This window comes from Aphelocoma coerulescens, chromosome 3 (assembly GCF_041296385.1).
Source record: "Aphelocoma coerulescens isolate FSJ_1873_10779 chromosome 3, UR_Acoe_1.0, whole genome shotgun sequence".
NCBI lineage: Eukaryota > Metazoa > Chordata > Aves > Passeriformes > Corvidae > Aphelocoma > Aphelocoma coerulescens.
The window spans coordinates 19,366,869-19,438,365 of NC_091016.1; the positions used below are offsets into that span (position 1 = coordinate 19,366,869).

At 44.7% G+C, this 71,497-nt stretch overlaps 2 protein-coding genes and 1 long non-coding RNA gene across 8 annotated transcripts; 2 read left to right on the top strand and 1 right to left on the bottom strand.

Annotated features, from left to right (window-relative positions):
* Positions 1-5,080: 5,080 nt before the first annotated feature.
* YPEL5 (yippee like 5) lies at positions 5,081-17,361 on the bottom strand. Of its 6 annotated transcripts, XM_069009325.1 has the most exons (7): positions 17,271-17,361; positions 13,979-14,113; positions 13,816-13,880; positions 13,486-13,642; positions 10,507-10,735; positions 8,804-8,976; positions 5,081-7,237 (listed from the first exon to the last, which is right to left on the bottom strand). In XM_069009325.1, exons 6-7 carry the CDS (start codon positions 8,942-8,944, stop codon positions 7,013-7,015), a joined length of 366 nt encoding a protein of 121 aa, XP_068865426.1. In that variant the 5' UTR covers positions 8,945-8,976; positions 10,507-10,735; positions 13,486-13,642; positions 13,816-13,880; positions 13,979-14,113; positions 17,271-17,361; the 3' UTR covers positions 5,081-7,012. The 6 variants fall into 6 exon arrangements, with proteins under 6 accessions (XP_068865426.1, XP_068865425.1, XP_068865428.1 ...); XM_069009324.1 differs by lacking the exon at positions 10,507-10,735; XM_069009327.1 differs by lacking the exons at positions 10,507-10,735; positions 17,271-17,361 and adding an exon at positions 17,080-17,166.
* A 4,518-nt stretch (positions 17,362-21,879) lies between these two features.
* On the top strand, positions 21,880-38,518 carry LOC138107157 (uncharacterized). Its single transcript, XR_011149263.1, has 2 exons — positions 21,880-23,787; positions 36,990-38,518. It is a non-coding gene; the product is annotated as an uncharacterized lncRNA (long non-coding RNA).
* Positions 38,519-51,926: 13,408 nt separating this feature from the next.
* On the top strand, positions 51,927-52,817 carry LOC138107158 (ankyrin repeat domain-containing protein 9-like). The gene has a single exon (XM_069008465.1). It carries the CDS (start codon positions 51,927-51,929, stop codon positions 52,815-52,817), a length of 891 nt encoding a protein of 296 aa, XP_068864566.1.
* The last annotated feature ends 18,680 nt before the right edge of the window (positions 52,818-71,497 follow it).

The window sequence follows — 71,497 nt, forward strand, 5'->3', positions numbered from 1 at the left end:
ATTCACCAACTCCACACATCAGAAGGGGAAAAATAAAAACCCCAACCAAAACAAAAAAACCACAAACCCATCAGCCAAACCAGAGCTAGCACACAAACTGAAAATAAAATACCCTGTCCCATACTGAAACTTTACATCAAATGAACCCCTCTAAAGCCTTTGTCTGTCATCTGCTCAGCTTTCTTCACCAAAAAGCTTCCCCCACCTGCTGGTTAAGCAGCAGTCAGCCCTGGAGCTTAGGTTACTGCACCAAATGGGGTTCCCAGTTCAAATCCCAGTCATGAAGAAACCAGCAATTATGAATACTTAATCTCAGTTTCCTTTACTTTTGCCACTTAAATGCACATCAGAAAGTTCATTTTCAAATTGCTTTTAGAATCAAAATTAATAAGAAGTCCAGCAGTCTGGAGTTAGCAATGGTGGGATGGAGGCTGTAGCTACAAGTTCAATGCATACCTTATAAAAGGGTGATGATGGTGCCATGCTGGCTCTTGTGATCACACCACCCTTTTATCCCCAAGTATGTATGCAGGGTCAGGATAACCATGTGCTACCCAATCCATTGGAAATCTGGCATTTTTCAAGTGTTCTGCTTCTGTGACCTAAAACATATCTCTCCAATGTTCTTTCAGCTACAATAAGAAATCCCGCTGAGGAACTTCATCCCGAGAATGAACTCTCATTGACTACATCACTAAGCTAATCCCTCCTCTGCAGGGAGACATGGAACAGGCAATCCATGGATCCCTCTGAGCTGCGACAACTAATCCATTGTACTGGTATAGTAGAGGATGGTAGAAGTGACCGTCTAATATTGCCAAAAGCAGGCACTTCCCTAAGTCCTTAAGCTGCACTGATTCTGTAGGGAAGGTGCAACAATCACTACAGACTATTAATTTTCTCTGTTTCTGAATTCTCGAGTTCTTTTACTCCGAGTTTGGATTACAACGCAGGAGATGCCAGAATTCTTGTTCGGACTTAGTTGTTTATTATATCTTATCAGTAACACAGCTGCACAGTGTGCCTCCAAGGTTGGCAGGGTGGAAAATGGCTGTGAGTTTTCACTTCCAAGCTTTTTTAAAGTCTAAATTAACCAATTATGACATGCTAAGTTTTTACTTACAATCCAATTACTAACTTTTCATGTTCCCACAGCGGAACTTTTGACCCAATAGCATAAATCCTAGATTTGTGAAGAAGGAGAAAGAAGAAGACATAAATCCACACCCCAAATCCTCCATATTGTTACACTTATATATAATTATATCCCAAAAACCTAAATTCTCTAAACCCAGGGTTCCAGCATCAGACCAGACTAAAGACAATGAAAATGGGTAGGATGGGGAAAAAGATCTGCTGGCCAAATACCGAGAGCAGCATAACCACAGGGGCTCTCTCTGCATTCTGTCCATGGGATGCACCTGAGTTCTCACCACCAAATTCAGAGAATCCCACCTTTTTGACTGTGTACATGTGCCAAGATCTACCCCTGAAAAATAACAAATGTCCTCTTCCTTTTATACTCGCCATATAGCTGTGCCTGGAATACTAGTTTTCAAACTCTTCCAAAGGCAGAGGATTGTTGTCTCTAAAGACAGCTGAAAGCCACCACGCTGTTCTTTGGCGAAGCAGCCTGGTATGAGGCATTCTGCTTTGTGTTCCCCTCACAGAAAAGGGATCTGCCTACTCCTCTAACTATATCTATTGCAAGATCTGCCATTAGTGTGCAAACAGCTATGGCACGCAGTCTGTTGTAATCCAGTAAACTTACTGTTTGAACACCTGTAAACGTTTACAACAGTCAAATCAAATGCTTACAAAAAGACAAAGCAAAATCCCATACCTAAACACGCCCAAGTCCCAGAAACATCACTAGATCTTGATGTCAGGCAAACACACATCTCTCTCCCGGGCAGAGTCAAAATACAAGATCTGAACACCTTTCTCTCTCCCATCTAACCCTCATGCTTAGGAAATGCAAATTATTACCACAGCCTTTTGTTCTTTCTCCTACTTTTACTTCTATAACAAATGAGTTCCTGATAGTATTAAATGCTTCAGATAATGAGAACAAAACCAGAACCTACTTTGGAGGACAAATACCTTCCAGCTGCCTTCATCCAAACAGAACACAGAGCCTGTACCAAAGTTAGCCCTGGTTCTGCACTTCCCACTCCTCTGTTTATCAGGGGACCTTAGATGCTCTACAATGCTCAAGTGATTTCCACTTTCCCTGAACCCACACAAGGCAAAAAGGAAAACCGCAAGCTTACCTCTAGAATTTCTCCCACCTCTGCTGCTTCAGAGTGACCAGTTAAGACTTGAATTACACACACACGGACACACTTTCACCCAGGTTTCTCCTCTATATCGTAACTCCCATTGAAGGGAGATTTTTGGCCATATCTTAGACAAGCACTGGGGTTTATTTTTGCAGGAACAAGTCAAACAGGAACACACCTGCCCCTTCCAAGTGAGCAGCACACAGAGCACTCTGTGCTAAACTGTAGGTATTTCAGGTCCTTCAGAGAGAAATGCCATGTTTAAGAGGCACAGACTGCTGTCTCTTACTCACCTCCTTTTTAAAAGGAGGACCTGACATGCAAACTTAAGGAAATCACACTTAAAATAGCATCAGAAGGAAAGAGATGCATCATAGCAATGGGAAGTGTTCTGTGAATGGTGTGAATGAGGTCTTCCTTCGCATCACCTCTACCCAGAGCAGGACGTTCTGTCAAGCCTCATTCCCAAACAACCTCTGCCTAGACTTGAGGATCAGAGATGATAAAGTCACTAATATTCTGCCAGAAGAACCTTTAAGTAAAAAGGTAGCAGCAGCCTGGCAGCAGTTTTACTGTCATCACAGAAATCCATTCAAGAGCAACACTCAGTAAACAAAAGGCTGGAAGGCAAATGTGAGATTTCTCCCCTTACACTTTCCTACATATACCAGAAATTCTTACACAAGAGAGAGGTAGGGAAGGAAGTCACTATGAGGCCAGGAAGAGTTCCACACTTGCAGAAACCAGTCTTGTCAGCAGCTGTTGAATGTCTTTGCCACGTAACACGTAATGAGACAGACAGGAGCTCATTTTCTTTGGCCACATTTCAGATTTCCTGCAAGAAGAAAAAAGCTTGCACAGGAACATTATCAACCAGGTCATACTACTCCTCACTGCTCAAAGCAGTCTTTTCAAGTTTTGGGGCAATTTTAACTCCAGGTTATGAAGAGAGGGGCCTCAAAATTGCTTAGTTCTTTTAAGTCCTGCAAAACCAGGATTGGAGAGTGCCTTATCAGTGCCCCAAGCAAAATAAAAAGATAGAAGCATTTCATCCTTGTCAGGAATCGGGGAGTCTGCAAAGCCCTCAAGATCCACAGGAAAGAAAGCTTCACTGGATTTTTATAATTTATTATTGTTCTAAGTGAAGGCAGGCCCAAGAAGGAAACACAACACACTATTTCTGGCTTTTGCAGAATGGTCCTGCAGTATCACAGCTTGTGTTTCTTGTCTGAAGTAGGGTTAATCAACCAGCTAGCCTCTTCCCAGAACTATGTCAGAGCCTTCCCAGCCACCTCATCCTTACACCTGGCAATTGTGTCCTGAACTGCAGCTTCACCTGTTCATCCACTGATGATCTGCTGACTTTTTTCCTACAGCTCTGGCAGAAATCTGTAGAGACAAGCTTGCCCTGTAAAAATAAGGCTGTGGCAGTGACCACAGCCAACCCCACAGCCCCACGTAAGGCCACTTTTTCTAACAGAGCCACGAGACATGCATGTCATTACAAAAGTTCTTCTAACATCCCTGGAGAGCATAAGTAAAATGCTTTTACACTCCACAAACACACCATCCATTCTTTTCCTCTTCCCAAAGCTGTGTTTTGCTGAAATGGTAGCAAGGAAGTATTTCAGTATTTTTGAGTACACCCACAGGATGAGATCACAGCATGGGTGACATGAACTCTAATCCAGCTCATGTCATGCAAACATCACAGCACCACTGCTGGCCCAAGCTACAGCCTACGAGCAGAGATTCTGAGTCTCCAGGAACACACAGTGCAGTCTGTTGTGCACTGCAATCTCCTTGCTACCTTCTTTACCTCAGGCACCACCCCATGCCAGGCAAAAGATCACTGTAGTGACACATTTTCCTGTGCCAGCCCTTGTTTGAGCATCCCAGGCTACTGCACTACTACAAAATTGCAGCTGGTGCCAAATAGCAATGTCTCCCCTGTCTCTAGCTGTGCTGTAACCAATGGCCTTGTTCCCTACAGATAAGTTATCTGTGTTCACACACCAAGTGTCTCAAGGAGGAGCAGCCAAAATATAGGAGGCTAAACTCTCCCAGAGCCATCCAAAGTGATACAGGAGGGAACAGCATGAAAGCTAAAACAGCAAGCCAAAGTCTACTGTTTTAAAGCTGCAGAGGACTTGCTTAACCTTCATGGGATTTTTAAGAATTCACCTCACGTGTTTTTCAAATCAAAGGCTTTGTGAGAAGCAATTTCTAGCATTCACACCAACATTCTACCAAAATGGTCTTAATATAAGTTAGAAGAGCCCCAGTCTCCATCACCCCAACAGAATGATCCTCTCATCTCAGTTCTTCAGCTACAGCTTTAGAAGTTGACCAGCTTCTAGCAGGTTTCTGCCTGATATTTGAACACCAAGGAGAACATCACAGAAGTCCAGATACACAATACCCAATTCATTAATTCCCAAGCCATTTCAGAAGCCAAAACCTCAAGTTTCTAGCAGAAGGTGGATTTTTGCTTAGCTTGCTGTCTTTTCAAAGTCATGGAAAGACATTTGGCACCCAGAATTCCATTAAATGAGACATTTCCTGTCTTCTCTTTAATAGGAGTAAATTTAAGGCTTTCAAGTGTCCAAGTGGTATGCGTGACACTCTACTTGGCACCTTCCAAAATCAACAGAACTCTTTTGCCACCTCTACAAAGAGAGATGCTCATCAACAGCTGGTCACTGTGCTGCAGAAACTTAACACAAGGAATGAAAGATGGGTTATGTGACTTGGCTGACAGACTATGAAAATAACTCCAAAAGGACAGCAAAGACCAGTTCAGGACAAAACATACTTTATTGTAATGTCAGAAGTACAAGAAAAGTACTGCAGAGAACCATGCTAATGGCGCTTCCAGGTCTGTGAAGGACAGAAGTACAAGATAATGGGGTACTACTGTACTCAGTGCAAAAACTGATTCATTTGAGGCACAAGTACACTATTGTTTAAGCAGCTTGATTCAAGCACAGCTCTGGTATGTGATCTACTCTGTTTTCTTTCTATGTGACATTTCTAGAACAAAGCTACCTTTACATGAAAGAGGCAGTCGATTCAAGTCAGGGGTGTCCAATTTGCCACTTGGTAACCAAAAAGAATTGAGAAAAATACTCTGCATAGTCACCCTCCACATCTTAGTTTCAGATATGGAGCTGTGGCCAGAGAAGAGAAGTTATTCTGAAAGGTCAGAACCCAGATCTGTTTGGTTGGGTGGGGTTCCCCCCCTTTCCTACGTCTGTGGGTAACATTTCACGTTGACCACAATTTACCCAATAAGAAAAAAAACCACAACCAACTCATATCCTGGATAAGAAATCATACATATCTAACATTCAAATAAATTTCAGCCCTTGAGATCTTAACTTATGGCTTAAGACACAATGAAAGTATTTGGGCACCCTTGAGTGAAGTTAATGAAGAGCATTTTTGCTAAAAAAGGCAAGCAAGCAAGATCACTGTTTTAAACAGAGCTGACCTCTACAAGAACAAAGCAGGAATCCAAGTCACTAGTTACTACTAGGCTGACATGTACTGCTGCCCAGAAAGATAAAAATGTAACATCACAATGAAAAGGTTCAACAAAGTTGAAAGTTAAAGGTTTCAACACCAGAAGCAGCATTTGAAAACAAGCTGTTCAAGTTAATCTTTTCAAGAGATGCAGATTGCATAACTAGGCATGAACAAACATGCTGGCAATCTTCTCCTTTTACACAGCAGCTGTGTTTAACATAGGAAGTTCTGGGTTTAAAGAAAGCTACTTGAAGAAGAATTAAGATTTGCAATTCCCTGTCTAACTTAATGAGATTAGTAGAGAAACGAAAAAAAATGACTACTGAAACAGTAGTTTCTCAGTGGACCCCTATCATTACAAACACAGCTGGATTTGTAAGCAATGCAAGACTAAACAGACAGCTATTACTTTATATTATTACTATGCTCATAAGTTACATCTGTTAAAGTTAAAAAAAGCCAAGCAGTTCTGCCCTATTTCAAGAATAGTTTCCAATCAACACCAGTTTACATGGTGAATGGGACTTCACGAATAAACAAGGAACGGTGACATCTTTGGGTCAAGAATGACAAGAAATAATGGGCTCTGTGCTACCAATCAACCTCAACAAGAATATGGCACATGGGCCAGCCCAAGCCGTACCAACACTGAACCTTTAGCACTCAGCACAAATTCGGATCTCTTTACTTAGCTAGCAAACCAGGTGAAAAGGCTGGGTAAAAAAAACCAAATCAAAAACCCAAAAATCTAACTAAAAACTTAAGCCAAAAGTTGGAATATACTTTTAAAAAAACATCTGTAGTTTTAAAATAACTTGATGCTGACATCAGTTTGTGCAAACTAAAAAAAAAACCTCACTGAATTTCTCTCCAATGAAAGACAAATCCTGCAAATATTTTCCTTTTAGCCCACCGAATCTGAAGACACAATCTCAAATCTAACAGATGTAAATGAAAGAGAGAAAAAGTTACAGCATCTGCACAACATTCTTTCTACAAACAGTTGCTGGAGGGAAAGTAAAATATAAAAGGAATAAAGAAAGGAAGGTTCCATCTGAAATATTCTCACAATCTTTCCCACTCTGTAGTCCATGAATCCGACTCTGATGCTAAGGTGACAGTGTATGTAAGCAGATTTTTTTGTTGATTTTATTATATTTGAGTTTCAATTGCAGAGAACCTGAGAAGAGACGGGAGCCTCTTCAGGAATTGTCGGATGGAACATGCTCCTCGAAGCCTTCGCTCTCCCGCACCAAGGCTCTTTCCAGGATAACGCGGCCTTCCTTGTAGCGCTGGCTGTCTTCAGTGGCAAACTCATAGATCCAGCCCAGTTTGCTGTTGCAGTTCTTGCAGCTCACGTCCCGAACCATGTGGCGGCCAGTGAGCATGACCCGGTCCTGAACTTCGCTGTACTGCAGATTCACCACCTGGGACAAACACACAGCGCACAGGGAACACAAAGGGTTAGTCTGCCTACAGGAACTCTGGTAAATAAATGACTATCAGCATGCTAGAAGGAAAGAGCCTGTGGCACTGCACACGAACTGAAAACTGCACTGTAAAAAATCCCCTTCTTGAGAAGGTAGCACCTTAAAGATGCGTTTCACAATGATGTAAAACCCTCGCGTTTTAACTGAGAGACATGAATTGCTATCACATAATGTGCAAAAGTGCTGTGTTCAGCTCTGGGTGAGAAACTCCCAGCGAACTGCTTGTACATTTATATTAATCCAGTTGTAATGTATGTAACCCATTTCTAGCAGCCGATGTGATCACCAAGTCCCAGAACTCAGAACCAAAATATTAAAAGAGGTAGTTCTTTAAAAATCTTGTGGTGCTTTCAAAATAATTATCTAAGAAAAAGCCAGGGTCAGTGGCTCAGAATGCAGACATGAAACATGCACCTTTTGGTGTGCTGTATCAGCAGTTTAAAATATACTTTTAACTTCTTTTGCAGCACCACCAGAAAATCAAGATGTATAATTCGTTGAAAAGTTGATTTCATAACTACATCCAAACTGCTGATATGCAGATTCTAAAAGATGGGACTGCACTGCTTTCGCGGCTTTGCACCTGACTGCTTCAGAGGTACAGCTTCAGACTGCAGAAATGCAAAAACAAACTGCTGTGATTCAACCCCACTACTTAACATGAAAAAAATCTTAACCCCAGGATCCAGTGCTTATTGGATGAGAAAGAAATCTCTCACTACAGCAAGATTCAGGATAGCAGAAGTCCCAGAGCAAAACACAGTTAAGACATTACTGACGCCCCTATCAAGTCTGCCCATGGCCAAATGGCTTCCAAGAAAAAAACAAAACTGAAATACACCAAGCATTACATGACCAGGAACTTTGTGAGAAAGCAAAGGACAATCACAATTTTTTCAATTAATCTAATAGACAGGTCTTCATGGCAGGTTCATAAATAATCCTACAATTCACTCCAAAGTTATGACTTCTGTATTTCAATCTATTGAATCTGCTCAATTAAAAACTATTAAACTAAACCAGAGTATTACTGCCTGTAAAAGAGATTGTGGTTGACTGTGGCAACTTAAATTGCCAGACTACTGTTAGCTTAAATGCATTTCAGAAATTAAACCGAGTATTATCTAGACTTTTTTTTTTAACTGCATAAAAGTGAAAACACCTTTGGAACCCTCTGACAGACACCGGGCACTCTCAGAGTGAATTTGAGGTTCATATTACAGAAGTCTCCAAAGTTAAAACTCCATCGATCTTGGCTTGATGCTTCTATATACATAATCTTCTTTATTTTGTCTTTCAGTATTGCAGAAAAAACTAATTTAGATAAGTTTCCCATCAACAGTAAATGTCAAATTTGACTTCAAAGACAATTGAACAAAATAAAAATAAAATAGTAATTATACAACACTTTAGCCAAGAAGTTTTTTCGATCTCGTGACAGATTCATATCCCACAAACTCATTTTTCAGAAGTGAAGAGCAGTTTTTCCAGCTTCTTACCAACCTTGTTAAAAAGAAAGGCCCTTCCCGTGGCCCCTGTAAAGCGAGTGGAGATGAGCTCGGAGCGGTTGGTCAGAATCGTGTCGCAGTTTGCGCAGGAGAACAGGCGAGTGCCACCAATATGATCCAAAAAAATTCTTCCCATTTTTAGAGCTTATGTAAGTTTATACTCAAGACCTGAAAGCAAAAAGAAACATCATACACATGTCAAAAAAGCATTACAGCAAAAAAATTCAAACCCCATCCCATATATACAGCAGAATATTCTTCAAACCAATTCAGCTAATGATTGCTCAAAGTCATTCCCTCATTGGTGAATTACTGAACTTACAGTCTGCCTTCACCCTCTCATCAAGACAAGTTCTTTCCCAAAGTGACCATTTTACCAGTAAGATGACTTAAATACAAACTAATTACATTAAATGTGAAATACACGAACTGAAACCTTTAAAATACAGTTCAGACCTCTGCAGACCCCCTACTGGCCACTACAGTTCTTAAACTCAGAAGCTTCCACTTCCTTTAATACAATACTGAAATTCCATTTCAGTACATTCCCAACAACTCACTCATCTTAGTCAGCACTAAGAAATGAAGCACTGAGAATTAGACTGAGTCACCAAGACAATTATAGCTTAATTTTCCCAAGTCACCCCCACTTTTTATAATACATATTTATTATGTCACTTCCCCATAGCTTTACACAATTTATGACACATGATCACACAACACCACCACCCAGAATGTTGGTATAGCACCCTGGCTGCTGTATTTGACTTGACGCTTCTTGGTTCCATCTACACACCAACATAGGAAAGGCTTGGATGCTATTTCACATAATAAACAACCCACCCAGTTTTTACACCAGACAGTTTTATATGCAAGTGTTTAAAGCTGTCTAATCCAAATACAAAATACTGTGTCATTTATCCAAGCTTCACTGCTAATATACCTGAGCAACTCCAATGAGCAAAAAAACAGAGCTTAAAAACTTTATAGATGACCTGCAGCGCCTGATAAATCTTCATTGCTTAAGAAAATTGAAGTGTCTTACAACTTCACACCAACTAATATAAATTACTCTAAGTTAACTAGTGAGTAGGCACAGAACATATAGCCAAAAACCTAAATCACGAAGGATGATATAACATGACAAAGGAATTGAATTATGATGTTATTTCCCTTTCAACTGCAGAAGTTCTATGACTAAACATCTAAAGTTAAACTAGTTAAATGTACCTCCATTTTTGCTTCAGATCTGGAATCAGAAAAATGTATTGTCTCTGCTTTTGTCATGCAGAGCAACGCAAAGAAAATCTGACACACTGCAATATTAGAATTGTGTGGGTTTTACTTTTCAGAGCAGGAGACTGTTCCGTTCATAGACAAATCAATCAAATTTTGTGCTCATCTAATTGAATATTCTAAGTCAAACACCACTAAGAAGCACAAATACATAATTTAAACTCATTTCAAGTTTTAGGGGATCAGTTTCTTAAAGCCAACACTTGACATGCACAAAGCAAATGGACTAAAACTTGCACCTGCACACACAGAGTTTAACACATCATTTTTACATGTAAAAATCAGAAGCCACTGACATAATGATTTTTTCAATTGCTTTATTTCACACTTTGTTTTCTTACAGTATGTGGTAACAAAAAGGTTTCCTAATATTGAACAGTGATTCTAGATCAGGTTCCTTACCTTCAGATTTTTCAAATCACTATTAATCTTCTGTATCCCATCTGAAGGATACATAAAAATTAAAAGCAATGTATCTTCCTTTTAAAGGTGATGTAATAGCCATTTCTCTTTTTCAAAGGACAAATAAAACAGGTCTGAGTGTTAGAGGTGGGATTCCACTCAAAATACAGAAAGCATTTTCATTAGACTTCTCTAAGCTTTATACATTTCCAATATGCCTTTATCTTTCCTAGCAAGCAAAGGCAAAAAAAAAAAAAAATAAAATGGGAATAGTGGCAGAATGAAGGAAAATCAACAGACAATAAGTGTGAATAAACAAGTATCAGTCATAGTCTCCAGCCAGAAACCACAAATACAAGCAATTAAGGCAATTGTAACAGATATGCCCATAAGGCACTTGGCCTAGCTCCATGTGCCATCCTTACTAATTTTGGATAATGTTATATTTGTGCTGATTATATTGTGGATTCAAAACAATCAACTGATCGTAAGTTACAGTAAATGTGGAATCAGCATCCAAAGGGGTACTTCTTTCAGAGTAAACACAATGCTCATCCTGTCACTACTTTTAGAAGCTAAAATAAAATAAATCCAAACCCATCCCTATCTCACAGAGAGCAACACAAACACGGAGCTTGGTGGCCAGAACAAGTCCTAGACACAGACTGACCCTGCACAGCATGACATTTTGAAAAATGCACCTAAACACTTCAAATGCAAGTGCACCACCTGCCTAAAATCATAATTCATGTCAGTGCCCTCAGGAAAGCAGTAACCCAGAGATACTTAAAATAAAAATTAAATACTTCAGAAGGGAGGCAGCATGAGTGCAATTCTTGCAAGCAAGTTAAAAGTCACAGCAAAATACAAATTTATTACTTCTGGATATGGCATTATGGCATGGACTGAAGTCTTGAGTCCCAAACATTAAAATAAATGCACAAATATTCAAAGATGTAAAGCTGAAAAATCTGCCTAGTAATACAAGGCCTAAAATCCTGAATTATTTATTCTACCTTAAAGAGCTAAAAGTAACCTAAAGTTGCAGCAGAATCTAACAAACCAACTGATACTGGAACACATTTTTTTCAGAATACAGTGCATAAGGAAATGTATATTCTTGAAATGATACACATTTAAAAATTAAAGAAATTAAATTCTACAGTCAGCACTGTAACAGCCAAAACAATGTAGATTTTGCATGTGTTTTCTTAAGAAACCACTAAAATACTGTAACCTTACTAGAGTGTCTAACTTTGAAAAAGCAACCTCTACACTTAACTACCAGTGAAAATACGTAGCAGGCTGCAGCTACCTCCATCCTCAGTTCTGATTGTTGAATTCAATGAATTTGTAAGGGTCCAGCTGAAGCATTATGAAACCAGTCACCTTACATCACTCTTTATGTTACTGCTCACAGCAGTAAAAAGTAGGAAAAAATTACAAAATGACTTCTAGTAATGCAGACTTAAAATACCACTTTATCATGGATTTTCTAAAAACCTAAATGGAAATTTTGCTTTTTCCTCTCCTGTAAAATAGAGAAGCTAATTTCAACTTGGAATCATTTCACACTCTCCCCTCCCTTTTTCTTCCCCCAAGCTAAAAACATAGCATTCACTTATAAGACCAAATCAGAAGGTACTTGCTGTGGATAAAGATTCCTCTCTCCTTATGTAAGGATCCTGAATCCTGTAGGGTATACTTACTCCACACAGGAAAAAAACAAAGCACAACAGAACAAGGGAAAGCAATTTTCCATTGTCCTCAGGCTCCTGCCCTGACAAAGTCACCCAAGTTAACCATGTAGATTTTTCTCCTATAGTTTCACTACCAATCGAAAAGGAGCAGGCGTCTATTTATGTTCACACATGCATAAATGATCTGAAAAAGCCATTTACAGGCAGCTTTGATAGGCAGTGGGAGGGCTCTCTTAAATGAGGAGAAGCCAAAGAATTGTGAAACATGAAAGCATTTCTAAAGCTTAAGATTCTCCAAACAGGGGGTGGAAAATGCAGTAAGTGCACTTGGCCATTCGTCCACCATTTACATTTAAAACCACAGAAAATAACTTCCACTGGTCCAGAGAACCAGTCAGGTTTCCTAGTGCTACTTACAGTCCCTGAAAGTGACACTACTGTATCACACCAATTCCATCATGTTACCAGCAGAATTTTCAGAGGTAGTGGACAGGGATCTTGGTTATTCACAAAACCAAATGCTGAGGAAAACGGATTTTTTTTTGGCTCGTGATTTCACTTTTAAAATCAGCTGAGCATTCTTCACTGGGTACGTATCAGTGATGAAGTTCTAGTGCTCTTGCCTTGATGCAAATTACCAAACACGAGTCATAATATTAAATGAATGGCTGCACTGTAAGAAAGGCAGATTTATTTACTTTCACTAATGGATATGAAGTATTTACTGCTTGTCAAATCTTCCCAGTTCCAAGAGAGGGGTACTTTCATGAACTGAGAGCTAATGACACTGCCATTATTCAGCACCCAGATCACCTTCCTGAGAGGACCTTTAGGAGAAGAATCAATGATAGCTCATATCACCTAGCAAGTCAGGCCTGCTACCAGTGCATGGTTTTCAGAGTACATTATTCTGACAGCACAAACCTTGATACTACTTTTCAATCATACTGTGAAACACTTCCTCCCTGCATGCTTCTCCCAGGGAGTGCATGGACAGACAGGAGACACAGACACTGTAGCTGAGTGCTATAATGTGTATTCCCAGAGCAGTAGCTCCCAAACTTCCCAAACACCTTTAGCGTTGATTTCAGCAACACTGAGCAACAACCATATCAAAGGGCTAATTAATATTCAATAGCTTAAATTTGACCACTGTCTGTACACACACCTGAAGCACCACTTGGTTGGTATTTGTACTACCTCATCTGCCTACCTTCACAAGCAAGAAAGAATGAAAAAGTAACACAAAGAATTATTTATTAACATTTTTAAAACTAACAGTCAGTGTCTTCTTGTCCTGGAATGCATCTCTTGAAGGACACAGGACCATCGACACTTGGGAGGGCCAGCAAGCACTTTCTCTATACACACTGGACTGTGGATATTTCACAGGAGGAGCCTCAGTGTTGCTTCAGCACCATCTACTGCGTTCACATCTACAACAGAGAACAGCTGCTAGTTAAAAGGACAAAAAACTGTGACAGCCTCTCTTTCACCATTTTACCAACTAAAAACATTTTCCTTTGTGAGCAAGTAAGCACTCTCTATCCTTTGAAAAAGGGTCATGCATTCCCCTCAGCACACTAAAACTTTCTCAAGATGTACTTACCCTCGTATCAGGCTGAAACTTCATCATTGCATCTCAGGAACTGGCTTTCAGCTTCCTCTTCTCATCTCAGAGGTGGACAAAAGAGGAAAAAGAATTCTTAGCACAGCTGCACAAGACCACGGGTTAAAGAATCATTAAGCAAAAAATAAAACTTGCTCCTTACCTTCCCAGGGTTCTGCTGTTCATTAGCAGGGGTGCATCCAAAAATACACACGTGGTCAGTCTCTTATGAGGTCTGAGATTCAATGTCTGCCACCAGCTTCTGCGAGTGTCCAAGTAAACAGGGCCTGGCTTCTGCCTACATGCAGAATTGAAACCACCACATGTAGCCAAAAGTGGAAAGAAACTGAAATGGAACAGCATACTGTGCTCTTTAGAACCATCCAGCTACTGTACCAAATAGTAAAAGGAACTTAATACAGTCCAATGACAGAAGAGGCTTTGGCAAAGCAACGAAAGCTGTGCCCAGATGCAGGGCACAGCACCTGACTACAAGAGGCTGCTTTGCAGGATGCAAACATCCTTGTGCAAATTGCAGTAGTATAATTCTGTATTGCAGGTTGCAGTAGTATCATTTCCTATTGCAAACTGGCTCTTTTCCTAGGTAAGGCGTGCACTGGGATAGTGGCATTTAAATTTGTTACCATCATACTGGTGCCCTCAAACACTAATCCAGGGTACTTTGTTTCACGTTTACAAAGAGCAGAGCCACACAGATGGGTGCTTGTTTCTCATACAGCACCCCTATCTCAGCATCTCCCACAGAGTAACTTAAACCCTCACAATACTCTTGCCAGATAACATATAAAAGTATTCGTTTACAAATGGTATCAGACTCAGATTAATTTTCTTTCCCACCACTACACAGAGTCCAAAACCAGCAACTATACCTGTCTCCCTGCTTCTTTTTCCCCTTCCTTTTCCTCCTATCCCCTTCCTAATTCCTCTGCTGTTTTCAAGAAAGCTGTAGTTTCTTGTTTTGTAATAAATTTATTCTTATAGTACTTAAGTAGTTGAGATGACTTTTGTCTATGAATCCATTCTGCAAGTTTCTGAAAGCTAAACTACACATTTTTTGTTTTCATTAATTTTAGTGCAGAAATGATGCAAAACTTCATCCAAAAACATCACTGATTTCATTAGTCATTAAAAATAAAATCCAGTAAACAACCTATTAAGAAATGGCGTAAAGACAACTATCATCCAAACCTCCAAACCAGCTACATCCAACTGGCAGTGGGAGGGCAGAAGGGATGCTAATACACTAAGGGCACATCATCAAGAATTTTTTATATTAACTAGAAAGGTCTTAAATGTAGGTAAAGGCTCCAAAATTAGAGATCACCTTGCTGACAAACATCCACCGTGTACAGGCATTTCATCTGCACATTTAACGAGTACTTTTTAAGTTAAATCTTGCTTAAGGGAATTACGTATTTCAGTGAGAGCTGAGCAAGTCAAGATTTCAACATAGGTCAAATGTTAGTAAACAAACGTGAACCAATGACCTGACCTGGACAACATCCCTTCAAGCTTGTGATGATTACCATGTTAAATACAGATATATAAATACCAGCTCTCAGTCTGTGACAAGTAACAAATCCAGCCAGTTTTTGTCATCTTCTCTGCTGGGCTTTGAGATGCAATTTCATTTGTCCTCACACACTTGGCAACCACACCTGAAACTCACTTGTCATTGTTAAAATCTATATACAAACAATAAGCTCTGCATCTCTAAATATTTCTGTAACTACGGAAGTGAAAGTAGCAGATGACAGAAGCCTCCAAATAGTATTTCTAAAGACTACTTTAGAAAAAGAGAGCAGCACTTAAAACTGACAGTTTTTGTTTGTCGCACAACACGACTTGAATTCAGCCATCCAGAATGAGGCTCTATATAAAAATATACATATAGGGTTATATATAGCAGTCACATATAGTCACGTGAGGGAATGTTTACAACTAGGGAGCAAGTTCCCTCCCTTTCAGCCATCAGTCATAAACATTAGTCAAGCTAATGGTTAATCTAGAGCCATTAGTTGCTGACATCAAGAGTTGTTCTGTGATACCACTTTGGAAAGAGCCCTGCCCTGTTTCTCTCTCATAAGACCGTGTGTACTTGCTTTGTTATTCCCTCTGTCTAACCCTAAACCTGTGTTTATTGTTTAGAGAAACCAAAGACAAATAATTTATTAAATTCTACGGCGTTATCAGTCCAAAACACGGCCTTCATTCTTAAATAAACACGCTGGATTAATCTAATCTAGATCTGCTTGCCCAGTACAACTGAAGGCTGTGCACATAGTAACAAATGAAGCAAACAGACAACAGTCTTCGCATTCCCTTTTGCTTTGACTCAGAACCTTTCCCAGAGTGGAAAAGAGCCGGCAGAATTATTTCAGCTCCCTGGGAATCCATACTTCCAGGGGGAAAACCCCAACCGAAGCACGAGCAGGCGAATGTGTCTCGCTGCTGAGCGAGCCGCGAGCACCTCCACAAAGCAAACAACCACTGCGGCTGGATCTGTGACAGCTCCCCGCGGGAGGCACCTGTCTGGCGGGGACACGGGGCTGCTCCGCCGGCCAGCGCTCAGCAAGCAGCACCCTCGCACGGGGAGAGGGGCGATGCGTCAGGCGGCGCCGCCACCCCCCGTGCGACCGGGCAGGGCGGTTCAACCCCCGCGGCCGAGCCCGGGGGCGGCGCTGGGGGGGGCGCCGGTGCCTGTGCCAGTGCCTTTCCCGGTGCCGCGCACACACAAAGCCGCTCGCGCGCGGGGGCGGTCCCCAGCCCGGCCCGGCCCGCGCGCCGTCACGGGGGCGCGCGCAGCCAACCGGGGCCGGCCCGGCCCGGCCCGTCTCCCCCCCCCCCCCGCCACTGCCGCCGGGCGCTGCCGGGAGCGCAGGAGCCCTGACAACAAACAGCAGGAAACAGCTGACGGGGAGGCACCGCCGCCGCCTCCGCCGCACCGAAGGGCCGTGCCCGGGGCCCACCGCCGCCCCCTATCCCCGAGCCGCCCCGCCGCCCCCGCTCCTGCACCGGGCCTGGGCACGGCCCCGCGCCCACCCGCCCGGGGCTCCGCACGAGAACCGGCCCGAAAAGTTGCCCAGTGCCGGGCCGGGGGAGGAAGTTGTGTTGGCGGCGACGGGGAGGGGGTGCTCGGTGCCGGCCCCCGCCGGGAAGGCTGGGCGGCGCTGGGAGACGCTGACGAACAAGGGGACGCGGTGGGGGAAGGCCGGTGCTTTGTGGCGGCGCCGGGTAACGCACCGGATCAGGCAGGGCCGGCCGCTGTCCCTCTCCGCGCCCGCCGCCGGACCGGACCGGAGCGGCTCGCCCGGGGCTCCGCCGCGGCCCGACAGACATAGCGCCGCGGCGCGGAGCGGCGGTCGCCACCTCCCTCCCCAGCCGCCCCGGCCTCCCCGGGTAGCGCGGGGCGGGTGCGGCCCCCGCCCGGTTACCTGGCGCCGGGGAGCTGCGGCGGCGGCTCCGTGCCCGGTGTCTCCCCCGCCCTCCACGGCCCCGGCGCTCCGGATCGGCCGCGCGGCTCCGCCCCACCGTGGCCCCGCCCCCGCGTGTCAATCAGCGCCGCGAGGCCCCGCCTCCCCGCGGCCCCGCCCCCTCAGGGCTGCGGAGGCTCCGCCCCTCCCCGGGTCGCCTCACGGCCGCGCCCGGCAGGGCACGCCGGGTCACAGAGTCACAGAATCGCAGAATTAGAGTTATAGCATCGCAGAGTCACAGAATCATCGAATCATCAAGGCTTGAAGAGGCCTTTAAGATCATCCAGTCCAATCGTCCACTCACTACTACCACGGTAACCCCTAAATCACTAAACCACACCTCCCAGCGCCAGGTCCAGAAGCCCCTTGAACATCTTAAGGGGTAGTGACCTCCCAGGACAACCTATTCCAATGCCTCAGCAGCCTAACAATGAAAATTTTTTTTGTCTAATCTGAATCTCCCCTGTCTCAGTTTGAGGCCATTTCCTCTGGTCCTGTCACTGCAGACACGTCAGAAGAGACCGGCCCTCGCCTCCCTACAGCCTTCCTCTCAGGTAATCGTGGAGAGCAATGGGCTCTCCTCCAGGCTGAGCAACCCCAGCTCCTTCAGCTCCTTCCCCACAAGGTGTGTTTTCTAGACCCTTCACGAGCCTTCTTGCCCTTTGTTGGACACACTGCAGCGCCTCAATGACCTTTCTAAAATGAGAGGCTCAGAACTGAGCACAGTACTCCCAGCAGTGCTGGGGATGGGGGTCAGGGCAGTGCTCAGTGCTGCAGCCCAGGTGTTGGGGAGCCGGGGTCGGGGCCAGAGTTGGAGATGGAGCCAGGCCTGGAGCCAGTGTCAGAGCCAAAGCTGGAGCCTTATGGCAGCACTCAGCCCTTCCCCATCTGCCAAGTCCCATTTTGGAGGCACTTGTCAGCCACTGCCCTGAGCCTGCTGCCCTCCTCTCCCCCATCTGCCTCTACCAGCCTCCCAGACCCCCTTGCCCCCCTCACAGCCCTGGCAGAGATGCCCACTATTGGGGGAGTCAAATGCCAGAGCCACATAACACCTCCCTGCACTCCTAGAGCACATTGCCATAGACCTGGCTGGGAGGAAGGGGAACCCTGCCTCCAGGCACCTGCATTCCCAGGGATTTGGCCTACCCTGGCTGTGAGCTACACCATACTATGGGACTCTGTGAGGCTTGGAGGCGTAGAAAGGCACAGAGATGATTGTCAACCACATACCCACCTCAGTGAAACTGCGAGTCATGCTGCTTGCAGACTTTCAGGCCATTCCTATTGATATCTTTGTGTGATATCTTAAGCACTGCCCACTGTGGACATGAAAGATCAGAGGAGAATGAGGCAAAGTGTGGCCCCTCTTGGCTATTGTTTGCAAGAGCTATCAGTTCCCTACCAGTTTTAAGTGCTCACAGATTGCCTCCTTGGCAAGTAGTGCTCTTGGACAAAATACAATGAAAAAAAATCCTTTTGAGTTGTTGGTTATGAAAAAGAGATGCAAAAAGGTGTTTATTCCTTCTATAGGGCATGCAATTTTAAGGATTTCTGTTCTAGAGAAAGAATTTTCATTCCTGGGTCTATCCCTGTGGTATCGCCGGACGAGCTGCGGTAATGGCAGGAAGGAATGAGTCAGCAGGACTCTTCTGTCATTTCACACAGAGGCAAAGGGGCACGTCTGTGAATGTACAGCATGCAGGACATGCTTACACACCCAGCTGTTCTTCAGCCTGTGTCTTGTGCATGGATTTTTTTATGAAAAGTATTGATGAGGTAGAAGGATACACAACAGCCTGTGTGAGGATAGACAGTTGGTGACAAGTCAACATCAATGTGCTAAGAACTGCTGTTTGCTTTGGACAGACCTCCAGAAAATCAGATCTGTTCAATATGGTCAGCTCTGGCCTGATCCTGAGTAGAGCTGAGCATTGACATTTCTCACTGGCCTCTCATCAGCCTCTCTTTAGATCATGCAAGGGGAGTGAAAGGTGTTAGAGCAGTCCATCAGCCAGCAATCACCACTTAGTTAATGGCACAGGGACAGCAGAAGTACTGAGAATATTAGAAGGAAGCCATAACACTGTGCCTAGGGTCCCATTTACCACCAGCAAATGGAGGAAATAGCTGGTCTAACATGCCCTGTTTGTTAACAGGCTGACCTGATCTGCTGCTGATCCTCACTGGGTAACCATGAGCTGTGTCCCTGGTGGATCTGCTCCGTCTCGTCACACGAGCTATACAAAGGTCCAGGTCTTACTCATCTCTGCACAGCTCCCATGGAGATCACCATAAACAAAGGCAAAACAGAGCAGAAAGAGAGTCAAAGCAGTGGTGCTTTAGTCAGCACTGGTGACTGGGTCTTATCTGGGTCCCTGTGAGCTCACTGCTCTGCTCTGCTGCTGAGGCATCTGCATATCACTGGGCAAGCTAGTTCTTCCTGCCTCATTCTCCCTCTGTAAAAGGGGGAGAGCGATGCTCCCTGCCTTACTGGGAGGTTGCTTAAGTGCTCTTCTCCAGTCCAGGAATATGGAGGGGTTGTATGTCTGAATATTGCAAACATCACAATAATACTACCATGAAAACAAAGCAAAGCCCAAACCGATGAATAGAATTAAATTCTCAGCAATAAGAAGGGTAGCTGTACCAATCAGAGAGAAACCAAATTGACCATGAGACAAGCAGAGAATGGATTAGCCTGTGCTTGACAGATGGTGCCAGGGACTGATGTTTTTATTTCCCTCGCAGAGGAGCTTAGAGGAAGGGGGGTAGGGGAGGGTGAGGTAGGGCACGTTTAATAGAACAAAGCAGCAGGCTGTAGCAGCTCTGCTGAAAAACACTAAAAATACCAAAAGCAATTTCCAATTAGCTTGTAAGGGACATGCTACGTATCAGCTACAGGGTGAAAAACAGGATCAGCAGTATTGTACCACATGGCACTTTTAATTTTCGAAGCAGCCTGAAAACACTAATTAATTCTCCTCTGACACAGGGAAATGCAGTGCAGTCAGCAGTTTGTTCCTTTACTTCTTATGCCAGGTTTTGGGAAGACCCTGGGCCTTTTCCACAGCTGATTCATATCACAATAGCTCATATTACTCTGGAGGAGCTAGTCCTCTCTGCAGCACTACTGAGCAAAAAAGTGTGTTAGATCTGGAACTGAATGAACCAGAGAAAGGGGAGATGCCCACATCCAACACCCTTAGTAAGACTCACCTTTAATATTTGCCCCATCTAAAGCCATTTTTCAGTGCTGTGAGCGACTGTATAGGAAGCATTTCAGAGAAAATTGGGTAACTGAGGAATTAATCACTATCTCAGACAGAACTGTGTAGTGAAACTCAAACACCAACATATTGATCTAATTAAAACCTGTGACACAACTTCAGTGGAATTCAGCAGGACCTGGGTACACCCCACTGAATGAGTGTCAGGGCTTGGGGGCTGCTTGTGCACGTCTTCTCTCTTTAAAAAGAAAATGTTACAGCTTGGTGGTTTTTGCTCCTGCTCCATCCCCAGAACCACTAATACTTTTTTGGTACACTTGTGGATTCCTGTGTGGCAAAGTTAAGCCTACCAAACCAGGCATGCCTGAGGTGGGACAATGATGCAGTGGGATTTTCCATTGCTGTTTCTTCCATGCCCAGGATTTCTGGCAGCAGAGAGGAGGCAGCTGAAATACAGAGCCAGGCTTGCAGGCTGTGATCTCTCTGGGAGACAGCGTGACTCCTTGCTGCCCCCTCTATGCCTTCTCAGCTTTGCCTCGCATCAAAGGCTGGGTTCATCCCACGAGCTGCTCTTGTTATTTGGCAGTGGCTACTGATAGCCTGTGTTTTTCAGAGGAGATGGTACAGCCTGCGGCTTCATTCTCATAAGGTAAGCCTACTGACACACACAGAAATGTAATTGTCTTTCATTTGATATCACAAACAGACACTTACTGCTTTTGGCTCACCTGAAAGCTGACATAGGCACAAGTGCTACTTACAGATACTTTTTCAGATGGCTGTATTTTTGCCAGGGGAAATTATTTGTACAGTTAATCTCAACATCAAAAGATGAAGGTCAGTGGAGAAGCAGTCCCTCCATACCCTCTCCATAATGACAGAGCTGGTCTCGTTACTCTGTCACCATACCTAGTAGCTGTTGGCCAGATTTTAAAAGGTGCTTAAGTGTAACACCCCAAAAGACCCAGGAGCCATATCAGAGAAAGTACTTAATGTCCAAAGAGGGACTTTGAATTTCCGTGCCATTATTAAGACATCAGGAATGGAGCCAATAAGCAGGCCTGGTGCCAGGGAGTGCAGAGCGCTCTCCTGCAGACACGAGGAGTCATCGCTGTGCACACGGCAGCTCAGGGAGGTCGGCAGACGGACACAGAGTCCCCTGGAGCCAGGCACTGTTGCAGCGAGCCTCACTGCCATGCCCTAGCAGAGAAAGCACGTTGCTAAGTAGGATGGGTGGTGATATAAACATATCAAAGTGGAGCAGGGATCTTGCAGGGTTTTTTCATTGCTAAGCCTTATCTTTTTGGTCCTCCATGGTGGAGGACAGTTACTGAAATAAGGAGGACTTTCAGGTTTTAGTCTACAAATTCTGTCCAATGGCATGCTCTGCAAGATCACATATGTTATCACTTTCCTTTGGGGGAGATTTTGTCAGGTGTCCAACTCATGGATGACAGCCATCTGATTATGCCACTTCCTCCACAAAAAGGCTTGGTTTGATGCTCATGTGTCTGAGTGGAGGGAAGATGCCATGGGGTGGTGGCCCACTGACCCAGCTGATGCAATGAGCCAGCTGCCAACTCGCCTGTATTTTATAGGAGGTGATTTCAAGGGAGCTTTTATCCTCAGCTGAGAATTTAAAGCTGGAACTATTCCCCTGGCACAGAAAAACATCACAACAGCTGTCTACCAGGAGATAAACATTTTGGGGGAGAGCAGCTACTCCAACGCACGTGGACTTCATCAGACAGTCTGGGCTGTCCCTATTGTTTGTGAGCACTGGGTGAGAACAAAGACAGATTGGGCTAGAAAGGGCCCCACGCAGAGACATTCAGAGCCTGTACAGAACAGGACACTTTAATATCTGCACTGGATTTCTGGGTTTTTTTTTATATAAGCAGAGGAATCTACTAACTTGGGAATGTATAAATGTACACACACCTGAGGCCCAGATGAATTCCCATAACTGTTTCTTTTTTGGTTGCACTTGCCAAGAGATGAAACTGGTTCGTTACAATTGTCACTTCACAGACAGGGGAGTGAGAAGAAATCTTTGTAGCATTGTCAGTCTTTTCCATTCGCTGTTCCTGGAGCTCTGGGTGGAGTTTCCCAGCTACAGTCAACACAGCATTTCCTCAAAGGTCTTGAAGCTGATTCAGTATTGCTTTCAGTCTTTTAACAGTACCACCCCCTGCTTAGGAGACACACTTCTGAGTGTCACAGGTGAGCCTGTTTAAAGGAAAACAGCCAGCCCCACTCTAGGCTTACTACTCTCTTTTGTTCACAGATATCTACCCAAAGATATTTATTAAAGATGCTAAATTCAGGAGGAGCAGAGTGAAAAAGGCAAGCAGAGCCTGAGGGAAGAAACAGGTGGTCCACATTAAAAGGGGAGACAGGAGATGCAAGGGAAGGGAACAAGACATGGAAATCCACCCAATAAACAGCTTCATCCATTCCACTGAAATGGTGGGGTAGACACAAGTTTTGTGATGCTTTTGACACCCTAATAATCCTTGGTCGTAGTGAAACAGTCCAACAGTGAAGGCACAATGCATGTGAGACCAGGAGGAGAGCTCAGCAGATGTGTGTCCATGTTTAACACCAGTCTCCAGGATGGAGAAACGTTGACAAGGGAGGCTTCACATCTGGTTTCTGTCGGGCCACGACACGTGGGTGGCACCACTCCCTGCAGGGACAGTGTGTTTCAGCAAGTGAAGCCTGTGAGAGGAGCTCACACCTGAGGAAACAGAAAACGCCCAGCTCCCCTTCAGCAAGTGCTTCAGAGGTCTGCGAGGGGGCTGTCTCTCAGAGCCCAGCTGTACAGCTGAGTAAACAGTAACGTGTTTGCCTCTGGGGCAGCCTAGGAGAGATGATCCGTAGTTTCTTCCTGAGACCTCCACAGAAGTGAGAAAGGATTACTTTCATTCCCAGGTACAATAGTAACAAAAAGGAGGAAGCTCTCTGCAGGTCTTACGTCGGAACACACAGTATCACGCACGCAAAGATTTTCAAGTACTTTGCTAAGATGAATAAGCAGTGCAGTTCTTGCTGCAGAGATAAAAATTAGGAGCACAAGGGAGTACAAGCAAGTGATCTGAAGTCCTTTGTCCTGCCGGAGGGGGGATGGCAGGGTAAGCCAGGAGCACAAGGCAAAGAGTCTTCAAATTGTTTGCTTTCCTGGCTCCATTTTGGAAGAAAGCCCAAAGGAAGGATGCTTGAGGGTTTTCATGTGGCCAGTTGCTTATATGGTGAGTAATGTAATTATTCAGTACATGTGACTGGCCTTGCGCAGGGCAGGCTCTGAGTTACACTAGCAAGGGACTTTTAGTAAAGGCAGCCTGAGTCACTCATAAGCCAGTGAAATAGGTGAGAACAAGAAGAATAAGAATTACTACAGGTTTAAACTCAGATTTGCTCACAAAACTGTAGCACTCATGTAAGCAACCCACAATATGCCTAATTCAGTTTTCCTATTTCACTGGGACTCCACATGCAGATTGCTCCCATTTGGCAGAGGTAAGCAAGTTCCCTTCCCAGGTTTGCAGGAGGTGACGTGAGGGGGATATTTGCCTTCACACATGATTATGCATCAACAGGTGTAACACAGGCAGGCAACAGGGCATCAACAGTGCAGGGAGCTGAGCTGCAGCAGTGACTGCTTGGTATGGGACCTGAACACTCAGCAGAGCACAGGATGGAGGGCAGGTCAGGCTAGGTCCTTGAAGAGGAACTCTTTAGGGGAAGAGGTGGACACTCCATGCATTTTGAGGGGGAAGAAAGCAGGAGCAAAGCAAAAAACCACCCCAAGTAACTTGCCAGTAAAGCATGGAAGAATATTGCATCATACTGTTGTTGCATCATTATTAATCAAGCTTCTAGGCATCTGCTAGTGTGACAGCCATTTATTATTATTGCAATGTTTAGACAGATTTCTAAAAGGCATCATGTAGGTGCCTCACTCCTGTTCATTTCAGAGAGACTTAGGCAATAGGGACTTAGCTCATAGTGCAGCCTCAGCCTGGAATGTGGGAGGCTAGATGAAATGATCACCCCTTCATGAGCCTCTAAACAGCAAAAAACAAATGGATTTTCACAGGTGCCCTGTTAAACTCTAGACCAATCAATCTAGTTTGGAAAGACTCATTAGACTGAACTAATTAACCACTCTTAGCCCTTGAAAGCCACATGGTGGAAAACAGCCTCCAGAGTATTTGCCAGGGCACAGCAATGGCCTCATGTTCCCAGAGGGCAGGCAAGCCAGCAGCTGGAGACAGTGCCAGCACAGGCAGTGCCCTCAGGGATGGCACATAGTCCCACTAGACCTAAACACAGCCCTGGTGAGGCCAGTCAGTGCAGTTAAGGTCTTTGAGTGCCCTCAGAGCCATGGCTATATGTTAGAGTTAAAATGGTATCACCAGCCGAGGAAGTGGATGAATAGGAACAGATTCATTTGAACTTCTTGCAGTACAGAACTTATGCTGGAATTTCCTAATTCTTGTTTTTCAAAAACTCAACTATTATAATTTAGTGTGACTTTTCTCCATGGAAATGTACTGACCTCAGTCTGGTGGAATCTCGGGTTCAAATCTGATCAGTTAGCAAGAGAAACATGTCTGATCTCATTCCAGTTCTTTGCAGATTTTTGACCAAAAAATCATGCAGACACTTGACAGCTTCTAATTCACTTTGGGGAGATCCAATTTTAGATAGTTGAGAACAAACTAATTCAAGAAGAATCACATCACAAGGACCGGGATGCTTTTAAACTTAATACTCAATTGACCTGTGTTTTCCTCTTTTCTTGTCTCCCGGTATCAATTCAGTAGTGATCTCACTGAGCCCTTCCATGCTTCTCCTCCCCTGACAGATAAAATCTGGTAGTCAAACCTGCTGGGGATTTGAGCTTTGTCTGGGGGTTGGGTTTTTTCTTCCCTCGCTACCTTAAGCTGAGGAGCAAACTCAGAAGTTCACAGAGTGCAGACAGTGTAACTGCCTGTGGGCAAAGGGAGCTGGTTTCTCCCAGGTCATGTAAGTCACGAGCAAATGTGTTTCTGTTTGGAATACTTGTGGGTAGCTCCCAAAGGAATAGACCAATGCAGTACGCCTTCCCTCAAAATAGTGAGCAAAGAAGATAAATCCAGTGACACTTACACATGAAAAAATAGGAACTAATGAAACACAAAGAACAGCTCAGAACTAGGGGCAGGAAAGCAAAATGACAGAGCCAAGAAATGGATTTAAAAAATAAGTCGGTCAAATCAGCTTGAAACACCAGTAAAAGCTTTCTTTCCCTGGCAGGTTCACTTGCGCACCTAATAAGTAACTGAGAGTTGAACCATGTGTCAGGCAGGTGAGTTTTCTGGGGTTGTTAATTATCCCCGGTTCCTGAAGGTGCTATTAGTGGCTGTCGATAGCGTGTGACGCATCACTCCTGCCTACACCCCTGACTTCAGGGACAGTGATGCACACATGAGCCACGTTAAGTTGCCACACAGCCCTCCACGGGCAGCCCACGTGTGCTGGCTCACTGTCACTAATCCTTGTCGTTCGCTGCTGCAAAAGGAACACGGTGGCTCTCGGGGCAGGGGGTGGGTGTCACTGTGCAGTGACTCACTGTGTGCCCCTCCCCGCCCCTTCTCGGTGCGCAAACACAACTGGGACCGAACAAGAGATGGTTGTTAAATGATCGATTTAAGTTAATCAAGACTTCATTAATCGCGGATTTTTATCTTGGGTGACCTGGGAGATTTTCTTTTGTGTGGCATAGCTCCGTCTACAATTGACTCATCGCACTTGAGGGCAGATGATACTTAGCCCCGTCCTAGCTATTAAATTACTGCTCTGCAGCTTGTTTGTTTAATGTGTTCCCCGGTTCTTTGGCCCAAATCCACAGTCTGCTCGTTCATTTGCCTGTAGGCAGGGGCAAGTTCCACCTCGGAGTCAGCTGTTCAACACAACAGTCTGGGTAGTACTGGGGCAAAGCTGGGAAACATGAAGTAAATTGGAACCCAGAGATATTTATCTTGTCACCACTGTTTAAAATAAGCAAACTGAGCAAACAGTGAGTTGAAATAACTGTGTATAGAAACCACTTGAAAATAGCCTGAGGTGCTTTGTTAAGGGAGGAGACCACCTTACAAATGAGATCTTTTATGCGTATCCCATTGTAATATCATAACTCAATGGTTTTCTTGCCTTAAGCAAACCATCATTCAGGGCTTTTCTTACAGGCTGTTTGTCCTTGCTGTGCACGGCTTGATTCACCACTGCTTTGCTTTTTGTAGAGTCACTTAAGCCTGAGCTAAGTTATGTGATCCCTCCTCTCTGGGAGAGCGTTGTAGAATTATAAATACTCAACATGAGACAGGACAACTTAGAAATCAATTTTTGGCTCATGACACCAGCTCTCAAACTGAGATACACACCATAGAGGAATTTTTTTCCTACCAGCCGAGCAGGACTCAACTTTCCAACCAATGCTGGTGGTTTTCCTCATTTCTAGAAACCAGCCTATGTCAAGTGGAAAGGCAAATACAGGAAATAATTTCCTGACATTGCTCTCCTGGTAGTTTTATGTATAACTGTTGGAGCCGTAGCGAGACTGAGCTGTGGCTTGGGAGGCCAGAGCAGGCCATCAGTGCTATGGTGAACAGGAGAGGAGGTCTCCACATGGCACTCAAATGAGTCTATGCCAATAGAAAGGCTGGCAAAATGCAAAGGCTTTGCTCTTGGTCCTACAAGCAAATCACCTTTAGTGCTCCGTGTGACGGCAGAAACACATCTCACCTGGTTTTTTTCCTATACAAACTCGTGTATTAACATAGAAGGGAAATACAGGAACTAGTTACATCCAGGCAAAGAAGTCAGGTATAAACAGCCCTTCAAAGTACAGAAGCAGCATGGACAGAGATGTGATGAATACATGCAGGTTCCTTCTCCTGTCCCCCGTGCTTGCTGTGACTGCAGGCTCTGGGGACCTACGCTGCACACAGTGCATGCTGCCTTACACTCTCTCAGGCATCAAGGAAATCAATTCCAGGCTTTGTTCACAGACATTTTCCATATCTTTCCTATTTTAAGCCTTGCTCCTGCCCTCTGAGGCCCTCAGTGGGAGCCAAAAGGGAAACTTTTCAGGTTTTGGTTTTGAATATTTCTGAATATAGCCTTTAGAGCAGTTTGGATGCTTGAGAGAAAGGGGTTAATCTGTTCCCCGTTGGGAGCAGTCTGCAGGCAGGGATTTGCAAGGCAGTAGGGGCTGTACCAGATGTGAGGGCAGTGATTAACTCACTGCCTGGATCACTGAGGAGCTGTGCGTAATTGGCACCTTATTTTAGTGGCTTTTAGGATCGGGTCTGTAATTAAGAGTTTAGATTAAATTCACCCTGATTTGAAAGAGAGAAGCTGAGAAAACAGGGATTGTCTGGGACCATAATGGTCTGGGCTTTATCCCTTCTTGAAGGGCAGGGAAGAAAAGCTTTAGGAAACCAGACATTTCTGTCACAGAGTTACTCTGATTTTGTTAGAGTCAAACAGAAGCTTTCGCTACTCGAGACAGTGTGAATTCTCATAAGTGCTTATTTTAAAAAGGAACGATTCATAGATATTTATTTCTATTTAAAGATGAATTGTTTTCTGAGGGATTTAAATCTTCCTTGACAGTGTTTGTAACTTGACATGCCACAAAGCAGGGCTGTCACATAGCAATTGGAGGATAATACTGTGGAGAAACTGGCTATTCTCGTTGGGCTGTCTGGATGGGAAAGAGCTGCAGACAGTGAGCAAACAGAGCCACGTGAAACACTGCTAGAAGCAACCTCGAGAGGTCACCTCTGTTGCTAGGCAGGATTCGCTAACACAAGCAAGGAAAGGGAAATTAACCTCGGAAAAGAATTTCATCTTTAATAATTCAGGCTGGTGCTGACACTTAGGAACGGATTTGATCTTTAGATGCAGATTTTTATAGTGAATGTAACCTTCCCCCTTTATTTTTTGCTCTGAGTGGGGAATGATTCTCAGCCCAAGCTCATGATTGGTTTTGTCTGGAGTTGACATCTGTGCTGGTGGCCCCCATTGCGATCCCACCAGTGGAAATAAACCACCTGGAAAATTTGGGCTAGGAGACCTTGTGTGGACAGCTCTCTCGGGGGGGACAGCACTTTTTAATTAACTGGCAGAAACCATCGGTGGGGAATGATTGCCAGTTCCATCTGAGGGGAGCAATCCCAGCTGCAGGCTATAATTCCTGTTACCTGTACAGTGGAAAAATCTCCCAGCATTAGCCCTTTTTTTCCTCTCAGAGGAGCTAAAAATATGCTCTTTGAAAAACAGAGTGATACTGGTTTGAAATGGGAGAGGGAAGAAGCTGGGACCTATGTGGATGGAGGGCATGCTGACAAATTTCCAAAGTGTTTTCAGGGACAGAGGTTCACAGGGAGTGTTGGGTTCAGAAAATCGTTGCCATCTGTCCCACAAATAATTATTTGAGTGCATTAAGTCACTGCTGGCTTTGGCAGGGCTTTTCATTTGATTTCCAATGAGAGGCTGCAATCTTCAGTCCCATCTCACCTGCTTGTGGCACACTGGCCAAGAAAAGGTCCATGAGGACAACACGGCACTTGTCTGGGCAAGGGAGAGGAAGAATATCAAGTGGCATCTGGGGGGGGGGGGCAAAAGGAGAGCTCTGTTCACATTAGCCTTGGACTGTTTGGCTTAGTTTTGGCTTTATTTTTTTTATTCTGTACAGTAAGAAGCTCTTGGGATCAAGTTAAAATGTGAAAACATGAACTTTCTTGGAAAAAAGTGCAAAACACTTCCAGCTTCGTGAGTTATAGGGTCCTGATATCAAACCAAGGTGGCTTGCATTGGGGTAATGAGGTGGATCCTACACTGCCAGCTCAAACCTTCCTGCTGTAGAGCAGGAATGGTGCCTGCCCACCAGCAAAATGTGAGTCTGCTAACTTGAGCCAGCTCAAGAACTGCACCAAGGCCTGCTGAGCTGTCTCACCAGCCAGGCAGCCTGGGCAGTGGGGTTTGGTAACCTCCTCAGTTGTGCTGGTGAAAATCATCTCAGCTCCAGACTCGCCATCCAGCAAGAAAATAAATGTTGGCTTGGAGCAACAGCAGCATCAGTCTGAGGGAGAGGGCTTGGAGGCTGGGAGCATCTGATCATAAATCTTGCAAACCCTGAATAAGTCTTGCACTCAGATATGAATGTGGTGGCTCTCATTCCCACTTCCAGTAGATGTTTATCCAAATGCCATCTACTGCTGTTTGTTTGCAAAGGGATTAAAGGGTGCAGGAGTCACTGAGGTACCTCTTACCTAGACCTGGGTTTAAGCATTTCAAGTGTAATTGCAGTTTCCACCATAGAGTAAACTGCTCTTGGTTACCTGGTTCCTTTTTCATGCTTCCAATTTTCTGAAGGATCAGCAGATCATCCAAATGCAGTGAAATATGCTGGCACATTTAATCAGTGTTGATTCCCTGAAGAAAGCACTAGGAAACAGCATTTAGAGACAAGAGCTGAGCATGCTGCACTTCCCAACCATATGCTGGGATATTTTCTTTCCTACTGGACTCCACCAGTAGTTTGTATTTACAGGCATAGAACTGGAAACAATACAGATTGGGAGTGAACAGCATTCAAAAATCATGTTGAGATATAACATCCTCTGTTTCAGAGAAGGAAGCACAAGGAAGGAAAAACCAGAAAACAAGGTAAGGGCAGATTACATCAGAGGCTGCTGGGTGAGCCACAATTCTCACTGGCATCCCCACAAAGAGGAGTTAGAAGGCATGATATGAAGGAGGACAATTTGCAGGTGTTTTTAGGGAAGATGAAATGATGATGGCTGTAAGAAGGAACACTCTATGGAACTGGCTGGTTGCCAAATCCCACCATCAAGTGACTTCTGATGAATAATATAGGCCAGGGTTATGCCAGATTTGCATTGCTTCTACAGGCGCACAGGAGAGAAAGAATGGACCAAGCTGCCTTATCCCTTCAGCAGGTCACAGGAATGCTCCTGTTCTGATGAACCTCTCACTGCTCCACACCCCCTCACGTGGGGTTCCTCACCCCCTCTTGGCCCATGAAACTTGCTCTGCCCCAGACTGGAAGGCAGCTGTGCTGGGGACAGGGGGGACTATGGACATTCCAGGACAAGTACATGTATCAGTCACTGCAGGGATGAGGCAGCCAGGATACTGCTTACAGCGAACCAGAAAAGCAGCTGGTTTGAAGGACCCTCTTAAAACCTGAATTCCTTGGTGTAACACAAGTGGTGCAGAAATGCACAGCTCTTAAGCCTAGGGTTTTTTTTGAAAGGGAGGCCCATCAACTTGCTCCAAAATGTGCTCCCTGCCTGTATTGCCTGCCTATCTCTTCCAGCATCTACCACCTGCAGAAAGGCCCCTCACCCTTTTCCTCTCCCACAGAGCCCACTTCACCTTACAAGCTTCTGTGGACTGGGGACTTTCTCTACATACAGTCCTTGCTTACTGAGCAACTAGCTCTGCTTCAAAGGCCAGATGTTGGTGAATCTCCATGGGACTGACAGGAGCCAGCACACAGAGGGAAGCCCAAGCTGCTTTGGGTCAATGAGATACTCATTTACATTCTGCTCTTTAAGATACTTTGCCGCCATAGCTAAGAGTGGTGGGTATGGCAATATTTCATAGGACTTCCCTGGCTTTGTGGCCGGGAGAGACAAGAGGCTGTAGCCAGCAGTTGCTGTGCACGTGAGGCTGTATTTGCCACTCTAAACCAAGAAGGACATTTTAGCCTGGCTTTCTAAGGAAACAAAGCGTATGCTTTCACGCTGCTTTTCCATCTGTTTCCCCTTTGATTGTTCCTCAGCAAATCTGGAGCCCATTGGCCAGTGTCAGCCAAATTTGACCATGGAACAGTGTGCACTTCCCTCTGCGGACAGATGGGTAGCTTGATGCAGGACGAGGCAGGGATAACCCAGGTCTTTAACTGGGAAAGGCCGCAGCCAACTGGACTGGAGTGCCGGCTTGGCCTGTCAGCCCGTGCTTGGCTCTGGGTCCACCACAGCTTGTGCCCAACCATGGAGGCTGGGTAAGACCTTGGCTACCTCGACTAGTAACTGTGCCTGGTGGGGAGAGTTTCCTCCCTAATCACTGTGCTAATCAGCTTAACCCTGCAAAATGACATCTGATAAACTTGGGCTCTCTAAGAAAATATCTCATAGCTATTTTTTGTTTGAGTGATTCAAAGTATCCTGATAGGAGATGATATACTATTAAACCCCCAATTTTCTCAAGAACTTGCATTTTGACCTGACAATATTTTGAAGAAACCCTTTGAGGGATGTCTTTTTTGCAGTGCAATCACAATTGTTACTATAAACACATGCCCCTATCAGTCCCTCTGTCTGACCTTGCACCATCAGATAAGCAGGCTTAGCCTTCACATGTCCTTAGGGATTACTTTATATCTGTGCATAGCGGTGACTGGGATAAAGTGATCTTTTCTGCAAACACAGTTTAGCCTTTAGGAAGTTAGTGCTTACTCATGTGTTAACCTCAGCTCTGAGCAGGTGACCAAAGACAGGCAGACTGCAGCTTGCCTGTGCTAGTGAGCTATAAATAAAGAGGAGCCTGCAGCTACAGCTGCCTGTGCTCTGCTGCAGGTAAATATTTGTCCATGGAAGCTTGATGAGGGCAGCTTGCATTTAAATGGCTGACCACAAATCCCCACAGGAGACTGCAATAAAAATTACTTGGTGGCATCAGGTGCCACAGAGTATTAAGACTCTCAGGAAAAAAGAAATAGTGCAGTTCATTATCTCAGTGCCATGTTGTTGACACAGAAAACCAGTATTTGATACCAGAGACTCAGATAATGAAGAGTCAGAAGCCAGCTCAGGAGATCACGGATGTCTACCTCCTAGGCTAAGGCAGGAGCAAGTACTTCAGGATCATCCTAAGCATATTTTAAATATCTCAAATGGCAAAGATTCCTCAGTCTTCCTAGTCAAATATAAAATCTGTGATAGATTTTCTTTCTAATGGGTATTTCATTCTCATTCTCTCAGCTGCATCGTCCCTGAAGCGCATCCAGCCTCTGACTTTGATTACAACTGTCCAAGTTTTCAGGAGCTGCTTTCCTATGTCCCAGTGACTTTCCTGGATTGTAAATCTGTCAGTGTAGATCATTTTGAATATCCTAATTTCCCAATACATTCAGGATGGGGATCACTCCTGACTCCAGCTTTTTACAGATTTCTGACATTCTAATGAAAAGCTACGGAGCAAAGAGTCTACGGTGCAGGACAGTTTGAGAGAACTGCACGTCCAGACTCCTAGCAGCACCCCTGGATTTTCATGTAGCCACAGCAGGTTGACTGATCTACTCTTCATCACTATGTGTCTCTGCTCCTTTGTGTTTCTGTGTGTGTGGTGACGAAAACCAGTGCAGAGGGTGTGCAGAGCCACAGCTGGAGTAGAAACATCAGCACCCATCGAAGAGGCCACTCAACACAACAGTCTGTTGAGGCATATTGGACAGAGTGGGGGCCACTTGGGTGAGGCACTGAAAAAGCAGAGAGGACAGAGAGCAGAGGAGGGGAAAAGGGGACACCACACCACCCCAGCACCATTATCACCCCCTGCCACTGCTTTGCAAAACTCCTCTGTCAGCAACACCAACACCAGATTTCTTACCTTTGCCCCATAAAGGCCTTTTGTGGCCTCTTTTCATGCAGTTCAAGTGTCTCCATCTAGCAAAGCACAACCGTCTCATTGATAAGGTGTTCTTTCCACACTGCACCATGCAGCAAAGGAGCTCCCCTGTTTTAACACTATGACATCACCTTCAAGGTCATGCTATAAATTCCTTCCTAAAATGATTTGTCACAAGCTCTGCAGAAAATGCAGTGAGAATGAGACTGATGTCATGCACTAAAGAACTCTGCTCTGATCCTCTACTTTGAGCATGGCTGACCTGTGAGGAGCATCTCTGTTGTGCTATATCTCACATTGGGCTGGACTGGTGGTACATGGGCCACCTTTCTCTTTTATCTTTGCACAATGGGCACCCCAGTACAAAACTGGAGCCCTGAGCTGAGACACAGTTAATAAGCAAGTTGGTTACAGCAAAATGGAGAATGAGTATCAGTCCTTTTAATGTCAGAACAGTCTTGAAGCTTTGTTAATACAATTTCAGTATTATTCTTTATGAAACAATCCTGTTTAACCAAGATGACCAGACTTTTTCCCTCTCTAATTTTAATGTGGTTTTATGAAATGGATACATTTGGCATATCATCTGGGAACATTACCCAGGGAGGTTAAGGGGTGAGGCTCTTGGGTTTAAAGCATCCATTTAGTAGATAGATAAATGAATTGACGAAGTGCTGCCTCATTTGTCATAGGGCTATTATACCTGATTTTTTTCTGGGCTGGTTATAAGCTATTGGTTAATGGGGTAGAATTAGATTTTTACAGAACTCTGTGCAGATAATTTTCTTGGAAAACATTTTGAAGAGCCTGCCTGTCCAGAATATGAGATGTGATGTTCCACTGCTGTGTGATTGATTGGTCCTCAAGCAGCAGGACTGCAGCTGCAAGTGGTAGCCTGTGGCTCCTCCATTAGAGTTTCTGCACTAGCACAGGACAGCTGTAATAAAGAGAAATGACATGTTAATGTGGAAGGAGGTTCAAAGCCCTCAGATCTGAGCATCATGGGACATTAAGGAAATTTAACATTTGATCTAGAGCAGGGCTACTTGGCCTGGGGAGCCTCAGGTCCAAAGTCATCACATCTTAAAATTCTGTGTGCAGACTGTTTCGCTTGGGCTCATCTGTCCTCATGAGATTAATCCAAATAAAGAATAATACCAAGGTAACTTCCTCACAACAGGATCCCAGAGCAATGGAGAGTCATCTCAAACAACATAAATACTAGGTAATGTAAAACCTGGCTGGATAAAACGCTGTCTATTAAATATAATAGAAGTTATCCTGTGGGGGTAGAAGCAGGGGCAGATTTCCCATTTTCCCTATATTTTCCATGATATTTTCCTCTGAAAAGCTCCCTGCCTTTCCCACACTCTAACGTCTCAGTCAGGCTGAGGAAGGTACAAAGGGAAAGCTCTGGGACATTCCAGGGTTATGCAGTATTTAATCTCCAGGACACCCTTATCTGAAGTTGGTTGAGACACTTCAGACAGAAATAGGTCCCATCCTAACAGAGTGTAAAGGGAACAGAGGATACTTTCTAGTGGATAATCGACAGGATTCCACAAAATCACCACCAAGGCATTACAGGCAAGTTGTTTTTTCAGGTTTTTTTTACCCTAGCAGTGAGGCTGAAGGATGGATAAAACACAGGAGGGCTCTGCATGAGGTGAGGGGCAATTCCCTATACACTTAGCAGGGTTTATTTGCCCCAACAAGAGGTCTAGAAGAGGGTGGTGTTATTCCTTCAGTACATGTCTCCTTTGATGCTTGTTTTATCAAGCAACAATAATCTTCTCTTTCCACAAGCAACAATGACCTCCTCTTTTCACAGGATATTCTTGACCTTACATATGTTCATTCCCAAGCTCTTCATATCATTCTGTTTTGCTCTTTCCTCCTCCCTTGTTACATTTTCCTTAGCAAACAGCATCTCATGATGCTCTCTGTGGCTGGGAAGAACTCCCTCAGCACAACCCCAGATCTCACTTGCTGTTCTCTGTTAAAATCCTACTCAGGAAGCCCAAATGCCTGAACAAAAGTTGGCAGTGTGTAGGCTGGCGTGCTGCTCTCATGCTCACTTTTAGCCCCCAGCCATGCTGTGATCAGGTTTTTCTATGCCTTGAAGACTGTTTGGGAGCATCTTGGGCATTTTACTCTGGGTCTGTGTCTCAGCCAGCTGAGAGGATTGGGTACTCTGGCACCCCTGTGTTTTATGAACAAAATGTTAATATCGTGAATAGTGAGCTGCTTTAGGCCCACAGCTTGACAAGTTCAGTCATGCAGAACTGAAAGTGGACTTGCAGCTGAGATCCAAAATAGCCTGTGAATGCCTGACCAGAGAGGCTGGGATGACAGGCACCCAGCTTCCTAGCAGGTGCTCATTTCTCTCACATGGAGCTACTGTTAGAGGTCAGAGCCTCTTTATTGGAACATGATGTGACTGCATCGCTTCTTTTACAGTACAAACAAAGAACAGAGTCATCCCAGTGACACTGAGAATGGGCCTTTAGTGAGGTGAATAAATAACAGACTCTCTCACTGGAAACCTGTAATGGTGTCAGTACAAGTCAGGGGATAAGAAGAAAGAGGTGCCCCCAGCTATCAGATATATTTTCTCTCTAGATTTTGTCTCAGAAAGCCCCCACCACTTTGCAGGGGACCCACACAAAATGCAGGTCTTCAGTTTTGAAACTGATGCTCATCAAGTCATGGAAATGTTGGCTGAAAGTCCCCTCTGCAGGTCTCCTAGTGCAAATGTCTTCCCTAAACTCCAACCTGGCTCTGCCAAACAGCAAACCTTGGATACCACCCCTTGTATTGTCCACTGCTTCTGAAAATATCTGCTGTTTGTGTCTCTCTGTTGGGTGATTGTGGTCACCTCCAGCTCACGTCTCAGACACCTCTTCCCAGCCTAAGCAAGCCCATCTCTGTGGGGGTACATCCTGCAGGCCCCTGAACACACAGCAGCCCCACTGGGCCCTGACAGTTTCCCCACATCCCCCCTGACCTGGGAAGGGGAGCCAAGGCCAGACACAACAACCCAGGTACAGCCTCCCCACCACTGAGCAGTCTGGAATAAGTAACTTCCCCCAGAGCTGGCTGTCTTCCTCCTCCCCAGGAGCACACACAGGCTTTCTGAGGGAGGAATTGCTGTCAAAGGCACTCATGGGTTTTTTTCACTCATGAAGTTGTCCGGTTGCTTTTTGAACCTCTGTAAAGATTTGAATCTAAAATCTCCAGCAAAGAGTTTTACAGATTTCTTGCAGAGTGTGTGAAGAACCACTTCTTCCTGCTTGTAGAGAGCTTGCTAATTGCTAGTTTCATTTCTTGTTCTCATACAAGAAAGCACAATGAACCATTTATCATCCCCCTGCCCTTCCTGATTTTATAGATCTCTGTAGAAGTGATGACAAAAGAGGACAAAAATATATGAGTAAGACAAATGCTATATTCTGCTTTCCTCTCCCTTTATTTCCTGAAACATACTTCATTTGAGCATCACCTTTGGAGATTCTCTCCCATTGTTTCCTTCTCCTTTGTCTTTATTGCACTCCACCAGTAAACAGCAGCTAGGAGTAAAGGAGGCCATAAACAACTATTTTCCTGCTCATTTACCTGTATTGTTCTGGCAATTGCTTAATGGTAAACATGTGACTTACTGACACAATTTAGACCACAATGTTGACAAGCTTAATTCCTTGCCTTTGAAGGACAGGCTAATACAATTTTCCTCTGCTTCCTCCAGGCCATAGAGTCAAGAACAGCCACAGGCAGAGGTGCTCTCAAGACCCCCAGCTGCATTATCATCTGAATTTCATTAGGATTCTGAATAGTGCTGCTGATGAAGTTGACTGGGAAAGAAAGCAACTTAATCTGTTAAAGAGCTGCAACAAAGAGATGTAATTCTTTCTGAAAGATTATTTCAGCTTCTTGCTCTGCTAATCTGGTGCTTGTGTTTATGAGGACAGTCAGTATGCATCCTCAAGCAACAATTTTAATGTCTGCTCAACATATGCTGTTTACATGATTTCGAAGTCACTGATCTTGCAGGCAGTTTGACTTTCAGCAAAGAACAAGGCCTGAAGGGAAGGAGATAGTCTGCAGGTTAGGAACAACCAGCTGAACCCTACAAAAACTAACCCCAATCTCCAGAAGAGCTTTGCTAGAGGAAGGGGTTCAGGCAGGGGCTGAGGGAGGGGTACACTTCTAAGCTGCCCCTCTGAATCTGACAGAGGCAGGAAGCCTCCAAGTCCTCAAAGTGTTCTGGTCGTCCAAGACTTGCTAGAAAATAAGCTGGCCATCTCCACGGAGTGAGAAAACTGATGTGGAGTATAGGTGGTGATGTCCTGCTGATACCAAAACAAGGGAGTCCCACTCTTCACTCTTCTTGCTCTTATCCTGAGTCTGTCACCAAGGAGGACAGTGTTTGTCCTGTGAGTGGGAGATGATGATGTAGGAAGAACAAACAGCCTCTGTATGAGAATGGGAATTATCATGAGGGCTGAGAGTAACCTTGCCAGGGACTTTCCCCATGCTTATTAATCATCAGATGCAAACTGAGCTGCCTGTTTTGGGGCCATGAGGTTAAAGGTGGTCTCTGTTTAACATACAGGTGTGCTGATAGGGAGGCAGTCCGGACTGTGAGGCTTTTTTGTGCTGCAGAGCCACACCATATGAAAGAAATGTCCTGCATGCAGTGGTGGACACGACCCTGCAACAGGGAAGAGGCTGGAGGAGACACGAGGAAGAATCCTTGATATGATCCTTTGGATTGACTGAGTGCAAGTTGTTGTTCGGGTGATGCTTGGCCTACGGTTGAGAAAACCGAGTTTCTTGCGCAAGAGATCGTAAGTCGTAAGGGGAGCAGGATCTTGGCATCTCCTCCAGAACGCCTCGGTGACGGCTCTTCTCCTAAAATTATTGAATGGCACCACCTTGTGGATGCTCGGCGGTGAGGAGACTTTTCCATCTTTATTCCATGTGCAGACTCTGCAGGGTTACATTTGAATAGCGAGGAATGCAAAATGTGATTCGTTCTCGCGCTGCTTCTCAAAGACCGGGCACTCATCAAGAAGTGCTTTTCTGCTTGTTTTCTGCCAGCTGACAAAAACATATTTTAGTGCTTAGCGGTTGATTTTCAGAGCTTAACTGATTTTGCCTTTGCTAGAGGTCTTATTGGAAAACTGTAAACAGATAAAATAATTGACACTTTCCAATTATAGAGGAAGTGCAGAGGAAAAACACTGAAATACATTAAAGGTCATCTGCCCAGTATGCCATGTCTTACCTCTTTCCAAGGTGTGAAATTCATGTGTCAGCTGGTCCATTCATCACACAATTCCCTAAACTCCTGAAAGTAAGGTGTAGTGGGAGAATTTACCATATGTACTCTTGAGTTTGCCTTTAGGGATTACCCTGGCAATGACAGCACATGTCCCAAACTGCAGTTTCTGGGAAGCATCAGACATATGTTCGTGAATAGAACAGCCTGTGTACAACGACTCCAAGAATTTCCAGAAAGCATTGGCTGCATGGTGTGTATTTTATAGAGCATTAGGATTCATGTTATCATGGGCATGCAGGAACCCAGGATGCTAAATAGCAGCTGTGAGTCAGTGTGACTGTGCATGTATGAAGTACCAGGTTTTTCGGTCAAGTGGGATTATCCATATAGATCCAAGGAGCTCCATGAAATCTACCAAGATGAGATTTTGCAAAGGGAATAGGATGATGCCCTAAAAAAAGGGATATATTGTAGCCTAAACTACATCAAGAAAATGGAACAGAATCTTAAGCAGAATATAGACAGGTGAGCAGACACATTCATGCACTTCTATTGCATGAATGGTGGTGAGAAATTCAATAAAAAAGTAAATAAATACAAATGGTTAAACTGCCAATTAAATTTTTCAACCCTGCTTCTCAAACTTGGTTTCAATTTTGGAAAGAGCATTTTCCTTTTACAGTGTTGATCCCAGCCATGTGTTTTATTCTAGGCAGTTACAAGGGCTGGATGCAAGGCTGTGCCAGAGATGTGCTGAGACACCAGGGGCAGAACAACGTGGTCAAAGCAATGTGGTCCACAAAGTGAGGAGAGTGCCAAGAAAAGGGATGAGGAAATCTTGCCAGGGGATTAGAGAGGTTTCTGAGAGCAGGCATTAGGATAGGAGACGGAAGGCACCAGGCCAGTCAAAGCAAGGCTCTGCAAGGGGCAGTTTACTGTGTGTTCCCAATATCCCCAGGCATCCACCAGGATAACACTTTCTTAGGTATTGCATGAGCACAGAGTGAATGACAGGCCTGTCCCCAGAGCACCTACAGCCTGACAATAGACCGAGATGAGCTGAGAGGAAAGCATGTGCTGTGAGAGCATGTGGGTGATGTGAGAGGCAGCAATGCCAGCACATCAGCAGCCAGCACTCTGTGGGTGCTTTTTCCAGCCATGACAGTGAATACAGTTTCAAGCAGGGATCTGGAAGAGGAAAATGAGCCAGTGTTAGAGACAGAGATGGGGGTTTCCTCTTCACTGCCCCAAACATGCCTGTGTGGGAGAAAAGATGAAGATGGTTACTTGGAAATTCAGAAAACTGGTAACAGTAGTGCCCTCCTGGATAAATCAGAGACTGCTATCAATGTCCAGTTCTTGAAGAGCGATGGTAAGAAGGAAGGGAATTTACAGGCTGAGGAGATGAGCAGTGAATGTTTGCTAAAGGGATTAAAGGAAGTGAGGGAGCCCCTCTAGTGGGAGAATCCAAGAAAAGCAATCACAGACATTAGCTGGGAAAATGATCCTAATGCCGCATCCAGGATGGTTGCAAATGTGAATCAAGATCGTCCCAAAACAGACAGTGTGGCATCATTTATATTATGTAAGGCAAAACCCTGTCAAAACCAAAGAAAACATCTGACAGTTTCTACCAAGCTAATGACAAGAAAAGTTTTTCTTGACTAGATATCTGGTAAAGACAAAAAAAAAAAAAAGCCAAGCCTGAGCATGTGAGCACGTGAGCAGAACACAGTGACCATGCACAAAAATTTTAAATCGTGTAGAAACAGCAGGATGTTTCAAAGTCTTTTAGCCTGGACTCCAAAACTCCCTGTTCATTCACCAGGTGCTAGGGAAGATCACAGAGACACTAAAATGCTCAAATTCAATATTGGTCCCACCCCTTGTGTGAATCTGAGGTAGCCAGAACATAATGCAATGAAAAGGGAAGAAATGCAATGAAAAAACATAATGCAATGAAAAGGGAAGAAACAATGGCTGCCTCTATTATTTGGGGAAATCACTAACTCTGTGTCCACCTCAGTTTCCAATTTGTAAAGTAGGGTGAAGAGTAGTTCTTTGCTCTTATAAAAAGTCACATGTCAAAAATCATGAAGGCTCTGAAATGCCAACATACTAAAGAGAGGGAACCAGCTTAGTGTCTGGGCCTGGTATATAGTGGCACCAGCTTTTTATAGCTTGCAGATTCTGTTTAAGCACTGAGCTGCCAAACAGGACAGCAGACCAGCAGGGCTGTGTTGGGAGAGGACAGCTCCAGCTGCAGAGCAGGCTCACTTATGACAGCCACCTTCTGCTCCAGGAGCCGTGGCTGTCAGGAAGACAATGCCTCTGCCTGATGAAGAGGATGAAGAAGATAATGCCCATTAGACACCTGTAATAGTTTAACACTTCAATTTTATCATGCAGCAACACATTCAATATTTTCACCTATTTGTGTAGTGTTTGAGGGCTGTATTTGACAGGCTTTAATGTAAACATGATATTGCTGGCACACCGACAGCTTTTTTTTTGGCATTGCTTTTACAGAGTCTTTACATAGAATGAGTTGATGTGTGACTCATGTCAATTCAGATTTTTTTTTTTACTTTGAGCAGATGTGGCCCCTCAGTGTGAGCCCAAGAACAGTTGGGGTGTTGCTGGGATTTATTTACAAACCTCCAAGCCAGCAGTTTCAAATCTGGGTTAAAGTTAGATGCCTGTTTCCATGACAGATGGTCTCATTTTGAGAAGGAGTGAGTCTTGACAACTGGGGCTGGCTGGGAGAGTGAATTTCTGTTTCATTAAAATGATTCTATTTTCAGGGTATTTTCAGATCCCAGATCAAGATTTAAATCTCCGAATTCAAATATTGTTTAGGGAACATTTCATCTTGCCAGCATCAAGGCTCTTGCTGATCCCTGGCTGCTGCCAGTGTTTATCCAGGCTGCTGGAAGAACGAGGAGTCCTGGCTGTGTTGTCACCTGCCTGATGGAGCTGTGGGGTGTCAGGAGAAAAGGCTGGCTGGGTACCTTTCTCAGAGGGTTGTGCAGTTCCCAGATGCTCTGGTGTTCAGGGAACAAGCCTGAGCCCATGGACTGTCCCTGTGACTTGGCATGGCAGGATTGTGGTAGGGGGTCCCTGGGCTCCACAGCAGCCCTGGAAGTAAAAGGATCAGAGAGAGGTTGCCATAGAAACCCTGATTGTTCTTTAGCCCTGACAGGATCAGATCTCATCAGAGGTTTTTCTGGAGCAGCTCAGAGAACTATTTCCATAAAAATGTTTCAGTCCTCCCACTGAAGACTCCAGTAGCATTGAACAAGCAGTGCCTGCTGCTGATCCAGCCTTCAGGAGATGAGGTGTGTGCACAGCACAGTGCCACCCTCCCCTCCTGAAGCAACAGCTCTGACATGGGGGATGAGTCCCCACTCTTGTCACACAGGGTGTCTGCTAAAGCGTGTGAAATCACATGAGGTGTCTGACATTGGTGCAAAGTCAGGAGCTCCAGGTCATTTTCCTTGGCCTGCAGCTACTTTTGTGGAAAGGTAAGGAGCTTCACTAGGTCCTTCTGGAAGCTCTGTGCAGGTGTCTCGTGTCCTTATCCCATCTCAAATGGCACAAGATGTTGCATTGAAGGGCAGCAGCCCCCTGTGAATTGTCTGTCAATGTCAACATCACTGCCAGGCAAGGAAATGGAGAGCACCTCCTGTACCTGGTGAGGTTTCACCATGATCCTTGTGAGGGAAAGCAGCATCCCTCCAGTCTAACTCCTGGCCCCTGGAGCCTGGATTTTTCATTCACTGACCACAGCTTGGTGCAGAAAGGCAAAGCCCAAGACAAGGAGGAAGAGGGAGAAAGCACACTCAGTGTGCTACACACAAGACAACTGCAGCATGTGCTGCTGAGCAGAGGGGAGCTTGCAGTCCCAGAGCATGGATACAGGCCATGGCCCTTCATTAGCCTGCATTATTATTGGGGTGGCACCCAGAGGAATTTTGCTGCCAGTGGTGTAACTCTTCTTGAAATTATCTCATATGCCATTAAGAAGAGGTCCACACTGACTTTTTCGTTTGATTTCTGTACCTGGCTGTTGACATCTTGAAGGAGTGTTTGCAAAGGCAGTCTGACGTGTCACCCAGAAAGCTGACTGTAAACATGAGTTTGTGCAGACTTCATGATATGGAGTGAAAGAGCTTCTACTTCTTAAGTTTTCACCTAAAGAAAACAAAAACAATAAAACAAAACCAAAATCACCCAAAAGAAAAGGAGCATCCAACTGACACATATATTAAAAATTTAAGCCATCCTCCTAAATTTCAGTGACCTGAAAGTTCAGCTGATTTCTTTCTGGCTTTCACTTTTGTTACTTTGTAGTAAAAGTTATTTCCTCATCACTAGTTACCAACTTTATCAAAAGGGGTTATTTTTGCTCATGATGGGCAGAAGAGTCTTTTAAAACAAAATTAACTTAAATCCCACAGTATGCCAAGGCAATCCAACATCCTGTAGAGCATTACTGATGAATATTTCATTCTCTTTAAGGAGTCACAAATAGAATTTATTTTTCTGTACTGAATCAACTAAATATATGAGCCAGAGGCTTCAGTCAGCAAAAGGATGACTTTGTGAAGATCTTTAAATTCTCCTTTGGTGTTCAATTCAGCAGCTGTTGGCTGGGATGTCATTAAGGGCTGTTAGGCACTAGCAGCTGTTTCAGGGTTTCTGGGTTTGATAGTATTTGTATGGTCACACAGCTCAGACGTGTCCAGGATGGTATTTCCCTGGATGCTGATGAAGGAGCACTGAGGCAGCTCTCCCACATAAAGCTCACTCTCCAGGCAAATATTGTACCTCAATGGATTTAATGGGAATCTAAAAGTGCTCAAAGCATTTGTGAGGCACCAAAATGCTTCTCCTTTAAGCAGCCTTATGGGATTTCCGGTTTGCATTTTGCTATCAATCCATCTGCTCCTGAGTGAATTATCAGTGGCTGACTTCATATATACTTTAAACTATAAAGATGGAGGAAAAAGGTGACCAGCTGCTGGTTAGCAGGATCTGAACTCATTATATGTGATAGTAGAAGCAATTTGTCACTGTCTGAGTCATCACAAGTGCCCTGTTCAGGGAATCCACTCTTCCAATACAATTCTTTGAACAAAGCATTAGAGATAATAAAGTCCAGAGGAAACTTACTTGGACAAATACAATTTTCAGGCAGTTCTGAAAAGCTTATTGTTGATCAGACTGTGTGCTTATCCCAGATTAAAAATCCTTTGCAGAGAAAACCACTGGAAACTGTGGAGAACAGTCGTGAGTGGTTATCTTTGGCTCTGGATGACATATTTTGTCTGTGAGACAATAAAATGCAGGGCATAGGAACTGGAGCTCTTGATGACTGAATTAACTTTGAAATCTCTCTCAGTCTCTGAGACCTCAGAATATACTACAAAGACTTTCCTGACAAATAATTTTGTGATTACACTGGGGCTGAAGATTGTTTTCAGTGACCTCCAGCAGTTAATTATGAGCTCATAAGTTGCAGACTATGGGGTTTTACAGAGCTGCTCACAGCCTGGATTTTTCTTTTGTAGTGGATTCAGTAAAAATAATTTAAAAAATACATTCATGCCTTTTTGGACCATGAGTTTTGTCGACAGATGCAATGAAACTGATACATCCTGCAGAGCAGCTCAGTCTCGTGGCACTGACATTTCCCCCACAAAAATACCCAGAAATTAACTTTCTGAGCAATTCTTTCTTGTTTGCAATACCAATACAGCACAAAAGTGACTAAGAAGGTTGAGACAAATTTGCCATAATTTTGTTAGGAATGGCACAGGTGTAGTTTTTTATTTATTTGCCCATCTACATGGTGGTAGGACCTTGGATTTGCAGTTTTGGTGCAGTGTCAGCTCCTGCATACACACAGAACAAAGACCTTAATTTACAGACAAAAAAAATCTTACTTTGGAGATTGTCAAACATGCCTCGCTGATATCATGTAGCACTGAATTCCGCGGGTTAATTACGGCTTGTGTAAAAAAGCATTGCTTTTTGTCAGTAGTGGAAACTAAATGTATTCATGCCTTCCTGAATGCTTTCTCAGCAGTTGACAGCCTTGACATTTACATAGGGGTGTGGTGAAACAGGGCACCGACACCCATAATCATCACGAGGAAGGAAAGCATCCAAAGATATAAAACTGTTTCACAGTCTCAGCCTTTCCCTGGAAAAACAGCATCTGGCTCAATGTATCTGTAGGCACAGACTGTCTGCAAGGGCTTTTTTTGTTCTTTAAACAGAACTCAGCTGACAGGTTACTTTCTGGAAGAGGCATGGTAATCTGTCTATTTATGTACTGCCTTTGAGAGATGTAGCCTCAAATTAGGATAGGAGTTGGGAACTGAAACAAACGGGCTCACAGAAATGGGAGACACTGGGATTCTTGGCATGCAGGCTCTGTGCAATCAGGTCTCAAAAACATTTTCAAAAAATGGAATAAAATGAGTCTTGTTGTTTCTATAGCTGATTAAACTGAGCTGACGTCTCATCCTCCAGACATGAACATACTGCTTGATCTAACCTACATTTGAAGATATGTATGACATTCAGTGAGAATTGGAAATATCATTATCCTTCCTTTGGAGTTAGCCCAGTGTTTACTGAGTGCCTGCCTTTGGAAATGGGCAATCCTTCCCTGAGAGCTGACAAAGGAAAAGCATTTGATTTGTGGTGGTCAGGATTCTGCCCTGACCAGCCTGCAGCACCTGACAGTCCTCAGGCCCTGACAATCCCACTGGGTCTCACATGAGTTTCTCTGAAAATGGAGACCTCAATAAGCCAAACAGGTTATTTGGGCACTGGATCTCATATCCATGAGAGCCCTGTTCAGAACACAGGATGGTACTGGTTGCACCTCATTGCTCCGTGTTTTCTGCAGCACTCTGATGAAGTTCACTCCTCAATTCTGCCACCTCCTGTGCATCCTGCTCACTCTTAGTCCTAAGCCCAGTCCAACTTGAGGCCTCAGCACCCATCCCTCTCGCTCAGGCTTGTTCAGACCCCAAATTGAGGGGTTGCTGTGGCTTAGGAGGAAGATGCCTTTTGGAAAGACTCAATATCCCCACATCCCTCATCTGAAGGTAAGGGAGGTTGTACATCAGAGTAAGGGCCACCGCTGGTATTGTGCCACAGGTCTCTGCCACTCAGGTCACATAGTGACAACCAGACAGCTGTGGCATGCCTTTGCAGCTGGCCAGTGCCATGCAGTGACACACATTGGGCTTACGTGTGCCTGGAGAGATGAGAGTGGCTCCAAAAATTGGCTTTCACCTGGGGTAGAGATAGGCACCCACCAGGTATTTTATAAATTAAGCTGTCTCTATAAATTATCTTGTGACACTGGAGACACAGAAGATTCTGTGTGAAGATCCATCTTCAGTCTTACACTTCCCTGCTTTCACAGCTGTGGAGATGCTATCACATTTGCAGCAGGCTCTGCTTTGCCATAAGCAGGGCAGCTCACTGTCTGGCATTGCTGTCACTGTGCTCCTGTTGCACTGACTGCTCTTGGTGGCCAACACACTGACATGTTGCTTCTAGAAGGTTTGCTCCCTGTCAACACCCAGATATGCTGGAAGTGTTTCCTACATCAAGGGCTCTGTCTATGCCCTGAGTTTAAAAGTGGACAAAGGAAGAGGAGGGGGCACACTCAGGTCTGTGCATGCTGTTTGGGGCTTGTTGCAGCAGAGCTCCAGAATAACTGCACTTGGGAAGTGAAGCTCTGGAGGAAACTGGGACACAACAGGCCAAGCCTTTCACAGGTTGGATAAACAAGAACCTGCAGGAAAACATTGTATTGCCCTGGCTTCTCCAGCGTTTGTAAGGTCTTGGTACAATATCCAGGTGGGCATCTGGGTGTAGCAGTATAAGCCAGACATGAGTCTGGATTACAGCATTGCTCAACCAGCAGCACAGACATCACCTGAAAATCCTCCATTTGTCTCTAGATGAGTCCCTCTTATGTATATTGCATGTGGCTGTTGCATTTGAGGTAGTTATCTTTACTTCCAAAGTTCTGCAGGTAAATAACCATTTGGTGCTTGATTTGTTCTGCATGCAGCACATCAGCTGGTCCCATTACAAGTAATTCAAAGGCTTTCCAAAGTGGTAAATCTCTGCTTATTTTCATTTCCTGCCTCTGGCAATGTAGTAAAAGATTGTCTCATTCGCTGTTTGAATCCTGCAAGCAGAAGTGAAATATTCTGCAATCCAGGACAGGTCAGACTGTAGATTTTTCCAGCATCCCAAAGCCTGCTTTAGTCAGCTGGACGAATTAGAGCTGGTAAGCGTGTAGCAGGGCATAAAAGAAACCCTTCATGCTCTGTAAAAGCAGCCTTGAGGTGCAGTAGGGCTCTGCACAAGGGCACTAATTCGTCGCACAGCATGTCCCCAAGCTGCACTGCAGAGCCTGGGCTGGACATGGAAAGCAGGACACAGCAAGCATTTTCTAGAGCCTCACTGTGGCTGAAGGGTTATCATCCATCACCAGCAGATCAGTTTTTCTTTCCCAAGGAAAAGAAAAAGACCAGCAGACAGGATCCTGAAAAACAGCATGCCTCTGAAGAAAGATGTCAGGTTTCTCTAATCCTCTTGCTTTGTGCTCAGGCATCTGATATCTGGAAATTGATTTGCTTCTTTGTATGTCCTGACTGGGTCATCATGTGGCCCTCCTGTACAAAGGGCACAGAAGAATTGAAATCAGTTTTGCCTGGAAACAGATGCCAATTAAAATCACTGGAGAAGGGCAGAAGGGGAGCAAGAAACATCCCATTGGAGTTGTTGACACAGGCAGGATGGTCCCAATCTTTCCCAAAGCCTTTTGTTCTTATCTTTGCCAAGCAGCTTCTTCCTTGAAGTTTCTTCTGTGTGTGCCCAGGCAAAAACATGGGGGAAGGAGCTGAGCTGAGCTCAAATGCACCCCATGACTACTGTAGCTTGTGGCAAGGCTCCTCTTCCCTTAAAGGAGAAAAAAGTGTTGATCCCACCAGGCAGTGAAATGATAAACATGAAAGCCCCACTTCCAATTTATCCTCAGTCCCAGTGACCAAAAGCTGCTGTTGGTTTTGTCTTTTTCCAGAAGGTGTCTTCACTCACTTTTGTCCCCATGGTTCTTCTCATTGCTCCCTGTGTCTTTGTACACAGTGGCAGGAGGCAGAAATGACAGGGAAAGGTTGCTAAGCCTAAGCCCCACTCTGGGCTTAGGTACTGGGGGTACAGGCCCAATGGGATGGTAAGAGATGGGGCACAGGCTTGATTCTGGAGCACTCACAGCAACAAACAACTCACCTATGGAAGATAAAGAAATGCAGATACAGAGCTGGACAAGAATGGTTTCAGGGATAGCAAAGAGGAAAAATAAATAATATCTTACATGTATTTAATCAGCATCTACAGTAAATTTGGATGTGAAATGGAGTTTCAATCCAATGAAAAAAAAACAAGGTGTAAAAGCATATAACAAATCATAAAACTGATCCCCAGGAGAATCTGGAGTGAGGAAGAAGAACCCATCACCATCAACCTCACATTCCTCCCACTGAACAACTCCAGATGCTGATGATTTCCTGTACCACCACCATGAGAATGAAACCACCAGCCTTAGGATCTGGATGAGTACCAGCAGGGAGAATGTAACACCAGGAATAGGTAGAGATAAGAAGAATGTGCATAAGACCTTCAAATTATTTTTTAATTATTATTATTGCTATTGAAATGTTTTCTGCCTATGAGTATTATTTATTTTTCTGTAATAATTTGACATGGATTAATAATGATTTTTTATTAGAGTGCTAAGATTTCAGTTCTACTAACATTCAATTCTTGTCTTTATATATAAGGTATGTTTCCCTTTTGCCTGGAAACACTACTTCAAGCATAACATTGTAAGAAGGTTTCTGAATAGCTCAGAAATATTCTATATTTCTCACAGGTTCAAAATAACCAAATACCTTATGAGCTGAAATCACCATCAAATGTGAAAAATGCATTTGCCCAGGAGAGGTCTAATGAGCTTCTCAGCCTTAGATGAAAAGGTAAATGGTGTTTTGGGTAAAATCGGGTTTTGTTTTTCAGTTTTTCCCTTCAAACCTCTTCTTGCTCTCTTGGATGCTCTCTCTATGAGTCAAAACTGATTCTATTCCTCTTCTAGACTGCACTTTGTCAAAGAGGAAAGCCACAACAAACACCTTATGAATTAGGAGACATTATTTTTAGCCACAGATCAAAATTCAAAGAAATAAACAGAAACTTCCAAACTCCTAGTCTTCTTCTAGTTCCTCAGTAAAGCCTTCCACATCAATGTCTTCCATTTCTAATGGTTCTATAATGTTTTACAGATGTATTATGCTTACAATAAAACTCAGAAGCAATGCATTGCCATCAAACAGGTGCCCTTAGCACCAGCTTTTCTAAACTCCTGGAAAGAAAACCAAATGAGGCCAAGGACAAGAGCCACCAGAGCAGACAGACCTGTGCCATTTGGAGCCATAAAGATGTGAGCAAACCACATGAGGGACTCTCCGAGTTTTGTGCAGAATGACAGTGTAACCTGTAATTACAAGGTACCATGTAATTATAGATGTTTTCACATCCTGGACATCCCGGATCTGTGGTGTAGAGGTGATTTGCCTTAAGCCTCGTGGCTTTTCCTGTGGTTTTTCTGGGGTTTTGGCTTCCCTCTTCATGGGAGATACTTGCAGAACATTTTTCTCTTGACTTCTATGTGTCTCTGCACCAAGTCAGCTCACAGGACTATCTAAAACTAATCTGCATGACTAAGAGCGCAGTCCAGATGCTCCTTGAACTCTGACAAGCTGGGTGCTGTGATCACTTCCCTGGGGAGCCTTATCTTAACGTCTGCGTCAGGTGAGGGTTTAACAATAATAATTAATAGCTGTAATGCTTTGGAAGATGTGCAAGATCTAGACCCAGTTTTGTGAGCGGCTTTTGTTTTCTCTTTGGATGACTCCAAACAACATTTGGAGATCTGATACTTGAATTATCTCTAGTTTGAATATACTTAATATATGTTTGTCTTCTTGCTAAATGAAAAAAAGGAATTCTTGATTCGCTGTATTTTCCCTTAAAGGGAAGCCCTGTTTTCCTACCAAAATGGTGAGATACCATTTTATTGCAATCTGTTGATTTATAAGATGCATGGAAATCCTCCTTCCTTAAACACTGTATTGGTTTGGCATGGCCTGCTTTTAGGCAGCAAAAGATGGCTCCTGTGAGGAAGCTGCTGGAAGCTTCCCACCATGTTGGACAGAGCCAGTGGCTGACGGCTCTGAAGATGGACGTGCTGCTGGCCAAAACTGGGCCAATAAGAGAGGCTGATAATGTCTCTGTGATGACATATTTAAGAAGAAAATCAAAACAAAGTCACAAGATTTGGGATTCTAGTCAGAGAAGAGGAGGAGGAGAGAACGTGTGAGGGAAAACAACATGGCGACACCACGATCAGTGAAGAAGGAGGGGGAGGAGGTGCTCCAGGCGCCGGAGCAGAGATTCCTCTGCAGGCCGTGGTACAGACCATGATGAAGCAGGTTGTCCCCCTGCAGCCCATGGGTTCACAGGGGATGCAGAGATCCACAGCCCGTGGGGGAGGTGTCCGTGCCGGGCAGGTGGATGCCTGGAGGAGGCTGTGTTCCAGTGGAAGACCTGGTGGAGAGAGGGGGCCCTTGCTTCCAGGCTGGAGCAGCCTGGCCTTGGAGGACTGCACCCTCTGGAAAGAGAGAGACCCACGGCGCAGCAGTTTTGGTAGGGCTGTGTGCCCGTGGGAGGGGCTCACGGTGCAGCAGGGACGGTGCGGCTGCTGCTCCTGAGACTGGACCCACCCCGGGGAAGTTCACGGAGAACTGTCTCCCGTGGGAGGGACCCCATGGCCTCACAGGGGAAGACTCCTCCCCGGAGCAGCAGAAGGAAATCTTGGTGATGAACTGACCAAACCCCCAGGCCCTGTCTCCCTGTGCTGTCGGTGGGAAGGAGGGAGGGGCTGGGGGGTGGAAGGTGTTCTAAGGGCTTATTTTACTTCTCATTATCCTCCTCTGATTCTGTTAGTAATAAATTCACTTCACAACTTAAGTTGAACCAGTTTCACACTTGAAGTGTTTCTCCCAGTCCTCATCTCATTCATGAAGCATTTGTTAATTTTTTTTTCCCCCTTTTCTCTCCTCTGCCCAGCTGTGACAGGGGAGGGTGAGCAAGTGGCTCTCGTGGGTGCCTGGCATCGGGCCAGTGTCAGACCATGACAGCTTGCCATAAAGGACTCTTAGTTCATTTCTTTTCTGTGAATTTAATTTTGGCCAGGTCCTTCTGCCTCATCCAACAGGAACCAGGAACTTCTCTCTCAAACCTGTAGGCCTTGGTCGTCTGTGTCTTACCAGGGCGTTGCGCAGGTCTGATTGTCTAATCCCACTTCCCCCCACTGCTGCTGGCTCTGACCCAGGCCCAGAGCAGGACATCTGAGAAATGCTTAGATCAAAGCTCCCCACCTGTCAGTGGGGTTTGGCCATTAACCTTTTGTTTATGCCCTTGCTGTGCAGCGGAGGCACTCCAGGTATTTCCTTGCTAAACAAAGGCAGGCATTTAAACCCAGCAATCTGCTTTATGACTCTGGGCACCATTACTGCACACACCGTTTGACTCTTTTCTCTGCAGAGATTAATGCTGGCATCTTAAACATTGCTAATGCCTTATAGACAATCCATTAACATCAGTGTCTCCTAAGTGGCCAGCCATACCATTATTTATAAAATAGGGATCCCTTCCTAGTGCTACCGCTACCAATCCCTTGATTTCCCGAGCATGGAATTGTGCCTATTATCAGCTGTGGAGTATTTTACACTGCTACATATTTTTTACTATATAATGAGCTGCGTGTGTGTGAGTGACATGAAAAAGAAATAAAATAGAGGAATATTGCTATTCCACTTGCTGCAGTGTATGAGCTGATCTGGTTAGACACGAAATGCAGACAGAAATCCGCCTCACCTCTCAAGCTAATTTTAGTCTCTCCCTCTGTTCTCGGTGGCTGTGTGTGTATAAAATCACTGGCAGTCTGATAGTGTTTCAGTAACCTGTGCCACGCGCAGAGCGAGATGTACTCACCAACCATCTGCTTGCATGGCACGGGTTAACTGAGCCTGTGGGATTGTGCTTACCTAAACAAAACCACTGCAGTGAGGGGAAAAACAATGAATGGGTGGAGATGATCAGCCCATGCATTCCAGCTAGTGCAGTCCAGGCAGCAATGACAGCCTGAAGGTTGCAGCAGCATCGGGATCAGCATTCCAAGTGCACCGATCTTACAGTCTGGAGTGATTTTACGTGGAGCTGTTCTTTATTTGCTGAGCCATGGCCAGTAACCAGGCCAGCCTGCAGGATGATCAGAGCAGGCACTGCAAGTTCTTATCCTATATGTTCTACCAGGCTGTGAGAGATCACAAACCTGTGTGGATGTTGGAAGACATGAGAACTATGGAGTATTTTTACTGGGAGGAAAATGCCAGCCTTCGAACCTACTCACCTTCAGAAGCCCTTCTGTATGCAGTGGTGCATAATCACCTGCCTTATGCTCAGTATCTGCTGTCTCATTTTCCAGAGGAGGCTCTCAAGGTGCCTGGGGAACATTTCTGCTATTGTCCATCCTCTGCTCCTCACCTAGCCATGGCGGTCACATATGACAGGAGAGATATCTTGGGACTGATCATCAAAATTGCACACAAGCTCCCCAGCTTGAACTCCTATATCAATAGGGCTGGTTGCTTTCATCTGGAAGATGGGAAAACACCCCTGCACCTTGCCTGCGAACTGCTGAGGTCAGAAACGGTCCTCATCCTCCTCGGGAATGGAGCATCTCCCAGGATAGAGGACAGTAAAGGGCTTACCCCGCTGGACGTCATCCTGGAGCAGATGTGGGACTCCAAAGTCAATGTCGCATCAAAGAAGCTCTGCCTCGACTACCTCTTGCTCTTCATGCCCAACCCACAGTTTAAGATGCGGAAAGTTCTGCAGGAGCATCCAGACCACTGGACAGCTTTGCTGGGAGAAGACAAATTCAACAGCCTGGTGGGGAACACACCTGCTTCTTTATATCTGCAAGCTATGCAAACTATTCTCCAGACTCTTCCCCCTTCCCACTTCCCTAAAAGCATCCAGGAACTACCTATACCTCAGGCACTAAAGCCCTTACCATCCTATGGCAAAAAGCTACCGGCAAAAAATATGGTAAATGTTTTTCCTTGACTTTATTCAATGGGTCTTGGATTTTCAAAGGCAACTTAGAGGAGCTGGTCACCCACCACCCTCTGTATTTTAGTGTGATTTTAGTACTTAACCTATTAGGCTATGCTGGAAAATCCAATATTTTGTGACAAGATTTTAAATGTCTTTTCTAACTGATTGCAGGCACGGCACTTTTAAAGGCAAAAGCCTTCCTTGTTTTCTGTTTTGTTGTGCATGTGAAGGGTTAACTGTAGTTGAGACTGTGTTATGTTTGGTTTCTTAGTTGTCAGCTGGTATCAGTGTATCTGAATTCCCAATATGATAACTGTATCCTGTGTAATGCACCTGGGTTAAAAAGAACTATGTGCCCAGTGGGATTTTCAAATGGTGTCACTGTGGGACTGTGTTCTGCTAGAGCTGGGAGAAATACTACCCCCTACCAACAAGGTTCAAACATCAGGTTTCCTTTCTAACAGTGATCAAGCATTATTAGTAATAACCACAAAGTCCATGGCTGATGCTGCAGGGATGCAGAGGCAATTCCTGTAGGATAACTGATCCTACCGAGTTACTTTATGGCAGGTCATGGTGTGGAGGGCAGGAGTTCAGAGAGAGGCAGTGAGTGTATATTCCTGAGGGATGGGAAATAGAGATCCACAGAAAAGATAATGGAGACCATCCAGTCTCACCTGGGAGCAAGGGGGTTAAAGGCAATCCCAGCCCTGATGCCTCTACTTGTGCAATGGGGAAGGAACCATTTTCCCTGCTGTCCAGTAAACAAATGGCAATTGGAGCAGGGACAGTGGGAGCCCTGTCTTTCATAAGTCACATTATTTCTCCTTGACCTGTGCTTTAGAATGTATTTCTACAGGAGATGAAGCTCACTAATTTGATTTCCCTGTGGGTCTCAGAGCCACAGGCATTTGTTAGTTATCCTAAGCTGGGGTATGAAATGCTGCTGTTAAAAGTTGTTACTTGTTGTCAATTGGAGTATTTTTGCCACTCAGGTCCAGACAGAAGTCCTTATCCTGGAAATTACAAAATGTTCCCACTGACTGGGCACTGTGGGCAGGGTGAGTTTGCAGAAAGCTGGGCTGGGGCTGGGCAGCCTTCTGGGTAGCTCTGAACCACGCTGCCCTCTCTGCTCAAGGCACTGGTCCTGCTCTCCGAGCTGTTCTGAGCACCAGCAGAGCAGTCGCAGAATCCCGACTCCCTTTGGGGGACATCCCTTATTTTGGACCCCAGCGTTCCCCCCTCTTTGTAAGTGCAACCCTCTGTTCTGCTGAAGCAGAATAACTCACTTCCCAGATCCGTACTGGGCAGCAGAGAGGAAGGAACTCACTCTTCTCCTCAGCTGGATTTGGAGCCCAAGGCTGTGGAGCACAAACTGCTTTCCACAAGGCTCTAGCTAAAAAAGGATGTGCAGTCAAATCTCAATTGCTTTGTGCAAAAATGGCTCTTGTCTCATCTGGCTAATTCCCTGCCTGTGCCAAGGAGGCCATGCTGGACCTGCGCCCTTCTTTCCGTCAGCACAGGGAGAACTTCCATTTAGTTTCCCTCTGCATGGGCTACCTCCTGTGTGCCAGGACATTGGCAATGCCAGCCATGGCCAGGTGGAGATTTACTGTGATGCTGCAGAACATGCCACTCACAGCTACTTGGAACATCCTTCCTGAGACACAGGGATGCTCCTCCCAGCCATCTCCTCCCACATGCCTTGGGAGAACCTCAGTTCCGGTGCCACTTGGGCTGGGCCAGGTGAATAAGCAGGCTGGCTGGTGAGGTAGAGAAAATGTCAGCCCAGCCCTAAAAGTGGCAAGCAGGCCATGAAGGAGTTAACCCTTCTCTTGAAATCCCACATCCCTGGTGCTGCAGTGTCCCTCCACCCCTGCCCCTGGGGACTTGAATGTCCTTCTCCATCTGTGTCTATTCCTCCGCCTTCAATGGGGGAGGCTGCGAACGGGGAAATGCAGGGTCAGTGCTGGCTGAGGGTTTTGGGGGAAGGCTGCTAGCCCAGCAGCCTGTGCTGCAGACAGAGGCTGTCACAGCTTGGGAAGCAAAGGCAGATTTGCATTATAAGCGGTGGCTCAGCTGCTTCTGCCGAGCCCTCAAGCTCCCCAGCACCGGCACATACTCCCCCGAAAACCCGGAGCTGGAGGCAGAGGACAGAGCAGGCTCTCACTACCCATGGCTGCCCAGAGTGACTATGCAGAGCACGGCCCCTGTGGCACCCCGCGAATTCAGAGGAGCAGGATTGGGTTTGTCCCCGCAGCGCTGCGGTATCTCATCCGGATGTCGGTGGGTGAGAGGCGGAGGAGGCTGGTGAAGGATATTATTAGAATAGTAATTAGGTCCCGGGAGCAGAGATCCCGGGAAAGAAGGAAATGGAAATCATCCAGTGCTATTGCACCGGCTCGAAACCATGTGAGTTTCAGTGCTGTAAAGAGTTTCAGAAAAGACAGGAGGGAGGGCAGGGCTGCTTATCTTACAAATCCGAGGAGGCAGGTAGGCACTGTCGACATTACCAGAGAGTACTTTCTTATTAAGGCAGGAGGCTGTACTCAGCCGGAGCAGCCCACTGGGAGCAAGCCGAGTGTAACATGGTCCAGGGGTCTCTTGTTGGCTGCTATAGTTGGGATCAATGCAGAGGTCAGGAATCAGGCACTTCAGGCTTTATGGGTGGATTTGTAGCAGACAGCAGGATGCTTGTGTGCATGCATTTGTCCATGTGGGAGGCTCCCCTCAATCCACCTGCCAAGGGAGAGGATAGAAGATTAATTGTCTTGAACAGTTTCTTCCTGGGGCATTCCTGTGACTGTTACCCCAGCCTGGAAGAAAGCTGCTGGTCTACTGTTGGCCAACATGTAAAATTCTGGTGTGTCCAGCCCAGAGTGTAACAGGCAACTAAGCACACAGGAAAGATCACTCCCCCCGCCCCATTCCTCCTTTTCCTGACCGTTTTAGAGAGATGAAGCACCAGCTGGCCCTCAATCACATCAGGCCTCCCATCTGCAGTCCCAGTGGGCCAAAGTTTAGGGTCATTAGCATGGTAGTGACAACTCTTTCCATTGCCTGTAGCAATATGACTGCAGGACGGGCACTCCTTCTGCTGGAATGGGGAAATCTTTTCCCTAAACCATGTTTGCTTATATTGTGGTGATCTGCCTGTTAGTTTGAGATCCCATTTGTCTTCCTGCTCAATACAGTGACATTACATCAGATATGGCCAAATCTACCTCAGCCCTGTCTGTGTTGTTTTTTTTTTTTTCCTCCATTCTTTCTAAGCCAGGTCATTATCAAAAGTAAACTCAAAATATTTTGCAGACTTCCTGCAACCTGATGGTCTTGAAAAATCCCTTTGCTTGCATGGCAAATATGTTGGTGAATTTGTTAATCAAAAAGAGTGCAGGGTGCTGTGTGGTGATGTTTACATTCTGCATATCTGCATACTGAGTAAGTGTCTCTAAGATCTGTATTTCTGAACTTGGGAAAAAGAATAAAGACAAGAGAGAAATGGGGAGAGGGTAAAGTCTTTTCTGATCTTTGGATTTAGGTTGGTTCTGCATGTTACATCTTTTTAATTTCAATTTTGAGGAGAGGCATTGTAAGGATCTGAGTTGTCTGTATGTGTGAGCCTTTGGTTTTGGTGAGAAGCACTTCAGTGAGCACAGTGGGGGGGATGTGAGTGAGTGAAAATGCACAGATGCGTGTGCGCATGTATGTGAGTGCCTGCCCTCTTGTCACACGCGTGTGTCTGCCCTCTTGTCACACGTGTCTTCATTCCCTCTTGTCACACAGGTGTGTCTGCCCTCTTGTCACACGTGTCTGCATTCCCTCTTGTCACACGTGTGAGTGTGTCTGCCCTCTTGTCGCACACGTGTGTTTGCCTTCCCTCTGTCACACACGTGTCTGCTTGCCTTCTTGTCACACGAGAGTGCCTGCCCTCTTGTCACACACGTGTGACTGTCTACCTGCCCTCTTGTCACACGTGTGAGCGTCTGCCTGCCCTCTTGTCGCACACGTGTGTGTCTGCCTGCCCTCTCCTGGCGAACCCGTAATCGACTGCCAGCACTCACCCACTGCACTCCTCGTACCAGCACTGAGCGATGCCCTACGGAAGCAGCCTTTTCACAAGGTCAGTGTGTGTGTCCCAGGCTCTGTGCTGCTGACAGGTAAGGACATTTCTTCTTCTCTTGTAAAGAGACAGCAGTTTTGGTCTTCTTTCTAAAGTGGGTGTTTTACCCCAAACACCAAGCACAAGGGCTTCTGCTTGCCAGCAACTACAATCATCACTACAGTCAGTCCAGCAAAGGGTTTGTGATGCTGGCCACACTTTATTCTAGAACACATTTTTTTAAAAAATAAAATCTCTTAAACATACATCTTTGTCTTTCTATTTTTCTGAGTTGCCAGCAAAATTCAGCTACCTATGACTTCCTAACCCTATGCTTCTGTCTATTTCTGCAGCATCATTAGCAGGAAGGACAGGACAGATTCTGACCTCAGTTACACCTCCCTGCACCTGAAGTAACGCTTTTTAAGTCACTTCCATCACTACTGATGTTTGTTGGTCTAAATGAAAACAAACCCTTTGTGCATTTGTGTTCTTCGAGGCTCCATAACTCTGACTTCAGCATACAAATAAATGTGACACTTAATCCCTGAAAACATTTTTTATATTTTTCATACTCTGAATGTATATAGATATATATTTTCCATCTCTAACATCGATGGCATTTCCCTGTTCCTAGCTCTCTTGGCATTTTTGGAATCAGCATGGCAGTGACAGATGCGGTTGTTCACTTATTAAAACTGAATATTGCCATGCCCAAGTACAAATGAATGTTCATTGTATGATACAACTTTCTTATAAAGCCATACTTTTTAAATTTTGGTTTCTCTTTTTTAGAGGTGAAAAAAAATCTTCCCTATAATTTTGTTTCACATTACTCGCTGCATGATTAAAGATAAAAAGATTGTAACGTGCTGGAATAAAGTATATATACATAGCCTGATGTAATTAGGTATACTAGCTGTGAAAATCATTTAATCCAATTGTATTACTATAATAAACTTGCAATATAAAATTGATGTGTCTTTTATTAGCCAATTGGTCAAAACCACCCACCAGTATCTATTGCTTTTGCTTTGGCTCATCTTATTGTTTGATGATTTCATTCTGACTGCTGAGCCATTATCTCAAAAAATGTGATCTGAGGAAAATAGTATTTCCCTTCACAGGCTTACAGTAGCTGACTGTGCTGTCAGAGGATGACCCCAAGTGATGAGGTGAACCCACACTTCACAGATCTGTGGAAAGGTGGTGATGAATCAGAAGGAGGGGCTCAACAGGGGTTGAATGTTAATTGGTTTTGGAGATTTTCATTTTTTAGGTTTGAGTTCAGCTTATGCAGCTGTTTGCCATGAACATGAGTGCCAGCATCCTGCTTTCCTTGTCTGGTTTGTGTGCTGTCAACAAGCTTCTTTCCTTCCTCAGGTTTTTCTCTGTACAGGAAAATGCCCTGGCAAGGCTTCCAGCATCAACTTCTCCTGTAGGCTCAGCTGAAGTTCTTTAGGCAGATGTGCACATCTCACCCTCTGTGCTCTCCGTGGGCTAAGGCTCCACCAGATTCTGTGCCAAAACCTGAACCATCCAAATCCTCTGCTTCTCTAATGAAAACAGCCACCCAAAGTGTTTCAGGTGATGAGTAGCTGGTTTGGATGATGAGGATGATGATGATAATCATGGGGTGTAGAATCCACCACCAACTGTACCCACAGATCTCCTCAAGGCACAGTAGTACATGCAAGCTATAACCAAAGGATAACTCCTTGGAGCCTGTGCTTGCATAGTAAGTTATTAGTTTCATGGAAGAATGCAGAGAGGGAAGTTTCACTGATCTCATTTAAAGAAGGTCAAGACTAAAGAAGGTCATCTCCTGCCTTCATAGCAGGAGATTTATCCCTAACTACTTCATCACAAGAATGTGGTCCCCAAAGATGTAGTTTTCTGGCTTATTTGCTTCTGTGTTTGCTGTATTTGAGCAAAGGAATCTGATTCAGTTTCTCTCGTGCCCTGGCAGTTCTGCTGGGGCTGACCATTAGGGAGCTCCGAGCTGACACATCTCTCAGAGCCAGTCTCATGGACGTATTGGGTTTTTTACAACTGTAGTTAGTTGGAGCCACACACCAGCAGGCAGCAAGACAGGTATTTAAATAGAGAAATTTAAAGGGTATATTCCCTTGTGTGGGGGGAAGCACTGTCACAAGCAGATGATGCATTGAGCGAAATCCTGCCCACGCCTCAGTTACTTGGGCGCACGTCCCTGCATGAGTCACCCCAAAAGCAGCTGATAGGTTTGGCATGTCCCACACTGTCCTGTGTCTGCCTGGCCAGCACAGCAGCAATGCCTTGGGGGAGCATGCTCTGTGTTCTGCTGCACCACCACACTCAGCTGGTGACATGGATGACCACCGGGCTCCAGCTCCCAAGATGCCTGCATTTGTCTCCAGCACTTTGGAAGCTGCTCTGAAGCCAAGAAGCCACATTTCTCTGGGGATGACTCCTAAGCGGTGCTCGATTTGGAAAATCAGTCATAATTTTCCAGTGCCAGCTCCAGCTCTAGTAAAATGAGTGTGTATTTTGCTATGGATCTTCTGTGAAGGAGAAGTTTATTGCTGGTGGGAAGGCTTTTGGCGAATTTCATGAGAGAAGAGAGCTGTGCTCTGTACACCAGCTATGCCCACCCACACAGATCCCTGTGGAGAGCGGTGAGGAGGAGGAATGATTATCACAGAGTTGTCAGACTCACACAAGAAAACCTGGGAGGAAGGAAGGGAAGAAAAGGATTGGGAGAGGCGGTATGGCAAGATGCCTTGTGGGAAGCAGATCCCACAGCTGAACAGAAATAGGGAAAATAGTCTGGAGAATCCCAAACCACAGTACAAGCTATGAGAAGCACAGCAAGCAACACAGAAACCACCCCCTGACACTTTCTCATGGAGCTTGGCTTCAGGGTCACAGAGAATGTCAGGATGATAAAAGAGAGGCTGACAAGCATTAGAAAAGGAAATAATCACTAGAGCTGACTGGAAATTGATGTTTCTCTTCTACCAAAAATGACAATGTTGCAAAATGCGCTTCAGTTCTAATTCAAAACGAAAATTCAAAATCAAAGCCCATTTTACAAGGAAGAAAACTGATCCAGATCTATCAAGGTAATTCTTAAAGAATAGCAAAATTTTGATAATATTGTAATACTGTGCTTTTTGTTTTTAACAGTGTTAAAGCACTAAAAATTATCAAAATATTATAAAAAACAACTTCTTTTGATAGCTGAAAGTCTTTGTTCAGATTTTCTTGTACCAGAATTTTCGTCAAAGGAGGAACATAAGCCACATCCATGGTGCTGGGTGCTCCCAGCATCATGCCATGTCTCCATGGCATCATCATGCCATCATCTCCATGTCTCCAGCACCGGCAATGGGAGAAGCCAGGTAAGGAGAGCACCTTTGCCCAGCTACTTTCAGCAGAACATTCCTTACTTATTCCCTCAGTGCCTCATTCCAACAGCTGTTGGATTGGGTATACCCTTGCCTAGTTCTTCACCATTCATTTCTTGGCCTAGTGTCCCAAATTTGTCTAGCTCTTTTCTGAGCCTGTTGATACAGTCACATCCACAACTCCCTATGGCAGCAATTCACATTTATCTGCACCCAAGCCCACCTGCCACTTCTTTTTCCCACTTGGTTTAGTGGGGTCCTTCAGATGCCTCTTGCTACCTGTGTGGTGTTTGGATACTAGCAAAACTCCAGTAGCACTGTGAACACAGAGCTATTGCTGCTCACTCCTTTCTCCAGCCACAGGTCGTATATGAAACAAAACTGGTTCCTGCACCAATCTCCAGGACCCTCCACAGCTGACTCTTCCTCACTCTTTGCCATTCTGCAACCAGCTCTCACTCCACAAAATAACTCCTGTGATCCCATGACAGTTTCATTTCTTTAATAACCTTTGGTGTGGAACCTTGCCCACAGCTTTTTGAGAATCCAGATACATTATGTTCACCAGATCTCTCCTTTATCCTCTGTCCTTTTGAGTGAGACAAGTAATTTACAAGCAATTCAATTTTTATGAAGGTAAACTTTGCAGAAAAACCTGTTTTGACAGGAGATGGCAGAATTAAAAAGCTTTGTCCATTAGAAGGACCTAAAGGTATTTATGGATTGTGCAAAGTCTTCTTACAGAAGTATGGCCCATGGTGTGATTCTTGGAACTGTCCTGTGCAGGACCAGGAGTTGGACTCGATTCTTGTGGGTCTCTTTCAACTCAGAATATTCTTTGGTTCTTTGATTCTGTAAAACACATTGCCTTGAGATTGCAGGGGAAATCCAGACCGTATTTTTTTAAAAGCATCTTCTAATTTTGAGGCTTTGACTGAAACTGAAAATGAGCAACTATAGGACAAAAATCTCTGTTCTTCTGCCTGGAAGGTGTTAGGCAGTGACACTGTAAGCAGACTCTTTTTCTGAGTTTACAAATCTTAGTGAGATACTATTTTCAGCTGTGATGCATATATTTTCAGACACTAAACTTCTCACCTATAGAGGAGATTGCTTGATCAAATGGGGGTTTTTTTATGGGACTCCTTCTGTGGGTAGAACTGAGTTTCACTGGTAGCTACAGGCTTTGGCTTACTTCTCTACGAGCCTGCAGAGCCCAGCATGGTGACAGACAGAGATAAAATTACATTCCATGTATAATTTGGGATCTCATGAAAGGAAAGCCAAAACTATAGGAAGAAAGAGCTCTGCCTAAATTAGGTTTCTGCTTAGAGGTGTGTTCCCTAAGCACTCAGAAATTCACATGCTTCCTTAGACAGGCTTACTCAGATCTGGTGAGCTTTAGGAAAGGGTAAGGTATGGCTAGTTACCCAAATTTGGGATCAGGGAGGCTGAGGGTAGCTTTCCCACAAAATTACTCAGCTCTTCTTTTGCAGAATTAACAGATTCTAGCAGCAGATTGATGCTTTGTGTTCTCTGGAAAACATGAACCACGTTTCAAAATGTCTCAGGGCTGCCCCAACACACACGATCATCCCCTCAATTAAAAACCATCACTTAAATGACACAGTCCAAACCTAGACTTGTCCATGGCCTTTCTTATTCACCTTTTTCAGATATTTAGATCTGGGGAGCCCCCTCCATCCTTTGCCCCCCCCTGCCTTGGAGGGGATGAACACCCAAATGTCAAGCTCTAAAATGACTGCACATGATACACAGCCTACAGCATAAACACACATGCAAGCACTATGGCTGATGTGAAAGAAGAGGCCCTGCATGACTCTTACTTATTTTTAGAGTGAAAAGCCCCTGCCTCAGCCAGGCAGGACTCCATGACTAACATCCCAGTTCGTTACTGGTGCCAGCCTGCCAGGTTTTGCTGAGACTCCATGCAGGACCTGTCAGTGCAACTCCTTTAAGATTCAGGTAGGCAACTCTTTGCCTTTAGGATCAGGTCAGACTTTAAACAGACAGCTTTACTTTGTAGTAGCTACTGCTTTTATTTTCCCTGTGGACCTTTAAACCATCCTCAATAAAATCTAGAAACTGTTGGACCTGGGAAAGCGTCTAATGAATATGCTCTCACAAGCTAAAAGGAAGGGAAAAAATTGGAAGGTATTTTAAAACAAAAGCCCCATGTTTAAGTTTTAAATTTCAAATGCCTTAAGCATTTTTTTTCTTCTTCTTTCACTCCTGCAGTGTTGTCTGAAAAGCCAGTTTTGCTCGGCTATTGTCTGCTTCGCTGCATGGCTCCCTGTGTTTTGACAGTCAGTCTTCAAATTGCCACAACTTTGAAGTGGATCCATCTTCCAAAGGGACACCTTTTCTTCTGCCCTCTCCTCAGCATCAGTAGCATATGAGCCCTGTAGGCCCTTTGAACTCAAATACCACCGTTTATTAGAAGAGAAAATAGAGACTGTAACTCAAAAAATAAGGAAATTCAGCTGGGCAGGGCTGGATAGGAATAAAAAGGAGTTAGCAGCAGCCTTCCCTTCTCCCACGTTTGTCCTGGCTTGTTGGCTGCCTGAGCCGCGGAGAAGTAAAAAGAGCTCCTTACACCTGTGCAGGTGCTACCGGTGATCATTTCCGCACATCCCTGTTGTCTTGCTTTGGGTTTGGTTTTTATTCTTTTACTACTTTTCTTACTTTCCACCCCGGCGGCTCCTGTGCGAGCACCGGCCGGGCCTGGGCCGCCGCCCCACCACCGGCCGCCAGGTGGCGCCACTTCCCTTCGTCTTCCTCCGTGAGGGAGGCCGGGCCGTGAGGGACCCCCCGACCGCGAGGCTGCTGCAAAACGCGGAATGTGTAAAATTTTCCTTAGGAAAGGACGTTCTTTGACGTTTGATCTTCGCATGCTTTCAAGCCTAATCAGCAGGAAAGGAGATTTAACCCGTGAAACAGCAGCTAACAAGCAGTCCCTGAGTGATGGCCAAGTGCTGGAGAAATTACCTGGGGGTAGAGTTACCTTGTTAAGGTTTAGGGCTCGAGGTGTTTCAGTGGTCTCCGACCTCGGGGGAGGCTGACAAAGCTTGAGGAGAAGGATGCGCTGCTGATAGGGGACATAAAGAATGCAGAATTTATAGGCCACAAGGACATTTGGCAGGACCCCAAAGATAAGGAAGAAACTAATAAAGACAACTCAGCAACTGTGCTGAATCAGCGCCAATTGGGTAAAAGGCAATTCTGGCAGGGGGAGATGGTGGCCACCAACTCACAGCCATGGACCCAGGAAACCCATGGACCCAAAAGAAGAGAAAGACTGAGTATGGGACTAATCAGCAGGAGAAGCGAGAGAATCATTAACAAGCAGAAGATAGAATACTAATGAATAAGAGAACTATGTAACTTGTAGCCAATGAACATGAATGCCTTTGTTTGCTAGAAGGTATAAATAGCAGAAGGTTTTAATAGTAGTGTGCTTGATTTGTGGACTACCACTGAGCACCCAGGCATGTGCAACTCTGAGATAATCAATGTCTGTCTCAAGTGTGTAATTATAGGCTTGTTGCACACAAATCCCATGTTTGCAGACAACAAGGTGACTCCAGGGCTGTGAGAAGACCCTGCCACTGTGAGGGAACCCCAGGACTGTGAGGTGACCCCAGTGCTGCCAGCTGCCCCTCGCCTGAGCCCGTCTGGTGATCCCACAGCACAGCTTTTGGATGCAGTGTCCAAGCCAAACCCAAATATGCAAACCCAGCTGCAGGAACGTGGTGCAAGTGCCTTTATTGTTAGCCACCAAAGAAAGGTTTGGGGTTTATTCAGCGACAGATGGTGCCATGGAAGTTGACCCTGGAGCTGGGCTCTAGACAAAGAGCTATAAATAGAAGCAAATTGTTTTGCATGGGGCTTGTAGGGTCGCTGTAGGGTGGCAGAGATGAGGAGCAGGCAGGCATTTTCCATCCTCTCTGCTCTCTCCAAGAGAAAGGAGAAGCTGTGGTGACTTAAGTTGGCCATGGGCGGCTGAGAGGTTTCATATCTGTGTTTAGCAAAGTATGTAAAATCCAGGGATGTGATGCAGCCCCACTGGATCACTGCTCCTGCACAGAAAAGACAGAGGAGTTGGTGGTGGAGCTGTGGGAGCCACCATTTTCCACTTTCCCAGGAGAAAGGTGGCTGGGGCAGGAGGCACTTTCACTGCACCCAGGCAAGGAGCCTGCCTGTGCAGTGGGCATCTCTTGCAGAAAGCAAAGAATTGCTAAGGGGCTTGATACCTACCAGGAAACAAGGAATGGTACTGCCAAAGATGTCTTTATCTTTGTTTCTGGCACATTTATGAAACATCGAATACCTAGACAGTGGTAGCTGGCCCAATAGCCTGAAGTCTCAGCTAAAAAAAAACCCAGTCTGTCTTTCTGGAGCTATCATTCTCTGATCTGGGGGTTTGTTCCTTTATTTTCACTCCCCTCTGCTTCAGGGCTAATCAGCAGAGCTTGCAAACCAATAACAAATTGGTTAAAAATCAGCTTTATATGCAAAGCCTGAAATAAAACATCTGTATATATCCCAGAAGCCTTCACAACCTCCTGTTTTATTAGCATCTCTAAAATAACTTTTCTTTCCTGACTCTAATTCCAGCTAGAAGCACTCTGATAATCCTCATAGGACTGTTATGTGTATTTCCAATTAAGCAATTTATAAGCACTGGCTGTGAGGAGCTTTTTGTTCTTAAGGAAATTATTTCTTCATTAAGAGTAAAACAAGTCTTTTTTTATCCCTGCTTAATATGAAAGCCCTTGTGTCCCCTTCACATATGTTTTAAGTACTGAACTGTGTAGAAGGAGATTAATCATTTTGTACCCCAACAAGCAGGGAAGAGACAGCAGCTGGGTCAGTCGCTCAGGGAATAGGCTTTTCAGTGTTTGTTTTCAGAGAGAAGTAAAAGTCAGACAGACAGACACTTACTTTCAAGCTACTTCCCTTTGCCAGAGGCAACCCACACAATCATGAGCCCTTCTGGAGCTTGAGTCATGAAGAACTGCGGCAGATAAAATGAAGACAGTCAAGAGGAAAAAAAAAAATCCCATTCATGCCCAGCTAATGAGTAGAATTTCCAAACTGCCTCTTGTTTTGCAGGCTGTGTACCTTAATTAGATGAATCACAGAACACTGAGGGTGGAAAACACAAGCCAGAGAGCTCATAAGAGTCCACTTCATTCTTTCACACTGGCAGCATTATCTACCTCCTCAACAGGGAAGAATGTCCCTCCATTTTCCTGGACTGTCATGAGGCATGGGCACACTTGGAAAATGAAGAGCAGAAATGATGGATGATTGAGTTTAGTTTGTAGAGCAGCCCAAGCATCCTATTCCTATTCTTGTCCCCAGGCCCAGCCGTTTACATTTTGTATAAAGGCACTCACAAGCCTTTGTTCTGGTCAAAGCAGCCCCATGACCAAATAGCATGAGTTGCACTGAGCAGCAACATGAGGGACCTTCAAAGTGAGGGCACACTTGCTAATATCAGGAATGAACTCACCAGAAAGCTTCTGATGTGGTAACAGAAGACATTTTGAGCCTTGAGTGTTCCTGGAACTCTGGAAAGAAACCCCACATAAGTGTTGTAAGTAAACTGCATTCCCTTCATTCTTCTCTAAGCCCAACTAGAAGAAAACAGCCTAAGAATGGGATAGCTCCTGAATGTTTAAGGTTAATATCTCGTATCTGTTTACAGTAACAAATGTAGAGAAATGGAGGAACTGACAACAAATGCAATTACTACATTAGTAAAGAGCTAGTCTATAGAAATAGGTAAGAGACCAAGATGCTGCAGCATGTAAGCCTGTGCCAATGCTTGGCTTGCACAGGGTCAGTGGGAAATGTCATGTATTCCAGCAGCACCAGAAGCCCTCTGTATTTTTCCCAGGAATAGGTGCATAGAATGGCTGATGAATGGAGCTAGAAGTGGCAAGTTTGACTGTACAGTTCAATGTAGACATTGTATCATTCAGTGAAGAAATGATGAATTTAGAATGCTTAAAACCTTGAGATATCTTTCTCAGTCTCTGCATTTCATGCCATGCTCAGTAATACTATTTATCATCTCCTTTTCTATTACAGGATGGATTTTATTTAGCAGCACAAGGAAGAAATGCCTGGCTGTAGTTCCCTCAGCAAGCCCAATGGCACTGTGGTTTTTGGTTATTCTGGCTTTATGATGTCACTCTCTGAGAGGGAAATCTGTTTTGAAGAGGGATTTGAAGAAAGATGGGATAATATGTGACATCATGCATTGGCTCCTGGGACAGAGACAGCTCTACTGGCACATGGAGAGTCATTGATCTGCCAGGCCGAAAAAAACGTCACTTATATCATGGCAGCATGAGAGAAAGGAAAAGGACAGAGTGACAAACAAGTCGTACTTGATGCTCAGAGTCAGCGCTGCTGTCAGAATGGAGGGAAGAACAGTAAAGGAAATGTCAGAAACAGACAAGCAGGTTGAGAAAGGCACTGCAGGAAGCAGAAATGTGCAGAAAATTATGCTGCAGAGGTAAACGGAGAATGAGGAGGGAAAAATAAGTGTTAAGGATTACCATCATTATGCAGGGCATGAGATCAGTCTGGAGTCTGTGTTTTGGGTGGCTGCAGTCTCAGGGAGGCCAGAAGCAGAGGAGATAATGTGAGGCAGAAGATAAAGGGGTCAAGGGCATGATCTGTCCTGAGTCTTAGAAACACTGCAGAAGAAAAATCATTTGTATTTAGGTATAGCCTAATGTACAAAAGAGTATTGTGAGCAATCAGAGCTGTCTGGCTACTTCACCTGAAGGAAAAGGGATATGGCAGCATCTCTGTTATAAAAACTGAGAGAACAAGAGGAGACAGTCAAAGAGAAAGATCAGGATTTAATTTGCTCAGTGTTCAGTCACCAAGAGACGTGGGGGTGGCAATATTGCCAAAGCAAAACTGAGTTGAGGGAAATAGATTAGAAGCAGTGAGTCAGATGTGTGAGCTCATGGTAGCACAGCTGATATTTGAAATTGCAGGAAGAGTGAGGATCATAGGAACCTTCACAGGGACTTTTCTTCCTGGGTTTTACAGTTCAGATCCCATCAAAACACACAGTTCAACAACTCTTAGTCACCACAAACCTGCAAGAGCACGTCAGAGCCAGAGAAGGGAAAGGGAGAGCAGTGGGTAGATGTGGAGCTGCAAGACTATTCCTTGGATAGAGGTAGGAATTTTAGAGAAAATCACTCTCAAATTTAGATCCTCACTGAAGACCTCAGCCCTCAGGGGAGTCTTTTGTGAGTAAAGGTTTAGGACTTGTGCATCAGCTGCTGTGAAGTCCCTTTTGCAGCCATTCCAGGCAGTACCAAACCGGATGATCTGTAACAACACATGGACCATGGAGGCACGAGTCATATTTCTGTCTATGACTGCACACAGTAAAATAATTTTGTTTAACCAGCTTATTCTTTTTTGCTTTCCACCAGTACCACTGTAACTTCTTTTGGTATCCAAATGCATTTTTCTCCCCTTACTCAAACTTTTGCAAAAAGGGAACCTTTTTGCTCCTTGATTTTTACATACCTGCCTTGGTGACTCTGATAGGAACACGCTCCTGTATTGCTCTAGAAAGTAGCTTTACATGCACTGTTTCATCTAGTCCTTAATTCTTCCACTGGGGCACTAAATCTGGACTAAGCTGAAATACTAGGACAATAATTCTTAATCCACTGTGGAACATTAACTGAGTGTTAAGACAGCGATTTGCTGTATATTATGAACGTGTCTCCATTTCGTTTCCTCTCTGGAGATGCTGATTCACTGATGGAGTGATGTTCTTCCAGGCAAGAAAAGATTAAGTAGAGACAACAGACTCAGAAGTAATAAATAAGGCTGTAGAACAAAACAGCCTAATATTACATTATTTTAGAAGCCATATATAATCATGTCATCAGAGATGTGTTGTGCTGCACACACATGAGGGTGCATAGTTAAGGTGCTGCCTCTAATCTTATACTGTGCTAGTTCAGGAGGTTGCAGAGTTTACAACTGTATATTTATTGCTGCATCAATCCAGCACTGGGAAGGAGGTTTGCATCTATTTAGCCACAGCAGTGTGTCCTCACAGTCAAAGTGTTCTTCAAAGGAACGTGAGCACTATTTCCCCTGTTTCCCATGTGCAAACCCAAGGTGCTGGAGAAATGGCAGGTCCTTTAGTCCCTGAGATCAATGGAATGTGCAGTAGAAAGGAACCAAGTTTCCTGCTCCCTGCTTCTGTGTGAAGTATGTGCTCACACTCTCCCTTACTAGTGCCCTACTGCAGGGAGGCTGCATGTCTAAAATTCTGGAGACAAGTTTGGGTAGTGTCTCTCTAATACAGACAGAATACAGGCTGGGATCACAGGCAGCCTGCCAGAACTGTCACATCACCCTGTCTGAGGGGACCATCTTCAAAACCAGACAGCAGCAATTGATCAAAGACGAGGTTGTTGCTCTTTTCTTTTGTTTCTGTGATTCTTCTGTCCAGAAGGCACCTGGGCTGATGTTGCTGTCCTGGCTGCTCTTCATACGGATGCTGGGGGCTAAACAGGCTATACTTCCTCAAGCTTGGGACAGGCAGCACACAGGGAATATTGGGCCTAGGCAGAAGGAAGGGGCTCACTGGACTCTATTCCTGGTGGTTTTTTTGAGATGGCCAAATGGCAGACATTTCAGCAGCCTGTTGAGCACAGTAACTACTCCAGGGCCAAAAATCAGTCCATGTAAATTGTAAAAATTAGGCGATTGCAAAGGTAAATTTTAACTGTAACTGTAAAATTAAATTGTAAATCCTCCTCTGAGTGGATCAAGGTGCAGAAAAGAACCTGAGGTTGCTTGTTCATTATGAGAAGCCACATTGCTATAGGACTTAACAAAGCAGCATGCTTTTTTTGTCCTGAGCAAACAAATGTCAGAATGCTGATTGGTCACTACTTGCAGGTCTTTACTGGGAATCCACTTCACCTAATCCAGACTTGCTGAAGATGTCTGAAGAGAGGGCTTGATCTTTATTCCTAAGCAAAATCAGGTATGCAGATAATTTGTTTTTGATGGTGTGTTGTGTAGCTGTAAGAGTTCAAACCTCCAGACATGCTCTAGAACTGCCCCTGCCCTCTCCTCTAGGTCAGGGTGTTCTTCCAGGCCTGGAGCTTGTGCCTCTAATGCCCAGCTCTTCTCTTGCTGTAGGATGGGATGGGTGCCTGTACTGGTGGTTACAGTGCTCTGTTAGCTCTCACTTCATGCTCTGGGGAACTTCAGTGTTCCACAGCAGAGTCAGAGATGACATTCTTAGCACATTCCTTTCATTTCTTTCCCCTGGCATAGCAATTACTATTCTACACAGTGCTGCCTCATGTGGTTCTTTACAATTTATTTTTAAGGTTTCCCCAAAAACTTGCCTAGTAAGAGTTTTTGCATAATTGCTCCTCAAGATTTGCATTTCAAAATTTCAACACAGCTCTTGGAGCTGGCTGCAGGCTTATGTTACCTCCCACTAGGTTAATCCACACAGCTCTTGACTGAATGATCTAAACATAGGAATATGCATTGCTTTTTGCTTCTATTCTCAGAACAGCATTGTTCTTTCTTGGCCACTTCTTTTTTTTTTTTTTTTAAACGATTCCCAATTCAATTGCTTCTGCAATAGGCCTTAAAACTTTCCTAACTCAAGGGGGCTGCAGTATCTGTCAGAAGAATCTTTTGGTGTATTTTTGTAAACTTGTCAGATTCTCCAAGTTTTGCAGCCTTGAGGTAGGCCTGGCTGATTTGTGACTGATGGCACCAGAGAGGTAGTTCTCTTTTTCCTTCCTTGTTAATCATATACTTTAAATTATCATCAGTGATGGGTTTATGTTCCTCCTTACAGGTTTACAGAGTTTCAGCAGCAGTTATGTCACTGGATTCAAAGGGAAAGATGAGAGAATGAACTGTATTTGCTTTCCAAAATCTAGCTTTAAAGTTTCCCTGTGGACTGGAACTCACTGATTTTCATTCATTTCTGGATGGCACTGAGTTAAGTAATTTTTTCACTGCTCTCCTCAGAGAAATTATTCTCTACCTATTTGTAAAGATTCCTTAATATTCTGTCTTCACTTTGCTTTGGGTCATTTTAAAATTCTCCCATTTCTAACTGTTGCTCCCCTTATGATGCTTGGACTCTTGCACGCAATTTAAAAACATCTTCTGTCATTTTTACCTTTGCAGTTGTTACTTTGCCATGCTCGTTCTTTTTGATCTTTTCTCACTAGCTCCAAAAGTTCTTTTTTTTTAATCCGGCATATAATGTTCTTCAAGTTCAATCTCTTGTGATGGTATCTGCTCCTATCTGCCAGCATCCATAACCTCTTCGTTAGAAATAGTTCTTAGCACTTTGCCAAGATGTCATGATAAGAACCAAGTGGAGAAAAGTGCAGTTTCTAATGACATTTATTGAATACTCCAAGTAATGATCCTTGCCTTCGTTTCCTGATAAAATGTGCTTGATATGGTGTCTTTTTGGTCTCCTGCTATGGGTATAAAAATTACCTTCCTCCTTATTCTTTTGATGTAATTTTAAACACTGTTGTTCCCAACAGGAAGTTTGATTGCTTGGCTTGAGAAGTTTAACAAGCTGAGCACCACTGGCCTATTTCTTTGATGATGAATGGAAGTGGAAGTAAGTGGGGAGTAAGATACAGGTGCACCATCCCCCTGGGTAACCACAGTCATTCCTTGGGGTTATGAGCTGGTTTGAACCTCTCTCTGCTTTTGAACAAACTGGTAAGGTAGTAAACAAACTGCTAGTAAACAAGTTAGTAAACACCTAGTAAACTCCTGGCAAGACACAGCTAAACCCATGCAGCCTCCAAAACAAGGTATCTGCATCCAAACTGCCTATTGGGAATCATTTGCAGCCTTTGTCAGCCCCCAAACCATGCACAAGCACTTCCTAGAAGAACATTTTGCTGACCCACACCAGAGCCAGGGCTGTGCTGGCACTTCCACAGCACAGAGACTCCCTGTTCCAAATCTGTGTCCAGGCCTAGACTTTGTACCCTTTGAATAAGGTGTATATTGTGCTTTGTTCCTTAATTTTTCTCTGGTGTGACTCTTGGAGTCAAGAAAGAGGTTCAAGATGCTTCTCCTATGCTTCCTTCTCTGGGAATGATGGTAAG

Coding starts and splice junctions, on each gene's coding strand:
- YPEL5 (XM_069009328.1), bottom strand. CDS start 8,944: ATGGGAAGAATTTTTTTGGATCATATTGGTGGCACTCGCCTGTTCTCC. Junction 7,238..8,803: donor GGGCCTTTCTTTTTAACAAG/GTTGGTAAGAAG, acceptor TGTTTGTCCCAG/GTGGTGAATCTGCAGTACAG.
- LOC138107158 (XM_069008465.1), top strand. CDS start 51,927: ATGGCCAGTAACCAGGCCAGCCTGCAGGATGATCAGAGCAGGCACTGC.